This window comes from Euleptes europaea, chromosome 1, assembly GCF_029931775.1.
Source record: "Euleptes europaea isolate rEulEur1 chromosome 1, rEulEur1.hap1, whole genome shotgun sequence".
Lineage (NCBI taxonomy): Eukaryota > Metazoa > Chordata > Lepidosauria > Squamata > Sphaerodactylidae > Euleptes > Euleptes europaea.
In genome coordinates this window covers 122,433,767-122,493,688 of record NC_079312.1, presented here as the reverse complement: position 1 = coordinate 122,493,688, position 59,922 = coordinate 122,433,767, and the positions used below count along the sequence as shown (strand labels likewise).

The window sequence follows — 59,922 nt, the reverse complement described above, 5'->3', positions numbered from 1 at the left end:
TTGTTTCTAATTTCTTCTTCAGCACACATCTAACAGATTTTTCTTTATGTCTTCCATCTCTGTAGAGCTCAGCATCTTCTCATGACTTTGGCATACATTCCATAGTCAACAGCATTGGTCAAATATGAATAATATAAGCAGGATCCTATAGTGTCCTGAGAATGTGGGGGCTCTTAATGTAGACTGATTCTGTGTTTAATAAAAGAATGTAATGGACCAGATAGAGGACAGGATGGGTAGTACTGTGGAAGACAAAAAATTCAGTGACAGCCTTCATATGTCCATCGTCCAGTCTCACGCAGCTACTATTCTTTTAAGGGGTTTTTAAAAATGCTGTTTCAGTATTTAACAATATGTAAATTATTCTGATGTGTGTAAAATGCTGTCAAGTCACAGTTGAGAAGCAGGAGGGGGTTTGACATTGCTTTCCTCTGCAGAGTCTTCCTTGGAGAGCTCCCTTCCAAATACTGTCCCTGCTTAGTTTCCAAGATCTAACAAGATGGGGCTATACCATGCCACCTTCCCTCCTGAAATAATCCTGATAGGGCATGAATAAAGGATTAGAGCAATATTTCTAATTTGAAATTTCCAGCATAATCTTGAGGGGGGGTAGTCGTGTAGCTGAACAGGAAAATAAAGGCATTAAAAAAAATAAAAACAGGAAAAAGCCCACATTGAAAACAGTGAGGCCACATTTGGTGGCATAGCAACATCGCAGTGCAAGGGAGTGTTCCCGGGGCAATAGGGGTTAGAAAACTGCTTAAAGGCAGCCGCGCCCCCAAGGAACATGCCCCCATGCCAGTATGGGATTTCCCTTCTTGGAATAATCTGCTGATGTGGTTAAAGGGGCACTTATGCCGGCAAGGGGTCACGCCGGCTCCTAAGGTTACGCCCCCCCACCCCGGGATTGCACGCTTCATGTTTAAAATTTGTTGTTTCAGATTCAAATCTGTTGTTCCAGATTTCAATTATTAATTCCATTGCTGTTAAAATTCTGATTTAAAAAATATGTTTTAAATATATTTTAACATGAAGGGATTTATTTAAACATATTTTTCAAATATACATTTCCAAGGGTATCTAGTATTTGCCTACACCATCGGAATTAGTATATTTGTATCTTACCTCAGCTTGCACAAGCGGGATCGTATGCTGCCTTAAGACTGGCCGACACTGCAAAATATTTTTAAATGGTGAAACTAATTTTTATTGCAATTAAAATCTTCAAGGATAAAATCAGAGAAAGGCAATGAATGAAAGCATGCAAGAGCAGCTTGGGGTATCCTTATAATAAATGAGTTCCAGAGGTAGCAGGATTTCCCTGGGTGGTGTAGGCCTTTACTGCAAGTATCTCTCTTTTTCTCCAGTTGACTTACCTCGTAGCTCTATCCAAGGAGAAGGCAGATGAAAGGCAGGGCAAAATTCAGAAACTCTTTTATAAGGTCTGTCACTGTCAGCCACTCCTCCGCCACAGGTCAAATATTTCTGGCAAAGTATTGTTTGGCAAAGTTGACTGCCATCATCATTCTTACTCATATTATCCATGGATATATTTAGAATAGAAAAAATCAAGTCACTGCATTCCTACGAGTGTCCGTATGATTTCTAAATATATTTTATAGAGCTGATTGACTTTTTTACATTGTTCAATAAAAATCAATCAAGTATTCACAACTATTTATATGTCCACAATAAAACAAGGCTATTTTAAGGTTTGCTTGCATTAAGCCATTTTTTCTTAGGCACGTTAAACCACTGTAAAGAAAAGAAGAAATTACATTTTCCCAACCTCCAGAAACAAAACTGGATTTAAAAAACCACTAAAATATTTGTTACAACATTTTGCTATGCCAAAGGCCTGTTTTCAGTATACATATATATTTTAGAAAAACCTATGTGATGGGACTGTGTAAAACTGTCTACTGTTTTGGAATGGGGGCCTGGTAAAGAGCCATGTACGCAACAGGGGATTTAGCTGGCATCCATTCTATGGCATCCATCAATTTTGGACAACCACGGTACTTATGAAAAGCCTTTAGACCATGATAGGAATGTGGTGCTCTGCAACAGAACCCAAGTGAAGAGTCTGAGAAGGAATGGATCTGTCCTTTGCAACAGCAAGCCAAATACGTTTGAAGACAGTGATGGGCAAATGAATGACCTTCTAGTTAGGAATAAGGGTGTATGGTTCTCATTTGCTACAGTAGGCATTCCGTTTATTTTGACACGTCCTTTGCAGATCAAATTCCTCCACGTGCTCCTCCCACCCCCCTCCCCAGGCACAAGCCTGTGTAAACTCCAGTATGCCCCTCTTGTCCAGCTGAGGTCCTATTCAGTCCCTTTCCTTTCCATCATTATAAAGTCACTGCCTGTGTTATTGTAGAAAGTCCAGGAGGCTATAATATCTCCACCATTTGAGCTGGACTGAGAGAAGGATTTTTGCCAGTTCCCCCATACTTCTGATCTCCAGCACCTCCTTAAGCTGTTTGAGCAACATTTTGGGGCATCTGGAGCTTCAGTGGGAGGGAAGAAGTGACAAAGCTGTGTTCTACTGATGGTAATCCCTTCAATCAGCAGACATTTCCAGGGGATTCAAGGGTCTCTTCTGGTGCTCCAGTAACAGCTTAACGGTGGGCAGCCCATTCCTGAAGGTGGGGAGGATGTGCAGCAGCCAGGAGCAGTGCAGCTGCTGTACCTCCACAGAGGCTTCCCGGCCGCTACGGAGAAAATAAAGCCAAATGGGCAAAATGCCCCCATAAAAACAGCGAGGCTACGCCACCAAATATGTGACATAGCGACACTACAACTCAAGGGGGCATTCCCAGGGTGAAAGGGGTTAGGTTGCTGCCTAATGCAGCTCTGCCCCCTGGAATGCGCCACCACATGCTGGCACGGACTCCCACTTCCAGGATTTCGCTCCCGGCGTGGCTTCACCGGTGGCAGAGCCATGCACAGCAGGGTGGCTTATCAGTGCCAGTGTGAATGCTCCCCAGGCCAGCGTAAGTGCCCTTATCCTGGAATGAATGGGCACTTATGTGGGCACGGGATCATGCCAGCTCCTATGCGGATTCAGCCCCCCCTCCAGGATTGCACTCTTAAGTGTTGGGTGGTTATAGTAGCAGTTGTGGGGGGGCTGAACAAAAGGATTTCATCCCACTCTGCCATTATCTCAACTCAATGTGACAGTACACATCAGACCCACGATCGATCATTTGAAGAAAAAAAACCAAATTTTCTGAGATGTGCATCATTTAACAAATAATATTAGAAAGACAATTATAAAATTGGCTGTAATGCTACAGAAGTAGTACTACTGAAAAGATATTCAAGATTATAATTGGACATAGACTGAACACAGAATATCTGTTTGATGTTGTCGCAAAGGAAGTGACCATTATCATGTGCAAGTGATAACAATCCTGCACATGTAGGCATTGGGCGATGCTTGGTGCAAACAGTGTATTCAGTTTCATATGCAAAGACTCTGAAGAGGGTTCAGATGACATTAGGAAAGGCAAATGCGTATTTAGAAACAAGATCTACATGGAAGGAGTAATGGTCTTCAGTATGTAAGTCCTCAAGAAGAAAAGAAGCAACAGTTTTCAATTATTTAAAACCGCTACAACGAAATCAGTTGACGATGGAAACCAATCGTTTTCTGTGCCCATCAGAAACAGGGCAACAGGTTAATTCATACTTCATTCAGGGGGGTGGGGGAGTTCCATAGGAAATATTAAGTATTTCCCAAGCATCAAGCTATTAAGCAATAGAATAAATCCCCAATATTTGGTGCAGGTCACTTTCAACTATCAGTTTTTAAAAAGAGTATAGGCAAATCCCTGCACAGCTAGCTGGTTAACTTCTTAAAGGTAAATGCGCAGCAAACTTCCAAGGTTTGGTGTTATCCAGTCATACTTTTCTCAGTGTCTATGGAAGCTTCCCTGCTAATTTGTGTTTATGATACTTAAACTTGGAAACTATAAGGTTTTTTCCCCCCACCGTTCTCAAATATCTTTTGCAGCCTGCTTTTTACAGTGGGGTATTAATTGTTGTGGAGGAGTTCTCCCCCCAACCCTGGATTTTTACACTGTTTGAGGTTCTGAAAGTACAAATCCAAACAGCAATCAGTGAAATCAGAAGCACCAAATAAATATGTGTTACAATCTTTACAAAATAGGATTTAATGTTTTATTGTTCAAGTTGAAAGATCTGTTCAAGTGAAATTGCCTTGCAGTGCAATCTTATGCAAAGTTATTGCAGTCTAAGCCCATCATATTGGTTTTCAGTAAGTTTGCATAGGATTGCCCTACAAAACACTTTCAAAGTTAAGGTCAATTATAGAATTTCCTTTCAAAATCTATCTTAAGTAAGATTCTAACAAGTGTTGGTTTTGTCATGGGCACTCTCATCAGTGCACTGCTAACAAAACAAAAACACGAACACTTTCACGCATGCTGAATGATGCACTTTCAATGCACTTTCACTGCACTTTAACAATAGTTTACAAGTGGATTTTGCTGTTTCACACAGTAAAATCTATCTGCAAAGTGCATTGAAAGTGGATTGAAAGTGCACTATTCTGCATGTGTGAAAGCACCCAACCTTCAGTGCCATCGGACGTTGATTCGCACCCTTCTAAATCTTTTGAAACTGATGTCTTAGAAGGGCATAACTTGGCTTAGGATGGCATTGCTTGTCTCATAATTGAAATGATACCGATACCCTTTCCTGCATAAGTTATATTATTCATATAGGAGAAATGTGTATGAATCATTCAGATTTCAGAACAGTGACTGACTGACTGAGAAGTCTATACTAACATTTCTGAAGCTTTTATGTCAGATATATGGGTCCAGACCAGAACCATGCTTTGTATTTGTTTTAGATTTTAGTACCAGATTGTTACTAAATCCCTTAAAGAATGCTGAACATAGTTGATCCCTCCAGGCCACTAATAGGAAGTATGTACTTAATAACATATTTTGATGATTATTTGTTCAGACGTATCAGTTTATTCAGTTGTTCAGATGCAGAGTTTATACTCCCTTGACTTGAGGTCTGACAGTACTAAACCACAATGTAAAGAAGAGACTACCCAAATGCCTCTGCTGATTTCATAGCTGCTTATATTTGCACTTGACATTTTATAATTACCAATGACATAGAGAGCTAGTGATTCCTATTTAACATACTCATATTTCTGCCCTCAGATCTTTTATGTCCTTGGCAACTGCACGGCTCGTTGGAGAACAACCAGAGGCCAAGCCATTTCCTGGGACACCATGGCTACAATCCAGCAATAGAATTAAGTGTGCTTAAGCCCAATTAATTTAAAACTGCGTAACATTTTTCATTTTCTCAACCTCACTTGAAAAGTATCCCACAACTTGGGGTCATCGGTTCTTTTTGGTAGACCTTTCACTGGGTCCCAACCTTAAAAATCACAGTGGAACTCAGAGGGAGAGAAAGCTGATTAATACATCTCATGGAATTGCATTCTGTCTACATATAATACAAGTTCTTGCCTAACATTATGCCTGTTTACACTTCATGAAAATGTGCTTTGCTAAGGCTCACACATAGTAACCATGCCTGACTGTAAGGGCCAATTCACAAGAGTCCATGTGGTAGGGCTGCCAACTTCCAGGTGGTGGCTGGAGATCTCTTACTATCACAACTGATCTCCAGGTGACAGAGATCAGTTCCCCTGGAGAAAATGGCTGCTTTGGCAATTGGACTCTATGGCATTGAAGGCCCTCCCCTCTCCAAATCCCACTCTCCTCAGGTTCCACCCCCAAAATCTCCAGGTATTTCCCAACCTGGAGCTGGCAACCCTCCCATTTAACCACCACAACTATTTTGGATTAGATGTGAACCTAGACTTCTCTGCTAGGAACTCAATTCCCAGATGTGCTCAGTCCCAATTTGGATCAGGACACTGGGTTAGGAATTGAGTTCCTAGCAGAGAAGTCTGGGCTCATGTCTGGTCCAATTAGGTGTGTGGCCACATGGACTCATGTGAACTGGTCCTTACAATCAGGCATGGTTAGTAGAGCACATTTTCATGGTTACAAGGAACTTAGAAGCTGAACATAGAGTGGAATGGGCCATGTTTTATTTAGGCACGAAGTTAAAAAGAAAAGTCACGCCAATTAAGTATGCAAAGTTCTCTACCATCTTTATTTTCTAAGACTGGGGAAAATTAACAGTAAATACAAGGAGTGACAAAGAGCTTCACATTTTGCGCATCTCTTCAAATCACTCTGCATTTTCTAGTTGAGATTACTCTTCGCTTATAACAACTTTCTTATGTACTTCTCGGCTCTTCACCCGTAGTTTATTAACCTGGGACTCTGCAATATCAGCCCGTTCTTCAGCCTCTTCCAGCTCATGTTGAATCTTGCGGAACTTGGAAATATTCACATTGGATTGTTCCTCCTGGGAACAAACAGAGAAATGTGTCAGACCTAGTACTTACTCCTTTGTGCTTTTCACTTAGCACAATTGAATTCTCAGCAATGTAAACACAAAGCTAATAATCACTTTGGATTTTTTCAAAGTGCTGAAAATTATTCTAAAAACTCAAACTGTAAAAACAAAGAATGAACTCCCCAAAACTGAGGCAAATTGGACAGTCTCTATTAGAGCAGAGTTCCATGTGGCCCCTAGTAAACACAGGAGGGTGACAGCAGTATGTATATGGGCAATGCTGCAAATTTACAAGATCCATATGTAATTTGAACCATGTTTTTGTTCAAGATAACTTCATTATTTAGTTAGTGTTTGGTCTGTTAGTGCAATGCACCTGTTAGTGCATGTACTATGTAGCAGTGTTTTATGTATTACTTACAGACTCCTCAGATTGTCGCTTGTATGCTTTCACTTTGAGCTGAAGTTTATCCACCAGGTCCTGGAGCCTCAGAACATTCTTCCGGTCCTCCTCAGACTTTATTTAAAAAAAAAAAAAAACAGAGAGAGATAATGTGCAAAATACTAATTCCCATTGTTTCATCCTCACATCTTAATTTTTCTAAAAAGCCTTTGAAAGGCTACTTTCTTACCTGATAGGTCAGTTCCTTGACACGTCTCTCATACTTTCGCACACCTTTGATAGCCTCAGCACTGCGTTTTTGTTCATTCTCAAATTCAGATTCTAGTTCACGCACCTGAAATACAAAAATGAAGATTTTTGCAGTTTGCCTAGTATTATCTCATACATGAGACATCTATTAGACTGTGGGAATCTATATGGAAAAGTGGCCATAAAGATGAGCTGCAGGTAAGGTTGCCAGCTCCAGGTTGGGAAATACCTGGAGATTTTTGGGGTGAAGCCCGAGAAGGTCAGGGTTTGGGGAGGGGAGGGACTCCAATGCTGTAGACTCCAATTGGCAAAATGGCCATTTTCTCCAGGTGAACTGATCTCTATCAGCTGGAGATCAGTAGTAATAGCAGGAGATCTCCAGCTAGTACCTGGAGGTTGGCAACCCTAGCTGCAGGGGGTAGACAGGTGAATGCCAATCATAATTTCTTTTACCAACTGCCATGGTCTCTACTTCTACCCTCGCTTACTCACTCGGAATGCCCCCTCTTTAAACACCAATGAGATAAAAGGATTACCCCCATATTGGCGAGAATTCTTGCATCATAACAAGACACAAAATAGTCCCTTTTTTGCTGATGGATAGAGACCCAAATATAACATTGGCCATGGCCAAATACCTCTCCATCATATTTTCCTCTAAGAAATAACTGCTGAGGACCCATGGGCCATAGGAGCAAAGAAGGAAGGAAAGAAGGAAAGGAAGGAAGGAAGGGAGGAAGGAACTCTTACCTCGATCTACTGCCTAATCCCGATCTTCTTTCCTTCCTCCCTTCAGTTCTAATCACATATGGTCCAACCAAGTGGATATGCTAGTAAGATGCCCACCAAACTGCCTGGAAATACAACTGAGCTACTGTAGTATTCTAGTCAGAGTGTCAGGATTCATGGCTTCAAACTCCCAGCCAGCCATGAAGCCCACTGGTGGACCTTGGGCCTGTTTTTCAGCCTCAGCCTAGCCTTCCTCACAGAGTTGTGAGGATTAAATGAAGAAGAAGAGTTGGTTTTTATATGCTGACTTTCTCTACCACTTAAGGGAGAATCAAACCAGCTTACAATCACCTTCCCCTCCACACAACAGACACCCTGTGAGGTACTGTGGGGCTGAGAGAGTGTGACTGGCCCAAGGTCAACCAGCTGACTTCATGTGTAGGAGTGGGGAAACCAACCTGGCTTACCAGATTAGCATCCGCCCTCATGTGGAGGGGTGGTGAAACAAACCCAGTTCTCCAGATCAGAGTCCACCGCTTCAAACTACAGCTCTTAACGACTACACCGTGCTGGCTCTCACATGGGTAACTGTCTATGCCACCTTGAGCTCTTTTGAGAAAGACTGAGATAAAGACTCTTGCATCGCACAAAGGGCTTAGAAAAAGACGACTGACAGACAAGATCATTAAGGTGTAGAAATTATTGTGCCAGAATCAAAACGAATGGAAACTGCTCATATATGAGCTATACACACTCTAGCCTCCAGTTTCTGGATCTGTTTCTTTCCTCCTTTTAGTGCCAGCTGTTCTGCCTCATCAAGGCGGTGTTGCAGGTCCTTCACAGTCTGATCAAGGTTCTTCTTCATCCTCTCCAGGTGGGCACTGGTGTCTTGCTCCTTCTTCAGCTCCTCTGCCATCATGGCTGCCTATTAATATCAAAATTGGTCCAATTCAAGAAATCAGCCACACCAATGAAAGCCAGGTTATACTTTTCAAAGAAAAACTCCCTACAACTCACATCAGTGATGGCCTTCTTGGCCTTCTCTTCTGCGTTGCGTGCTTCCTGAATTGTCTCTTCCATTTCACTCTGGATTTGGGCAATGTCTGTTTCCAGCTTCTTCTTGGTGTTGATCAAGCTGGTGTTCTGTTCAAAAATAATAAAACCAATAGATATAAGCCCTAAAGTGCCATGTCTTCAGAATAAGCTTAATTCTTCTTTGGAGGTGGGGGTGGGAACTATTCCTGGGGATTTGACAGGCAATAAGGTCAACAGCTGTAGACTGTCGTAATTCCTCCAACACTTGAGCTGGATCCTCCAAAGAAAAACTGATCGCATTATGACATTTAACACTGACTTTCCATACCTCAGAACATTTTGCTGGTGCAAGCTTCATTGGTATGACTGGAATTTTTATTGACCATATGTACAGGAGACACTTGGCCATGTCACAAAGCCTCTTACACAAATTAATAAAAAATGCATACAAACACATTTCCCAAAGAACTGGACATATGTGTGTCAATAATTATTAGGCGGGAGGGCAACATGTAATGACCATTTCAGTTTTACAAAAATGCCTACTGTCCAGTCACCTGTGTTGTCTACTTTAGGGTTTTTATGACTGTATTAGAGGCTAGAAGCTGACCTGTGTGTGGAGAAGCTGCACGCGTTCACTGGCATCCAGGAGCTCCTGCTCAGCCACTTTCCTGCCCCTTTCTGTCTGTTCCAGGGCTGCCCGGAGCTCTTCAATCTCAGCCAGCATCAGGTTAGCCCTGCGCTCCACCATGGCCACTTGCTCCTTCAAGTCTTCCTGGCTTCTTAGAGCATCATCCAAATGCAGTTGTGTGTCCTGCAAAATAACATTGAGATAATGGGGTCCAACAGGTATTCTTTGAACAGTAATAGCAGCTATTATTTCTGGTGTAATGGAATATAAAAGTACCTTGAGCAGTCCTTGGGTGTTCCTGAGGTTCTTGAGTGTCTCAGCGGCTTGGCGGTTGGCATGGCTCAGCTGGATTTCCATTTCATTCAGATCTCCCTCCATCTTCTTCTTGAGCCTCATGGCATCGTTCCTGCTCCTGATCTCAGCATCCAGTGTGCTTTGCATGGACTCTACCACTCTCAGGTGATTCCGCTTCAGCTGATCAATTTCCTCATCCTTCTCTGCAATTCTCCTATCCACCTCAGACTTCACCTGGGTGAGCTCAAGTTGAATGCGGAGGATTTTGCCTTCTTCATGTTCCAGTGATGCCTTAACAACAACAACCAAAAGATGTGTATTATTTTTTTAATAGGTCAACAGTAAAGTACGTGCACTGCACATATATTGACATTGGAATACCAGTGAGAACACTTCTTGTCTTCAGGATTGTTCCATAAAATACCTGAGTATAATGGCTTACGTACCTCAGCTTCCTCTAAAGCAGTTTGGAGATCTGTTTTCTCTAGCTCAATCTGTTTCTTCACTTTCTCCAATTCATGAATAGCCTTCCCATTCTCAGCAACTTGTTCCGTCAGGTCAGAAATCTCCTCTGTTGGTATACGTGAAAAATGCCAGGTAGAAAAGAGATGAGAATATTCCTCCATTGAGATATATGCAGGGCACATAATGAGCAGCTCACCAATCATTAAAATCAATGAAAGTTTTTCCACTGATTTTAACGAGAGTTGTGAGTTGCACCCAAAAATAGCCTAAGAGAAAAATAATTGCATACAAAAGAAACAGAAGCCTCCTCCTACAAATAAACATGTTCAGCTTTGAAAGCCTTTGTAAAAGAAATATGGACTTTCTTACGCTGAAGGTTTTTGTTCTCGCGTTTCAGAGTTTCCAGCTGATCCAGGGACTCCTCATAAGCATTCTTCATCTTGAAGAGCTCTGTGCTAAGAGAGCGAGACTCCTTCTGTGAAGCTTCCAGCTCAGACTGAGTTTCCTCATATTTCTGCTTCCATTCTGCCAGAACCTGCAAAATATCAACACAGAAACACAAGTAGTAAAGGATGCTTTATCAGCAGTTTGTACAATTACTATGACTGGGCCAGAAAAACCTTACCACCAGGAAATAATCCATGAGTTCATTGGACTGGAGGCTTTCGTACAATATGCTCAAATGGTTTTTATGGCAGCCAAAACTACACATGAACACATGGAGCTGCCTTATACTGAATCAGACCCTTGGACCATCAAAGTCAGCATTGTCTACTCTGACCAGCAGCAGCTCTCCAGGGTCTCAGGCAGAGGTCTTTCACATCACCTACTTGCCTAGTCCCTTTAACTGGAGATGCCAAGGATTGAACCTGGGACCTTCTGCATGCCAAGCAGATGCTCTACTGCTGAGCCATGGCCCCTCCCCCAGACACACCTTAGAAGAAGAAGAGTTGGTTTTTTTCACAAGTACCTTTTTCTGCCTTGGGTACAAGTATTAGGAAGCACAAGAATAATTCTTACAGAGAACATTTTTAAATTTTATACCATTCACGTGGAGTTCACAGATAAATTTAATGTAACAGTTTATGGAGAAAGTTCATCACCCCACATTTTACCTTGTCAAAGTTCTTCTGCTTCTTATCTAGCATTGCGCAGGCGGCGTTGGACCTTTCCACGTCAATCATCAGGTCCTCCACTTCGTTCTGAAGTCTCTGCTTTGTCTTCTCAAGGGAGGCACACTTGGAATTCACAGCCTCGACGTGCTCTTCAGCATCCTGCAGGCGCTGGGCAAGCTTTTTCCTAACATAATAGAAAACAGTACTCATTAAGGGTAAAATATCAGATTCAGCTGTAAGCAGATGTGAGTGGGACATTGTAACGTTCTCTTTAGGATATATATGACTATTTAGGGCAAACTGGGTATATGGCCTTGTCCAAGCACATTTTTATTTGAAATATTTAGGGCCCAGGTCTGCGAAAAATTAGCCAGCCAATCAAAGGAGATTCAAAGTAGATCAATGTCACTAAAAGTTGCAGTATACCAGCTAAAAGCGTGTATGTAAGAAGAGCCCAACCAGGCAAGGAAAAAAACCCAAGGTAATGTACCTGGTACCTAAACCTTAATAAACCTGTTCCAAGTCACAGTGCTATAAGGAAAGCATTTCACATTTGAGACGCCACTACAGAAAAAGCCTTTTACTGCTAATATTGCCTCTGCATAGGGTTGCCAACCTCCAAGTACTAGCTGGAACTCTCCCGCTATTACAGCTGATCTCCAGCGGATAGAGATCAGTTCGCCTGAAGAAAATGGTCGCTTTGGCAATTGGACTCTATGGCATTGAAGTCCCTCCCCTCCCCAAAACCCGCCCTCCTCAGGCTCCGCCCCCCACAATTTTCAGGTGTTTCCCAAGCTGAAGCTGGCAACCCTATCTTGGAAGGTGGTGACACACAGGCCTGATCCTCTGATAGAAGAATGTAACTAATAAAAAGGTTTGTGTAAAAGTAGGCAGTCTTTCTTGGACCCAGGTCCAAGAACATTTAGGTAATTTATGCATGGGAGTTTTGCCTGAGGTTCGCTGCTGGCTGGACCCACACTTTCCTGTTGGGAATCTCTGCGCCAGCAGCCTCCAAGCTCAAATCATGTCCTGCCCCTTTAAATGCTGCTTTGTAATTGCAATGTTGACTGTGAGAGAAGATTTCCCCCAAAAACCATATTGCTGTATAAAAAAGCATTTTAAGAACAATAAACAAAAAACGGAGCAATCTGAAAGAAAGGGGGGGTAGGGTTGCCAGGTCCCTCTTTGCCATCAATGGGAGATTTTTGGGGCGGAGCCTGAGGAGGGCAGGGTTTGGGGAGGGGAGGGGAGGGACTTCAATGCCATAGAGTTCAATTGACAAAGTGGCCGTTTTTCTCCAGGTGATCTGATCAGCTGGAGATCAGCTGAATTAGCAGGTGATCTCCTGCTACTACCTGGCAGTTGGCAACCCTGGGGGAGGGGTGCAAATCCAAACCTTCATTTTAAAAAGCCTTTCTTTTGCTCAGAAAGAGCTCTGAGGAAGCAGGAAGTATTTTAATCTCCACCTCTTTACATGCTGCTTTGTGATTGGCTGTGAGAAAAGCCAATCTTTTTGTGGCCCGGTTTTGCCATCTGCACGGAGATTTCAGCCGGTCTGAGCTCAGGTTAGAGGGAAAAGGAGGATTAACAGAGGAATGGGAAGACCCGGACATTGTGAGGGCTGGCAGCGAAGTCATTTCTAATGGATGGAGAACTCGTGCAGAGCTCCAAGGAACAACTGAGTCAGACCAGGGCCAAACGTGAGTCCAAATGCCCATGCATAAATTACCTTCGTGTTTTAAAAGTAAGATCTAGTGCTCTTTGTGTCCGGATGCAAACTGGAAGTAAGCTGAGTTCCTTTAAACCTCTTCTTCATCATTTAAGCCAGCCCGCCCTGGTGCTGCAGCATTTAAAACCAACTGAAACTTTTTAACATTCTTCAGAGGCAGACCCACATAAAATGCAAAACAGCAATCTAATGTGAATTTGATCAGATCAGATAACTGGCCAGATATCCCTTTCTGCAATCCAATTCCAGTTCCAGTGCAAATAAGCGTTTAGGTGTAACTTGCTTATAACTTTCAAAGTTTCTTCAAAGTGACCATTAAATAATAAACTACGGATAGAGTAACAGCCTTATCTTTACCAGACAGCAGATAGATAATAGTGAGAACAGGAAAGTGTGAAATCAATGGAGTAAAAAGAGAAAATCCTACAGAAGAATATAAATCACAACTGAATAAAAAAATGGGTGTTTCTGTCTTTGCCTTTCCAAATGGGCAGACTCTCTGTTCAATGGGGCTATCTAGGAATCTGCCAAATGATTCGTTGAGGGGTAAGGCATTGTGTCTGGCCAAGAAGAAAAGTATTCGAAAGGCTGGAATGGTTAATAATTCTAGATAATCTGGTAGCACTGGAAAAGATGGGTCACTCTGTCCTCAGAAAGAGGGTGCACGTTTACATAGCTGAAGATGGTTCCTATGTTCCAAATCTGTAAGTATCAGTTTCATTACAAAAGGGAGGTCTGAGGGAAAACCTGGAGAGGACATCTGTAACTTGAAGAGTCTTTCGTCTACTGTCTTTGCTTTCTGTAATCATGGATCTTTTAGTACTCCCAGTCTATGAACCAACTCGTTTAGGGGAAGTGCAATCCCACCCAAACAGGCTGACTTCTCGGACCCTGACATTGATGACCAACAGCACTCAGTCCTGTCTGGCCTGAGTTTCCGTATAATTGCCCTCATCAAACACATTTGTGCTTTCAGATTGAAGTGAGTCTAGAGCAGGGGTCCCTAACATGGTGCCCATGGGAGCCATGGCACCCACAGATGCCTTTCCTGCTGCTTGCCAAGTGCTTTTAGGAAGTGGGCAGGGCTAGCTGGGGCTTTTGCCCAGCAGGGCTTCTGATTAAAAGAAATCCTGTTATACATAGCTTCTGCCCAGAATGTTGAAGAGCTACTATTAGAGTAATATATAACCTCATTCCTTGACATTTTGTGGCTGGCTCTGCCTCCTGCAGTGGCCATTTTGTGATATTGTCCACCACCCTATGTCAGAATTCCAAAAATACCCATAGGCTCAAAAAGGTTGGGGACCTGGATTTGCATGGCCATCCAGTTCAAGCCCAGTTCTATGGCCATGATTCAAGCCCAAAGTAATCTGCATAAATATACAAAGCTCTCTCCCAATCAAACTAAGCCCAAATCAAACATTAAAAAGACAGCCTATCTCTGAATATGTTCTTCCATCAAGAGGCTGCAGTAAATGGATGATTTTTTCCCCTAATCATACTTACACAGCTTTACATTTGTTACTCCCCCAATAAAACACATTATTGGCCTGAGTGCTTCTACATACTTGGCCTCCTCTAGTTCTTCTGTCCGCTGAATAGCATCAGTTTCATATTTAGTTCTCCACTGGGCAACTTCACTATTGGCCTTGGACAAGGCACGTTGGAGCTCAGCCTTGGCTTCCTGCTCTTCTTCATATTGTTCTCGAAGGAGGTCACAATCATGCCGGGCAGACTGCAAGCCATGGGCCAGTGCATTCTTAGCCTACAGAATTAATATAGTATTGTTTCAGTATGCAAATATTCATCCAAACAGGGGAAAAACCTGTCCATCCATAAAATTATTAGATGGCATTAGCACAGAGGGTATGAGATAGATAAAAATAAGTATGGCTAGTCTTGTATTAGTAAGATGGTGACAAAGAATATTTTCAGGGCACAGAATGCTGACAACATGAAAGACAATAAAAGGAACTCATGACTGAAAATCCACACCTTTATCTCTTCCTCAAGTTGCCTTTTTAGTTCTTCAATTTGTTGAGTAAAAGCTTGCTTTCCTCTTGAGAGCTGGGAAATCAAAGCATCTTTTTCATCTACCTGCCGCGAGAGTTCACCTGAAGCCGAGAAGATATAACAGGATTTATTGTAAGTGACCTTGCTTTGCATTGAAAATTGTCATTTAAAATGAGAAAGTCTTTGAATTTAACAAATCTCTGTTTACCTAAGTAATCAGTTCAGCCAATATTTGATAACTATATCAGTGTTCATAGTTACGGATGGCTGTCTTTTACAGGACAAATAATGTCCTTCTCCCAGGAATCCAGCATCTTTGTATTAAATCTTTTGCCTAGTCTCCTACCTGCTTCTGTCTGTAGACGAGCTCTTTGAGCATTCAAGTCATTGATAGTGCGCTGGTGTTCTTCTTCTTTTGTTTTAAGTTCACTGAGCTGATCTTCTAGGGTGCGGCACATCTTTTCAAGGTTGGCCTAAACGTGAAAAAGAATCATGTTAGCTGATTCTACTTTATTTCATATTGAGAGGATATATTTTGCAACATCTTAAAATGTCTGGTAAGGCTATTTGAAATGTCAGTATAGATATTTAAATGATGAATAAAAAAGCAATGTTCAGTAAACACGAAGCCCTGGAGAATGGAGGTCCTGAATATATATTACATTATCAACAATATCCTAAGCAAGTTATACCCTTCTAGGTCATATGTATTTTATTCAAGGAACAAGGAAAATAAGTCAAGGAAAATTATGCAAGGAACAAGGAAAATAAGAGCTTCAATATACACTATAGATTGACATGAATATTTTGAAATTACTAATTTATTCCTTCATTTTTTTCAAATATGCTAAAATAATACAAAAATGATGATCTGACTCCACTCCCTCACAAAGCTATAACTATGTCAAGACAATAATTTAACATTAAATCTGCATCTTTACAATGATCATTCTGTGTTGTGAATTTATTGCTACTGTGAATGTAGAGGCATTCACAGCAGCAATGGCACATTTGCATGGGGATTTTCTACACGCTTTTCGCAGTCATCCTCTCATGGACTCCATTTCTATCCTACTCCTATTTCCCTGGAGGGCATTTTGTCCAGCGTTTAAAAAAACACACACCAGTGCATGCTATACCACTGTTATCCAGCAGTAAAATAGCACCAATTTATTATTATTATTATCATCATCATCATCCATTGTGGCTAGGTTAGAAAAAGCACATAGTGCCATCCTGAGGGTGTAATAACCTTCTTAGATCTTTCTAGAAAGATCAGAGAAAAAGAAGTTTGGAAAAAAGCAAAGCAAAGCTAAGCTGGGGGGGAAACCGGAAAGTGGACAACCAGAAACACATGGCTCCACTTTTGAAGACAAGCTGGATGAAAACAGCCATGAGCCTAAGGTGGCAAACTGCTGAAGCATACCTTAGACTTAGAGACAGATTCCATGTTGCTGGCAAGGTCATCAATCTCCATCTTCAGCTCACTCTTTTCCTTCTCCAGCTTCTGTTTCACGCGCTGCAGGCTATCAATTTGTTCCCCAAGTTCAGCTGAGCTGTCTGCATGCTTCTTGCGGAGGGCAGCAGTTGTAGCTTCGTGGTGCAGAGTGGCTTCTTCAAGGTCCCGGCGCATTTTCTGGAATTCTGCCTCACGTTTCTTGTTCATCTCAATCTGAGCTGAAGTTGCTCCACCAGCTTCCTCCAGGCGCTCACTAATCTCTTCAAGTTCCCTAGAGAGATCAGACCGCTGCTTCTCTGCTTTAGCACGAGATGCACGTTCAGCCTCGATCTCTTCCTCCAGTTCCTCAATACGGGCCTGGGGAAAAAGGAAGCAACCATTAAGAGTCAAACCTGCTTCCCTGATGAATTAATTCACTCAGTCCCAAGGAGACCATGATGTAACTTGCCTGTAGCTCCTTGATCTTCTTCTGAAGCTGAGAGCCTAAGGCCTGCTCATCTTCAATTTTGCTTTGCAGTTGGCTGATTTCAAAGTCTTTCCTTTTCAAGACAAAACATAATGCGTGAGAGTCCATATCCAACGTATGGTACAGAGAGTCCTAATTAAATGTGTGATACAATGACCATCTCAAAAATCTTCCAAATAAATGATACTTACTTTTTCAGCTTTTCATCCAGCTGCTGTTTATCATTCTCCAAATCCATTAAGGATTCTTGTGACAATTTCAGATCACCTTCAAGCTTCCTCTTGGCTCTTTCAAGGTCCATGCGAACCTTCTTTTCTTGCTCCAGTGACCCTTCAAGCTGAAGAGAAAGAAGTCATAAAGACCCTGCCAACAGAAATTCACCTTCAACTCATAGCTGTTATTCCCCATATTATTGTGCTCACATCGTCCACTTGCTGCTCCAGCTTGGTCTTTGCTTTGGTCAGAGTATTCACTTTGTCCTCTTCTGCTTGCAGGTCATCCAAGGTCTGCTGATGGGCTTCTTGGAGGGCTTTCTTTTCCTTGGTCAGTTTGGCAATGGTTTCATCCAAAACTGCCATCTCTTCAGTAAGGTTTTTCACCTTTTAAAATGGAAATAGATCCAGAATTTAGTCATATTATGCAGTGACAGTAGTTCATTCTATTTGTTATGGATTTGACTGTATTCTGGGCACTACCTTGTTCTCAGTGGCATGCTTTTCCTTTTCAACCTTGGCCAGTGTTAACTCAAGATCATCAATGTCTTTCTTCAGCTCTGAGCATTCATCTTCCAGCTTCCTCTTCTTGGCTGTCAACTCAGCATTCATTTCCTCTTCATCTTCTGCTCGTTCAGTCAGCTCCTTAATTTTGGCCTCCAACTGGATTTTGGTTTTGATCAGCTGGTCACATCTTTCCTCAGCATCTGCCAAGCCATCTGATTCCTACCAATGAAAAACATGTGTTTCCCAGAACAGTGTCATTGCCCTGATACAGAGCTTCATGTATGCTCTGGCACATGCAGATTTCTTGTGCACAATCACCTGATTCAGTGGTTTGAACCAGTCTACTAGTATAACACATGGATTTGCTCCCACCATTGACATTAATGGGGCCAGGGTAGTTTCTTTGTTGAGACTAAACGGAAGCATAGGGCGATGTGATGTAATGGTCACCAGTTATGTTACCCCATCCAGTCAAAGCATTCTGATTCAAACTGATCAGTATATCTGGTTAATGTCTTCATGCTTTTACAGGCAAAAAACCATTTAACACCGGCTATGTTAAATGCTCTCTCACACACTCATTTATTAAATGTAGCCATATTTATGGAAAATCCTAGTTAACCCCTGTTACTTCTGGAAATTTCCCTGCAGTGCTTGAATTTCTAAGCTATACCACTGAGACTTACATCAATAGAACAAAAAATGTATATTGTCACTAGTAATGCTTACAGCTTGGACTTGGAGCTGCAAGTCATTTTTCTCTTGCATCAGAGACACCATTTTTTCTTCCAGTTCCTTCCGTTTGGCCTCTGACTTGGCAAGATCTTCCTTAGTTTTCTGAAACTCTTCCTTCATGTTGGCCATCTCCTTCTCTGACTCGGCACTCTTCAGTAGAGGCTTGATTTTGAAGAACAATTTCATCCATGGCCAGGTCTTGACATTCATGAATGACCGGACATTGTACTGAATCGAAAAGATGGCCTCTCTGTCAACAAAGGTAAAATATATATTAAGCAGCATGTAATAAACAAACCAAGCACTCTGGTAGTGCTTCCTAAGTAATTGTGGAGCTCATACCTCCTCTCCAACATTTTCTTGTACTCTACCCGTGACAAGAAACCACGGCACATAGCTTGTGTCCGAGTAATCAGATGTGCCAACTTGTCATCTCTCATCTCTTCTAGAAGACCCAAGAGACCAGCTTTGAAGAACACCTGAAGCAAAGAAATATTACAAAATCTCTCATTGTGTGCATCAAAAATAGCCCATAACTTGGTATGTCCAAATTTGTATTGGACGTGATTAATGTTGATAGAATATGGCTCACAGTGCCCCAAAAACCCCAAATGTTGCATTTTTGGATATAGAAAAAAAATACCTTGGTGTGGCCAAATTTATACTGGGTGTGGTCTACATCAATGGATCCTAGAAGTTTCTCAGAAGCCTTCTTGCTATCAATAAACTGGCCTTCTGGGATGGCACTGGCATTTAGAACCTTGTATCTGTGTGAAGAAACAGGAGATGTGGATGTCTCACAGTTAAATTTAGCTATTTTAAAAACAGTGCTAGTGGTTTGTCCTGGAAACCATGTCAAGGAATTATTTTGGCAAAAAATTGAATTCCAAAGACTGTTATAAAATACCTGTTGTCCCTGAGAATGTTTAGGGCAGATTTGAGAGGGGAATCATTCAAAAGGGATATCTAAACAAATCTAATCTTGTAGCACACACAGAATTAAACTGAAAAAGATCAAATACTTTAAAAAGTTACATGAAGAAAGCATGTGGAATTAAGCTGCATAAGAGATCGAATCTCACCTCTGTTTGAAATCAGCATAAATTATTCTGCTGGGGAATCCTTTTCTGCAAATGCGGATGCCTTCTAACACACCATTACATCTTAGCTGGTGCAGTACAAGCTCATGTTCCATGGCACCTTAACAAAAATCAGAGCAGAAATTAGCACCAAACCACAGAGGCGCAAATGCTGTCATACCTACATCTAGGGTTGCCAACCTCCAGGTGGTGTAGTAAAGAATAGTAAGGGGCTCTCAATGGTTATACAAAATCACAAGTATTCAATTTCACGTATAACAATTTACTGTGTCAACATTACCACACTAAAACAACGAAGTGCAATGTGAATCTATATATGTGTCACTAACATGTAACATACAAGAACATACAAAACAATATTACAATGGTTTGAAACCCAAAATTTGTTTAAGTCATCAGACTTTCATTTTTCTATATACTCTTAAACATTTGGATATGTAAAATCTTTTTCTCTTACTCTCTTATTATTATAGCTATACAAAGTCACTCTTTTTTATCAGTATAGCAAAACAGTTTTCTTGTGCCACCAAACAAGGATGCTGTGTAGCCAGGAATCTTAAAGTTGACAATGTAACTCTGCAAAATATATTGCTACAGTGCAAAAATAGTAATGAAACAGGGGACAATGTAGCTTAACAGGATATATGCTACAGTACAAGATAGCAATGGAACTTGGAAACGCTGTCCGGATTAACAACCACGCTTTCACTGCTCAAAGCAGCTTCATCAGCCAAGATTTCCAGTTCACGGTCATTCCTTAAAAGCATCAAAATTTAGTGTCTCTGACACTCAGAGACAGAGAAAGAAACAGCCAGCCGGGCGTTTTGGAGATTCAATACTGATGAGCAAAATTTATGCTAAATTTTGATGCTTTTAAGGAATGACAGATATCCCACTATTACAACTGATCTCCAGGCAACAGAGATCCCTTGGAGAAAATGGCCACTTTGGCAATTGGATTCTATGGCATTGAAGTCCCTTCCCTCTCCAAAACCTGTCCTCCTCAGGCTCCACCCCCAAATCTCCAGGTATTTCCCAACCTGGAGCTGCCAACCCTACCTACATCTCTATACATCACAATACCTACCAGGTGTTTTTGTTTCATTGGGAATAAGGCAGCGTACAAAATGGGGGTGAGTGCATCTCAGATTAGTCATCAGTTTGTTTAAGTTCTCCTGTAGGACAGAAGCAAATATTTTGGGCAACCATTCAAACAAGTGTAGTTTACAAGAAATCCCTAATGCACACAGGTAAAGCTCCTTTTTTGATGTTTTGGCTGAGGTATCTGACATTGTCAGGGAAACAACCTGCTATTTGCATTTAAGAACAACTTGTCTCCATTGCAGTACGAACTACTGTGCTGATTTACAATGTTTTGGTTGCTAACTGTTCTAAACCACACATTCCTTATTTGAATTTAATCTTATGTCAATACATAACTGCAGGACATGGACAACTGGTTTAGGTAAAGTAGTTTTTGAAGCATATCAATAAATATGTATGTGGGTTTTTTCCTTACAGATGAATGTGTCCATGTTTTCATTTTAGAGAGGCTTTTTTTAATGGATATGCAATGTACTTTCTTCAGATTTGAATGGAATAAAGTGAACATAATAGTTTAATTCTGTGACAAAAACGAATTAAAGAAAGATACTGCATTAACTTAGTCAGGTTCAGTGTCTACTTCAGAACATCCAAGGAGGCTTTTATATAAATGCACAAAAATATGGAAAATGGCATTTCATGATACATTTTTCAAACTAAATTTTTTTTTATGGGATTATACTATACCCTGAAAAGAGCAGAGACCGTCTGGAAAGAAGAACCCTTCTTCTTGGCACCTTTCTTGCTACCACCCTCTGAAATGCACATTAAAAATATGTCAGTGGTTCCTAGATGTCTTAAATATTTGTAATATTTAAAGCCCTTTAAAGGCTTTCATGACCTGTGGCCCACACTTCTTTTTCCCTGTTTGTGTGCTGTAGCTTTGCTCCTCCCAGCAAGGTCTACTGTCTATTCCCCCCTTGCCTAAGGCACATTCGGCAATAGTCTGGATTGAGACTTTTCAGTAGATGCTCCATGCCTTTAGAACAGCCTCCTAGATGATGTCAATGGCGCCTGCTCCTAAGGACTTTCCCACACTGGCTTTCCTACACTGGTTCTCTAGGGAGACTGCAAATAGAGGTATTCTGAAGAGGTTTTAGTACAGCCTGAGCCAGGGCAAAGAGGGCATACCCTGCTGAAGGGGGCATAATATATTTTCAGATTTTTTAAATATCTGTTACAATGTTTTATCAATTTTTATACTGTGGATAACACCGTGGATCCTGAGATGATCAGGAAAACGACAAGCATATGAATACTTTAAATAAATAAATACATATAGAATGTTTCCCAAACCCCTTTGGAGCTGCTAAAATTTGACTGAGGGGATGCATTCAGTTTGATGGGTCAAGTAGTGTGGATTTGTTTTAAATTAACTAATAAGTGTTGATACTGTATCTAAAGCAAAGGAAATCTAATTGGTTCTTGAATAGAATTTTCATTTTACAAATTCCTTAGTTGGATGTTCTGCCCATATTCAGCCATTTTAATTTTTAACAAGGTCTTTAGTTAATTGTTCCATCATGTGATATGAAGTTGTGATAATGTTTCTCTAATATAGTGAAAACTTGTATTTCAGTTCCATTCCATTTAAATACTAAAAAAATTCCCATCACAATAAAGATCTCTTTACATACAAATATTGACCATGGAGTCATTACCAGCATCTGCAGGGCGATCAGCAAATAGTACAGCTAAAGTCTTCATGGATGATTTCTGGTACAGCCCCACAACAGTTTCGTTCAGGGGGTCCTTGTTCTTGTCCAGCCAGCCGGTGATGTTGTAATCTACAGTGCCAGCATAGTGCACCAGGGAGAAGTGGGCCTCTGCTTTGCCTTTGGCAGGTTTTGGCTTCTGGAAATTGTTCGATTTACCAAGGTGCTGGTCATAGAGTTTGTTCTTGAAAGATGTGTCAGTCGCCTTGGGGAACATGCACTCTTCCTCTAGGATGGAGAAAATGCCCATTGGCTACAAGAAACACAAGAAAAGAAAGAGTTTGCTACCCATATCTTGTACAGATACATAGGAGCAACTGATTTTTAAATGTCACTGTCAATAACAGAGAGTATTTGGCAACACCGATTAGGGAATTATTCAGTACGCAGCCACCAATACACTTAATTCTTTTACTTTTTAAGAGGAAAAACCTTCATATGTACAATAGTACATATATACACTCAATATACAAGAAAAACCGTCATATACACTTATAATATTTTATACAATATGTTAGAAAGTTGATATACACTTTTTACAGGATAATATAGACACACAGAATGCTTCAAGAAAGTTGATATATACTTTTTACAGGATAATATAGACACACAAAATGCTTCCCTGTGTTGTTGTGGAACAATTATCCCATACTTAATCCTAACTTGTATAAACCAAACTTGTCAAACGTTTTAAGCAATAATTCCACTGAGGCAGCATGGATCCTAACGCGCAGCAATGAAGATGTACTTGCTTCCGAGTCAGCTGGTTGATCTTATCCAATCAGATCATCGCTCTTTCAAAACCTGTGCTTCACAGCTCTGTGTTGTCAAACGATATGATTTTCTTTGCTAAATAGGCTTTTTTTGCAAAATTGGCTCAGGCAAATGCTTTAATACCCAAAATCTGGGTTAATGTCCCAGTTTGACAAGATTCCGGCTATATCTTGTTTCGTGGGCTTCCTCAGAAAATTAATTCCATATATCTAGAATAATACAATATATACTGTAATCACACACATATTATACTGAATACTAAAACCACACACAAGTGCAATGATATCATGAACTCACCCAGCAGCAATCTTGCAGCTCCTGGAATGTGACTCTTAGTCCATTGATTTACTAAGCCAGAGTACGTATGCTATGTATGGAGATCCTAGTGACAGGTGTTACCAATACCTCCTACCTCAAAACCATTTACATCATGGTAAAAATCCCTCAAAACTTACATACTATAACCTACACTATGCTTAACTTATATACTATAACCTATACTATGTTTAATCTAATGTTATGTGTATCCAAGCAGGGAGTGTTTTTAAAGGGTAGCCCTTAAATATAACTAGACAAATCTAAAGAAGAATTCAATCCATATGGATAAATAGATCGAAATAGATGGATAAATTTAGCCTCCTGTTGGCATAACATTCGTTCTACATCAATATTACTATCCTTACATAGTTGCCAAATTGCATATCCGTATCCCTATGGCCTTTCTCAAGAAAATGTGGGACCATTGGTGCCTCCAGGACCCGATTGCGGATTCTGGAGCAATGCTCCCCAATCCTATATTTTAGTGACCTTGATGTTTTACCCACGAAAATTAAATTGCAGGCACATTTAATTATGTAAATCACTCTCTAAGAGTCACAATTGGTAAATGATTTGAGAGTGAAACGAAAGCCTGTTTGCGTGCATGCAAATTCTTTGACGGGAAGGGATAGAGCACAATTTACACAACGTCCACAGCGGTGATGCCCTGTAACTACTGGTTGCGGGTTATTAATTACTCTGAAATCTGACCTTATTAACTGTTCCCTAATAGCTCCAGTTTTCCTTAAACCTATTTTAGGCATTTTATCACAACCTGGTATTGTGTTCAATATATGCCAATTGTTGTAAATAATTTTCTTTATTGCTGGTGTCAAATGTGTGTACTCCAAAAAAAAGGTAAGTGAATTGTCCACTTTTTTTACTCTACTGGACAATATTTGATCACATTCTATATGTTGGACCCTCCTGAGTGCATTATTTATTATTCGTTGTGGATAGCCCCTCCTTATCAATGATGTAGATAAGTCTGTAGCAGCTTTCTGAATATCCCTCTCATTAGTTTAATTTCTTTTGAGTCTAATAAATTTACTATAAGGAAGACTGTTCTTTAACTGTACAGGTTGAAAGGAATTGTAATTCAATAATGCATTAGTGTCTGTTTTCTTTTTATACGGGCGTACACTTAATCGAGAATTATCTCCAATATATACCTCGGTGTCCAAAAAAGGGACAGAAGAAATCGAGGCATTTCCTGTAAATTTTATATTATTATGGCATTAAGCCAACCCACAAATTGTTCAAATAATTCCTTGTCACGAATAAAAATAAAAATATCATCAATGAAACGAATAAAGGTGTGTATATGTTGTCTGAATAAGCCATGATCAAATATGTATTTATTCTAAATAATAATAATAATATTAGCTATAGAAGGAGCACAAGAAGAGCCCATTGATACCCCTTTAATCTGTAAAAAAAAATTGTGAGTCAAACCTAAAATAATTTTTCTCCAAAATTATATCCAAATGATCCAAAAGAAAACTAGTGGGGTTTGTGGGGAACTCCGTGTTGGTAATAGATCTGCAATGACATACCTAATCTCATCTAAAGGAATACTGGTATATAAAGCGTTCACATCTATAGATGCTAATATGTAACCCTTAGGAATTTCTATCCCCTCTACCTACTGTATGAAATGTTTAGTGTCCATTATATATGAATCTGTTTGAATTGAAAAAGGGTGCAAATGACTTTCTAAATAAACCGCTAGAGGCTCTAGTAAAGATCCCGATCCAGAAACAATAGGCCTTCCTGGTGGAGGAAATACATTTTTGTGGATCTTAGGTAAACAATAAAAGACTGGTACACGGGGATATTTATTGATGAGGTAATCTGCTAAACGTTTTGAAATATAATCCTGTGCTTATGCCTCATGCACTACCGTACGTATGACTCTTGTTGCATCCATGGTAGGATCTTCTGCTAATTTTTTATTAGAGTTCTCATCATTTAATCATTTAATAACAGAGAGTAAGCATACACAATGATAATTAGCTGAATCATCTTGTTCCCTTTTTTAAAAAAAAAAACCCATAAACTATAATTGCTAATTTACAACTATCAGGTATTTCCCGGACTGATTTATCTCAGTAAATAAAGGTGCCAAAAAGGAACCCTGCCAAATTGGAAAAAGTTTAAGCACTTCAGGTGGAATATAGTCACAATCTGGAGATTTCCCTGGTTTTAAAGATTTTATTAGACTGACTACTTCCCTTTTTGTAACATCTGGCCAGCTTGGAAATGTTGAAATCCTTAAATTAAGCGGGGGGGGGGGGGGCTGCCTTGAAGATACTCCAAAAGTTGTAATCAAGTTACACCTAAATGCTTATTTGCATACAGGCATTCATTTTGCACTGGAGCTGGAACTGGAATTAAGCAGGGTTTCTCATTTAACCTTAGCTATGGCAACAACTTTTTCTTAATGCTGTTCCCACTTAGAAGAGAGAATCTGAGATACAGGATCCACTTGGGAACTAAGGGTCTTATGAACATGTGAAAAATCTGCGAAAAATCTATCAAGTAGGTTGGTGAATTGTATGAGAGATGTGGCAACTTTTCTGCTTAGAGTGTCGAGAATAAATTAATCTTCATTTTCACTTTTTTAAAAGTGTGAAATGGTAGATGAATAGCTAATAGCTATTAAATCTAGAGAAAGGAAAACAAATGTCACTGTGCTAACTCTGTCAAACAATTACTTAATTTGCATTGTGACTTTTACAAGGGTCAATAACCCTAAAGATATTTCAAAATAATCTATTTGAAAATAAAAGGAAAGCTTTCATTGCATAGTAAAAAGCACAATGATTCCTTGTTTATATAGCCAATACATGTAGAAAGGCTACTGACTGAACAAACAAGTGTTTTTTGTAATTAGAGAACATTTTCTACAAGTTCAGAAAATATGGAAGGTCAATGGACTCAGGACTCTGATTAGCATTGCCCTGTAAATGTTTTATACTTTTCCATACATGTGAAAAATCAACATCTCTGTCAACAGGCAAATGGTTTTCCTTTTGTGGAAGGCAGAAAGATAAGAGAATGCAGGTAAGCCCATTATACTAGGGTTGCCAAGTCCCTCTTCGCCACCAGCGGGAGATTTTTGGGGTGGAGCCTGAAGAGGGTGGGGTTTGGGAAGGGGAGGGACTTCAATGCCATAGAGTCCAATTGCCAAAGTGGCCATTTTCTCCAGGTGAACTGATCTCTATCAGCTGGAGATCAGTTGTAGTAGCAGGAGATCTCCGGCTAGAACCTGGAGGCAACCCTACGTTATACGCTTTGTGAAAAACAGAAATTTAGGAAACACTGCACATGAAATGTGATCCCCATTGGCCAAAAAGTGATTTCTGTCAGTCAGGAACCAGCAAAGTGTGCACAAGCCAACATTGGAAAACTATGGAACATAGCTTCCAAATTATCACCAAGGTAGTGGATCATGAAAAGCTATGGCTGGTTTTAAAGGAAATGGGTGTGCCACTACATCTGATCGTTTTGATGCGCAACCTGTACTGTGGACAAGAGGCCACAGTTAGAACAGAATATGGAGAAACAGAATGGTTTCCAATTGACAAAGGAGTTAGACAAGGATGTATTTTATCTCCCTATCTCTTCAATCTGTATGCAGAACATATCATTAGGAAAAATGGATTAGATTTAGATGAAGGTGGAGTGAAAATTGGAGGGAGGAACATTAACCATTTGAGATATGCCGATGATACTACGTTACTGGCAGAAAATAGCGAAGACTTGAAACAAGTACTGCTGAAAGTTCAAAGAGAAAGTACCAAAACAGGAATACAGCTGAACATCAAGAAGACAAAAGTAATGACTACAGGAGAATTACACAACTTTAAGGTTGACAATGAGGAAATAGAAATTGTTGAAGACTTTCTATTCCTTGGCTTCATCATCAACCAAAAGGGAGACTGCAGCCAAGAAATCAGAAGGACATTGAGACTGGGAAGGGCAGCCATGAAGGAGCTAGAAAAGATTCTGAAGTGTACGGATGTGTTGCTGGCCACCAAGATGAAGTTAATTAATGCCATCACATTCCCTATTACAATTTATGGGTGTGAAAGCTGTGGAAGAAAAAAGAGGAGAATAAAACCCAACCTGAAAACGGAAGCTGGTTACTCAAGGTTGGGTAGAAAGATTCCTGGGGTTGATATCTGTAACCACATACCAAACGTGTTTCGGCCTATTGGGCCTTCATCAGTGGTTAATTAAAACCATGTTAAGCCTGCACACATTTACAGAAATAAATAAATAAATATGTATGTATGTATGTATGTATGTATGTATTTATTTCTGTAAATGTGTGCAGGCTTAACATGGGTTTTAATTAACCACTGATGAAGGCCCAATAGGTCGAAACGTGTTTGGTATACCGGTAAAATATGTGCTATTTTAATGTTTTTAAATATTTTTAACCTTTACATAGCACTTCAAATAAATTATATTTTCAGAATTTATATACATATATTTTTCTTTCTTTCTACCCAACCTTGGTACCCAGCTGGGTGTGAAAGCTGGACATTGAAGAAAGCTGATAGGAAGAAAGTAGATCCCTTTGAAATGTGGTGTTGGAGGAGAGTGTTATGGATACCGTGGACGGCCAAAAAAACAAATCATTGGGTTATAGATCAAATCAGTCCTGAACTGACCTTAGAAGCTACAATGACTAAACTGAGGCTATCATATTTTGGTCACATTATGAGAAGACAAGAGTCACTGTAAAAGACAATCATGCAGCAAGAAAAGAGGAAGACCCAACAAGAGATGGATTGACTCTATAAAGGAAGCCACGGCCCTCAATTTGCAAGATCTGAGCAAGGCTGTCAAAGATAGGACATTTTGGAGGACATTGATTCATATGGTCACCATGAGTCGGAAGCAACTTGACGGCACTTAACGCACACACAGAGTGGTATAATTGTCTTCAATAGCCCTCTCCAACCTCCCACTCATTGCCCAACATGTAAGAGGCATCTTGTTGCCACTCTACCTGCACATAATACTATGCCATAGGAAAAATGTTATAAATACCTTATTATTAGCCAAACAATAATAAGTGTAAAATAATGTTATGGTGCCCATTACGTTTGCACATGCACAATTCTGCAAAGCACCATCACCATTGATTACTGAAGATTGAAGTGGAATCATATTTTCTCAGCAAGTTCCAGGAAATTGTGAGTCCGCAGTAACAGATACTTGTATCCTATTTAGCATCAGATTTGCACAAAAAGAAGGCTGGACAGAAAAGCCTCCAAGTATAAGATTGCAAAGAGTAAAACTGGTGTAAAATATCAGGAATATCTTGCTACATTGCTCTGTGCATTCAAGTTACCTGCTGCCACACCACCCATCCACCATTCCTTAGGGTTGCCAGCTCCGGGTTGGGAAATACCTGGAGATTCTTGGGGCGGAGCCTGAGGAAGATGAGGGTTGGGGGAGGGAGGGACTTCAATGCCATAGAGTCCAATTGCCAAAGCGGCCATTTTCTCCAGGTGAACTGATCTCTATCGGCTGGAGATCAGTTGTAATAGCAAGAGCTCTCCAGCTAGTACCTGGAGGTTACAATCAATAGGAAACACCTGTGCCAAAGTTAGAGACAATTTAAGAAAACTGGCAGCACGGGAGCTCAGATATGCCCATGTTATAAGACATTGTTGTTTTTTGGTTGATTTTGTGATTTCTTATTATTTTTGTGGGTGGTTCACTGTTGTATAGATATCACATCCTTTATGAGTTGTCTTGGCATGAAGTTAATGCCAATAAATCACATTTAGGATAATTATTGTGTTGTAAATATCAGAGCTCCTGTGCTGCCAAGTACCTGGAGGTTGGCAAACCTACCTTTCCTCCGTCAGCAGCTCTCTACTGTGCAGAAAATTATACTTACTGAAGGGCTGCATGACTCTAGTTATACATATGAAGCCTAGATTTCAAAGGATGTTGCACGTTTGTACTACTGAAGATACCTTCTCAATGAGTTCTATGCAGGCAGCCAGGTCCATTCCAAAGTCAATGAACTCCCATTCAATTCCCTCTTTCTTGTACTCCTCTTGTTCTAGTACAAACATGTGATGGTTGAAAAACTGTTGCAGTTTCTCGTTGGTGAAGTTGATACATAGCTGCTCCAAGCTATTGTACTACAAAAAAAAGAGAAGAGACTTATTTTTATTATGTTAACACTCAGTGTGACTCACCAAGGACAAGTCCTAGACTTGTCTCATCAACTCTCTCTTCTTGTGGAATATCTACAGATACTTGTCCATAGCATGCACCAATTAAATGTTTATGCAGACTTTTTTCAGCCTTATGAGATGTTTGCATGTTTATGGTTAAATCTAAATCTATGTAGCTCTGTATGTTTCAGTTCCTTCATCTGTTCCTGTCTGCGAATATTGTCTCGCATAACAAGATGTTTACTCAGTAAAATCAATCCCAACTTTCTATTACATTTTGAAGGATGTACAAATGTTCTATTATGCTATAATCTTTTTTTTTTTAAGATATGAATTGGTCTGGCAGTTACAGATGTAGGCTTAGAGTAGGGAAGTCATACCTAGCTTTTCATAATGTGATATAACATTGATTTCGTCAAAATGTTTCCCTTATAGTATTATATTTTTTTTAATTTTCTGGCTATTTCCTTACATCAAAGATCTCAAAGCCAGCAATGTCCAGCACGCCAATGAAGTATTGTCTGGGTTGCTTTGTATCCAGTTGCTGATTAATACGAACAACCATCCATAAGAACATCCTCTCATAGACAGCTTTTCCCAGAGCGCCCACATTATTGTACACCTAGAAAGACCAAATAAAGACAGGAGCCATCATATACAGAAGAGGGAAGTGTCTGTTTTACTCTTTTCATTAAACCACTGTTTGATGCCTTTTTCCTCAGGCAGTAAACTACTGACAGTCAAATTAAGCCAAGGGTTTTGTCTAATGGGACATCACCTGCTGGACAGTTTGGCCTTTGGTGACATATTCATTGCCAACTTTGACTCGAGGATAGCACAGAGCTTTAAGCAGGTCTGCTGAGTTGAGGTTCATGAGGTAGGCAGCCTTGTCAGCAACTGAATAATGAGGAATGATATATCAACACAAGAACATTAATTAGTCAATGATAATTTTGATGTCAATATCACATAGCAGTCATATAATGTGACATCATGGACATAATAAAAATCAAAGATATGGTATACTCCATAATTTTAAACTTTAAGAGGCAGTGTGGTGTTGTGGTTGGTTTTGGACTTCTACCAGGGAAATCAGACTGGTCAGTCATAATGTCGACTGAGTGATTATGTCTCAGGGTAATCTACTTCACAGGATTCTGTGAGGATAAAAGGGGGGAACACTATGCATGCAACACTGAGCCCAGTATTAAGATGGAAAGGGACAATGTGAAATAAAGAAAATAGCTGGCCCTATTCTTTTAATTATTATCTAGAAAAATGACATCTCATATTCTTTGATATCCCATCCAATAACTCTGTCCAACCATCAATCGTTAACTGCACAATAAAAAAAAAAATTCTCACACAGGAGTCCAATATGAGGTATAAAACAGCCTTTCCACGAGCAGAGAATACTTCCCACATGTGTAAGGGCACCTTTGCATCCAACCACCTCTGGAAGAAAAACCTTTCTCCTATTGCCAAATACCCATGGTTATTTTGCAAATAGATCACATAGACTGTAACAAGTAAGCAAGATTTAGATTTGTGCCCAAGGGAGAGGTCTTTACAACTATTAAAATAGGGTTGCCAGATCCCTCTTCGCCACCGGCAGGAGGTTTTTGGGGTGAAGCCTGATGAGGGCGGGGTTTGGGGAGGAACTTCAATGACATAGAGTATAATTGCCGAAGCGAATATTTTTTCCAGGTGAACTGATCTCTATCAGCTGGAGATCAGTTGTAATAGCAGGAGATCCCCAGCTAGTACCTGGAGGTTGGCAACCTATATTACAATCATGTAATTATTACAGTATTAGGGGAGCCTAAATTCTGTGACTTCCCAACTGAGTGTTTTCACTTTGGCTTACTACAGCGTTCCACAGAGGTCATTTATGCATGGTCGCTTTAACCTCCTTTATTCCCTGTTTCAGCCAGGATCAAATTTTTCTGTATGCAAGTTACCTCATTCCTTGTCAGCTCAACCCTGTTTCAACGCAAAATGAACCCGGCTTTTTTCATTCCTCTTCTGGCCCGAATTAAACTGTTCATCCTGGCTCATTCCAGAATCACCGAGCAAGAGTACAACTTTCTCGGGTTGAGCTTCGCCCCACCCTTTTCCAAACCCCTTTTCAAGGCAGCGTACAGATAGCTAAACAGGGGAAGCACAGAAGATTGGCTTCTCTCACAGCCAATCCTGAAGCAGTGTGTAAAGAGGCAGGGATTCGTGTGCTTCCTGCTACCTCGGAGCTCTTTCTGAGCAAAAGAAAGGCTTTTTAAAAATGAGGCTTCTCCCCCGCCCCCTTCTTTCAGGTAGCTCCGTTTTTTGTTTTTTGTTCTTAAAATGCTTTTTTATGCGGCAGTTGGGTCTGTGGGGGGAGGAAGTCTTCTCTCACGAGGTAAGCCAATTACAGAGCAGCATTTAAAAGGGTGGGACTTGATTTGAATTTGGGAGACAGCTTTTTTGTATTCATGCCTCCGTTAGCACACAGTTTCATCCCTGATCATTCCAGCCAATGCAAACAGTTTCCCCGAACCCAGGTTACTTTGATCCTGTCTGAAATGGGGAATAAAGGAGGCTACAGCGACCATGCGTAAATGACCAGAATATCTGAGAACCCTCCACAAGTCTTCTAAATACCTTCGGTGCCGTCTGGCTCAGCCTGCTCCTCACGCTGCTTCTGCTTGAACTTCATGTTCCCATAGTGCATTACAGCTCCTGTAAGCTTGTAGATGGCTGTCTTTTCTTCAGGGTTGAAACCCAGAATGTCAATGGCTTCCTGTCAAGTGAATCAACTATCAGATTTCTGCCTAGAGAGGTTAATATTCTTGTTGGTCTCTAAGATGCTACTGAACTTGAATCTTAACAGTTCTGGAAGTTACTTACATCTGTTGCCATCAGCTCTTCCTGGTCATCGATGCTGGCTACAGTAATCTCACCCTGACTGACAAAATGAAAGTCATAAGGGTTGGTAGTAATCAGAAGCATCTCTGCATAAAAAGAAAAATAGACACAGATTTATTTTCATTCATCATGCAATCAAGCATTAGAGCTAAAAGTTCATTAGCAGCCATCACCAAAAATTATGCCTCTTACCAATCAGTTCTGGCTTCTTATTGGACATGATTTGATAAAATATGTGGTAGCTTCTTTCAGCTTTTAGCTGGAAAGTAACTCTGGACTTCTCCAGCAGATCTAGTAAGGCAATGAAGTACAATTAGCCAAAACAGAAAAGAAAAAGGGGGAAGTACAGAGGGTTGGATTTCCGGCTAATTTCCTTACATGTTTCAATATCAGCAGAAGCCAGTTTGCCTGTAGTACCAAAGTGGATTCTGATGAATTTGCCCTAAAGGGGAAAAATAGTACTTAATTACAAAATGTTAGAGACAGATTTTGCATGAGTTTTCTAAACTGCAGAGTGCTTTCCCAGAATTTGAAATATAATTATAATGCTGTACCTTAATCTGTTGTCAATATGTACTAAATAAAAGTAAAGCATTCAACAGATAAAACAGGACTATCTATTACATTGGTACTTACTCTGTCGATCATGGAGTGCCACATTCCCAATTCCCATTGACCAAAAGAGCCACATGACTGGAGTGTGCTTTGGGCACAGCCCCAAACATGCACAAACAACATAACATAATGGCCAAAAACGCATGGTCCCTTAACCCGCTGTATTCCCCGTTTCAGCCAGGATCAAATTTACCCTGGCTGGGGGGAAACTGTACGCATTACCTTGAAAAGCAGGGACGAAACTGTGTGCAAAATCCATCCATGTAAACAGAAAATGCGGGAGATGTCCACAGTTCCTGTTTAGCTTGCAACACCTCCGCCCCCGGTGATTGGTTGTTTCCTGGGGCAGGGAAGGCCCTCATTGGTCAATCTGAAACGACTAATCACTGGGGGCATGGGGTGTGTGCCAAACTAAAAAGGAACTTCATGTCTCCCGCATTTTCTTTTTACATGGATCGATTGGCATAGTTTCGTCCCTGCTTTTCAAGGTAATGCATACAGTTCCCTCCCCAGCCCCGGTAAATTTGATCCTGGCTGAAACGGGGAATAAAGTGGCTTAAGGGACCATGCGTTTTGGCCAATAAAACGCCTTTAATTACCAGAGTACCTCTAGGAATTTAAGGTTATCTTTCTGCACTACTGATAGTTTTGTTTCATGGGCTAGCATTCAACGGTGGTATGCTGCATATGTTGTCCCAGCCCCAAACACAGAACCCCTATATTTACACTACCTTGAATTATAGAGGATATTTTTAGGAAAGGAGAAGAGTATAACCTTATGCTTGTATAAACTGGTATTTGTCTCTTTCTGCTATCTAGAATTAATATTTTCCATTTTTAAGCCCAGGGCTTTACTATTCTTAAATCAGTTTATCATTGTATTATGTTAGAAATGTCATATAACTGCAAACGTATTTTCAGTGGTTGGTTTTTAGCTTCCCCAATGTAGGCAAGGCAGGGTAAATCGTCCAACAAATACAGCAAAAGCAGTCTACTCACTGATACACTCAAAATTCATTTTTGAAAATAAGACTTACGAAGCGGGAGGAGTTGTCATTCCGCACAGTTTTGGCATTCCCAAAGGCTTCTAGCAAGGGGTTAGCACTGATGATTTGATCTTCAAGGGTCCCCTGCAAAAGTATTATTGCCAAGTTATCTAGTTTAAAGTCATAGTAGTTAACAAAATGGAAAGTATCAGCTTCTCTGAGATCCATTTCTCACCTTTAGCTTGCCTGTCTGTTGTGGTTCTTCCTTCTTCTTATCAGAAACTGCTGCAATTGTTGCAAAGTACTGAATGACACGTTTTGTGTTCACAGTCTTTCCAGCACCAGATTCTCCACTATCAAGACAAGCAGATGGAAAACAGTACACTGTAAAGTAGTGAACTGCACACTAAACTTGCTATCAGCTAGAGCAGAAATATACTTACGTGATAAGGATTGACTGATTCTCACGATCTAGAAAAAAAAATCACATATTTGGTTTTTAAAATATATTTGGATTGTTTGCTAATCTTAGATTATAATGATTTAGGCCCCTTTCAGATTACCATTCTAAACCGTTATCTGTTGTTGGCCCGATTCTGAGTGAAGTGATACAGGGATGTTTCATATAGCTCGTTTCAATCTGTCTATGAGCCATCTCTAAGTTTAGCGTTATAGTGCTATAGCATTACAGCACCATAGCAATCCAACACATCCAAATGCTGGTGGTATAGCACTTTGAATTGCTATGGTGCTGTAACGCTACAGCACTATAACACTAATCTTAGAACGTTCCCCTGCCCCCACAAAAAAAGGAAAAAGAAGGGGGGGAAGAGTGGTCTTTTCGGAAGGGCTCCAGACATTTTAAACAGCACACTGCAGCAATTCAGAAGCGCAAGGAAGAACTGAAAACAGGAGAAAGCTGCTTTCTTTAAAAAATGGCTGAGCCCCATGATGACAACAGAACAAAACCATCTTTCTCTAAAAAGGTGTGGGGGGGTGGAATCCAAATCAAATTCAAATTCAAAAACCTTTATTAGAATAAAGGGGGTGGAATCCGTTAGCAGCCAGGAGCCAAAATGGTTGTGCCTAAAATGATACAAAAAATCCATTTGCAACCGGCTGCTCAAACAGATTATAAAGGCAGTTTGAAAGAGGCCTTAATCTGAACTTTTTAAAAACCTCATGTATTGATTTCGATGTTAGAGCATTTCAATGCAAAAAGAGGAAAGAAAAAAAGGACAATGGTTTATTCAAAATAATGTTTAACACTTTTTCTTCTAGCATGTTTGCCATAAAATTGAATCCTGGGTACTGCTCCCATTTCTGTGCACTTTATAACTCTTCCTTCAAAGCAAGATCTTGCCATGTAGAGTACTTAATTTTAAGTTGACGCTAATATTGCAATATGCTATCAAAACAACATAGAAGAATACTGTTCTGAAATGTTGCTGCATTGCAATTAGAATTTAGATGCTCCTTTCTTTCTTTTGTTGTTTAGCATACCCCAATAACTGTTAGCCTTCCTTCCTGGTTTTGGTGTTATGTGTGCATATAGGGTTGCCAGGTCCCTCTTTCCCACTGGTGGGAGGTTTTTGGGGTGGAGCCTGAGGAGGGCAGGGTTTGGGGAAGGGCAGGACTTCAATGCCATAGAGTCCAATTGCCAAAGCGGCCATTTTCTCCAGGTGAACTGATCTCTATCAGCTGGAGATCAGTTGTAATAGCAGGAGATCTCCAGCTAGTACCTGGAGGTTAATACACAAAGAATACAAAAAGTAAGGTGTACAAGAACAAGTCAGGTATACGATGGTGGACAATCCAGAATGGCAAAGTCCAAATATAGCACGGAATAAATATCAGACGCAATGGGCTTCCGGTAAAATCCCCATTTCAGAGCTTTCCTCAAGTTTCAAGAAGTACCTCGTGCCAATATCACCAAAATTGGGAAGAGACGTCTATTCTGCCATTCTGTATAAGAGGCTTGATTAGGGTCTCATGTGTGTTTATGTTTTATAAACATATGTGTTTATGTTTTATTGAATTATATTATATGTATTTCATTTTAATCCTGTTGAAATGTTTTTGATATTTGCTGTCTTGGGCACCTTCTTTGCATGAAAAGGCATGACAGAAGCATTTTAAATAAAATCAATCAATCAATAAATATGTTTTTCTTTATATGATCACCAGAGATATAATCTTTTGCTGCAACTGCTCATGCTACAACTGCTCGCACATTAGACTTTCTGGAAAGGATAGTAACTCATTCTAGGAAACTGGCAATATATCATTGTTTTGTTTTAGGTTAGGGATGCCAGCCTCCAGGTGGGGCCTAGAGATCCCCCAGAATTATTTATTTATTTATTATTTCCACTTATTACCCCATTCTCCCCAGCCAAAACTCGGTTTCGGGTGGCTTACAAAATATAAATGTCCCATTAAATCAGTAAAAGCATTAAAACATTTTAAAATAGCCCTATAAAATCATATAAATAATATGCCTCTAGAGTGTAACACAAAACACAAACTTCAGCTAGGCAAGCAGGGAGATTAGGGAGGCCAGCATTTATATATAGGGAACCGTAGCTGGCCTCAACCATAGGCCTGGAGGAATAGCTCTATTTTATAGGCCATGCAGAACTCTTTAAGCTCTCGCAGGGCCCTGGTCTCACTAGATAAGCTATTCCACCAGGCAGGGTGGAATTACAGCTCACCTTCAGACTACAGAGATCATTCCCCTTAGGGTTGCCAACTGCCAGGTAGTAGCAGGAGATCTCCTGCTAATTCAACTGATCTCCAGCCGATAGAGATCAGATCACCTGGAGAAAAATGGCAGCTTTGGCAATTGAACTCTATGGCATTGAAGTCCCTCCCCTCCCCAAACCCCACCCTCTTCAGGCTCCGCCCCAAAATATCCCGCCGGTTGAGAAGAGGGACCTGGCAACCCTAGTTCCTCTGGAGAAAATGGATGCTCTGAAAGGTGGATTCTATGGCATTGTACCCCACTGAAATCCCTGTCCTCCCCAGACTCCACCCTCAGATCTCCAGGAGTTTTCCAACCTGGAGATGGCCATTCTCCCCCCCTCACACACACACACACACCAGTAGCCAGGGAGGACCTGGCCACCCTACTTTAGGTTGACCTACTCACCAGTTAACATGAACTGATAGGCGTTGTCAGAGATGGAGAAGATGTGGGGAGGCGCCTCTTGACGCTTTTTGCCCCTATAGGCGTTTACCACCTCAGGGTTGTACACTGGCAGCCACTTGTAGGGATTGACGGTGACGCAGAAGAGACCTGAGTAAGTCTGGGGGAGGAGGGAAGCAGATAGTAAATTGGCTTCCCTGTAAAATAAGGTTCGAAACGACGCATATTATAGGAAGCTTCGGACTGTACTCACGTAGATCATCCAGGCTGCATAACGCTCTTTGAGGTTATACAGGACAGCAGGTTCATTGAGATGGGTCATCATGGCCATGTCCTCAATTTTGTCATATTTGGGAGGGTTCATAGGAAAAACCTGGTCGTCCTTAACAGTCACAGACTGCAATGAAACAAAAGATCATTCAGCTAGAAGAAGAAGAAGAGTAGGTTTTTATACCTCAATTTTCTCTACCTTTAAGGAGACTCAAACCAGCTTGCAATTGGCTTTCCTTCCTCTCCCCACAACAGACACCTTGTGAGGTAGGTGGGGCTGAGAGAGTTCGGAGAGAACTGTGACTAGTCCAGCTGGATTCATAAGTAAGAGTGGGGAAACCAACCCGGTTCACCAGATTAGAGTCTGCCGCTCATGTGGAGGAGTGAGGAATCAAACCCAGTTCTCCACATTAGAGTCCATCGCTCTTAACCACTACCCCGTGCTGGCTCTAGAAGCATGAAGGGCAGAACAAAGTCAACCATCATGTTTTTCTATAAAAGTTGACGTGTCTCTACTCACCTCTGAACCACCTTCTTTCTTAACTGTGACCTTCCCTGCTTCCCTGCTTTGGACAACACCTTTTGCAAAAGAGATCTTTGGATCCACCACAAAGACTGATGTCTTGGCATCAAATGGCTTATTTTGAGCCTCAATTCTCTCCTTTTCTGACTTGCGGAGGAAAGGAGCCGCTGGCCCGAAGGCTGCCATCTCAGCGTCGGAAGACATGGCTGTGGCTTAGCAAAGAACACTAGTGAAGAGAAAAATAGCTCACGTGAGGATCACACCATTATAGTGCCCCTGTATATAAGTATCTTACATTCATAAGACTGACATATGGTGAAAAGTGTTGAAAAGGCATGTGGGTGTCAGGCATTTCATTAAACTGCTTGTAACTAAGTTTGTATTCATTTATTTATCTTCATTTAAAATCTGTATATATGGCCACCTTTCTCCTGAGAATTTGATGACCAAAGACAGGTAACAACAATATAAAACAATTTGATAAAACAAACATTAAAACAATCGATATAAAAACAACTTATGCCTCCACCAGCAGGGTATTCCCCCTTTGCCCAGGCTCAGGCTTCCCCAAAGCTCTCCATAACAGTTTTGTCAGTAGGGCTGCCAGCCTCCAGGTAATAGCTGGAGATCTCCTGCTATTACAACTGATCTCCAGCCGATAGAGATCAGATCACCTGGAGAAAATGGCCGCTTTGGCCATTGGACTCTCTGGCATTGAAGTCCGTCCCCTCCCCAAACCCCACCCTCCTCAGGCTCCGCCCCAAAAACCTCCCGCCGATGGTGAAGAGGGTCCTGGCAACCCTATCTGCCAGATACCCAGGAGGGTAGGAGTACCCCTGAGCCCTTCCAGAAGATTGTTCCAGAGGGATGGGGGCAGCCACTGAAAAGGCTCAGGCCCAGACTGTTGTCAGATAAGAGGGGTACTGATAGGAGACCTTGCTGGGAAGAATGAAGCTACTGCACAGGAACGTGGAGGGAGAGGCAGTCCTTCCAATGTGGTTTATCAGTTTTAATTGAGTTCAGACAGGGGTAGGGTTGCCAGGTCCCTCTTCGCCACTGGCAGGAGGTTTTTGGGGCGGAGCCTGAGGAGGGCGGGGTTTGGGGAGGGACTTTAATGCCATAGAGTTTAATTGCCAAAGCGGCCATTTTTCTCCAGGTGATCTGATCTCTATCGGCTGGAGATCAGTTGTAATAGCAGGAGATCTCCAGCTAGTACCTGGAGGTTGGCAACCCTAGACAGGGGCAATTTCAGTGGGTTGTGTTCTTAGGGGAATAAATCGACCATTCTGAAATTATAAAAGGGCCGCATTAAAGCCTTGTTTTGATCCTCATCATTCAGGCCTTATTTTAGAATCTGGGAACCGAGGAACATGGAGGGTCAAAAAAGACAACAACTTTAGTAGGAGAGGGGTACAAGATCTGATTCTTGCACAGAGCAAGTATGTGCAGTACATGCAGCAGGGAGAGTGGGAAGAAGCAAGAAAGGGTTCTGCTACTGCTGCATATCGTTCAGTTACACGGTTGCTTTCCTGCTAATTCCCAACCCATTGGAGATACATACTCTTCAAGAGACCAATCAGTGTGTGCTACATAAACCCGTAGCACTGCACTGAAAGGTATCTAAGCATCTAAGGTCCGTTAAAATGGCAATGGGCAAGGCAGCTTTGTCTCTGGCAGTGCAATCCTAAACAGAGTTACACCCTTGTAAACCTATTGACTTCAAAGGGCTTACAGTGCAATCTTAAACAGAGTTACTCCAGTCTAAGCCCATTGAAATGAATAGGTAGGGTTGCCAACCTCCAGGTACTAGCAGAAGATTTCCTCCGACAGAGATCAGTTCACCTGGAGAAAATGGCTGCTTTGGCAATTGGACTCTATGGCATTGAAGTCCCTCCCCTCACCAAACCCCACCCTCCTTAGGCTCCGCCCCAGAAACCTCCCGGCAGTAGCAAAGAGGGACCTGGTAACCCTATGAATAGGCTTACACTGGAGTAACTAGGATTGCTCTGTTAGAACTAATTAGTTTAGTATTGCACTGAATATTTCCTACATGTTAAGTGCTTGCTTTCAACATTTTTAATTAAAGTGATTTATAAAACATTCCGAATTTACAAAACAAAAACAGAGGTCCAGTTTAGGCCTTTCAACCAATTAAAGATATTTCAGTTGATCTGGTTAAAAACTGGTTTATTAGTACACTTAATTTAAATCTGCCCACACGTTCTAAACTTCAGTGAAAAGGTTTTTTTTTTACAAGAATTCTACAGAAAAGGGACAGTTTATCTTCAGTGTAAAATAATGTTGTAATCACTATCATTCATTGCTAGAAGTAAATGCCATCTTTAATAGTTTTTCATAAAACATGGGAATGAGGAAATGCACGCAGGGGACCCACAAGGACTGGGGGTGGGGTTTCCTACTATTTCCTCTTTCCCTTCTCCTGGCAGCTCCCATATCCTCACCTTCCCCTGCTTCTTCTCTCCTTCCCACCAACCAACCAACCTACCTACCTAGTATCTTTATCAGCTCTATTATTACCTGATTTATACCCTGCTTTTCTCCACAATGGGGACCCAAAGCAGCTTACAGCAGTCTCCTTTCCTCCATTTTATCCTCACAACAATCCTGTGAGGTAAGTTAGGCTGAGAACGCGTAACTGGCCTAAGATCACCCTGTGAGCTTCCACAGCAGAGATTCAAACCTGGATCTCGCAGATCCTAGTCTGAAACCCTAACCACTATTTTACACTGGCTTTTTGTGAGGTGGCTGCTGTTGAACTGTAGTAAGCAGTCCGTCCTGGGTGAGTCATGCAAGTTGTGTGATAGCAAGTTGCCTGGTGGTTTCTGCCAGGCCTTGCCCTGATGACTTCTCCAGGCCAAACAGCTCTGGAAAGGGCCCTACTTCCTCTCCCTGCCTTTTACTGACAGAAACCAAGGCTAGGCAAGCCCTCACAGTAGCCAATGGCATTCGTTTCGTAAAGCTACAAGAGCTGCTTCTAGCATTTGGGAGAGTTAACTCCCTCAATTTTCAAATTTTGTTTTTATTTCTTTAGAGTTCAGATTTTTCTGCAAACCTAGAGCTTTCCTCATGTGTGTAGAAAGATCTGTGTTCTCTTTTCGCGGCTCCAGTCTCGGGATTTCAGTATCCACAGATCTGGTCACGTTGAGAATTAGATATAGTCATGATTACAGTATTCCATATCGTTACAGAACTGTATCAAAATTATATAAATAAACAAGTTCTATGCACCCTGCAAGCCCCAGAGCCGTTGCTTTTTGTCCCCTCAACTGTCCAAATTCATGACCACATTTTAATATGTAATTAAATACGTATTAATTACAATGATTTGGTTGAAGTTTCTATTCCTGGTACAGAAACCTCCTGACTTGGCACATGTAGCCACTCAGGGTATAATGAATTCAACCAGGTCACTCAGTTTGCAAGATCTGAACAAGGCTGTCAAAGATAGGACATTTTGGAGGACTTTCATTCATAGGGTCGCCATGAGTCGGAAGCGACTTGATGGCACTTAACACACACACTAACATAGCATGCATTACAGAGTATGCAGCTTGGATCCAGGGTTCCTATACTGTGTCCTAGCAGTCATACATATGTTGCAGGCTCTCCTCAATTCCCACTCAAGCAGTTTCAGATTTGAATTGCAACTGCAGCACACATGAGCTCCAGTCTCTCCACGCTATTTTTCTGACGGTAAACAGTCTGAGTGGTACTATTTGCCATGGTGGGGTGAGTACATCTGAGTTTCTCCAGTGGACCAAATAGTGCATAGTTAAATTGTGGAACACCCTGCCCCAGGATGTGGTGATGGCTGCCAACCTGGAAGGCTTTAAGAGGGGAGTGGACATGTTCATGGAGCAGAGGGCTATCCATGGCTACTAGTCAAAATGAATACTAGTCATGATGCATACCTATCATCTCCAGTATCAGAGGAACATGCCTATTATATTAGGTGCTGTGGAACACAGGCAGGCTGCTGTTGCAGCCGTCTTGTTTGGGGGCTTCCTAGAGGCAGCTGGTTGGCCTAGCCTATCTCACAGCATTGTTATGAGAATAAAGGGGAGAGAGGGAACCACCTACCCTTCCTGAGGGAAGGGCAGGATAAAAATGCACTAAAACTAAATAATATAATCGAACATAACTTTCCGTTCCCAAAGAGATTCTATCACAGCAGTGTTCCATCAAAAAAAATGGCAGGGATGCCTGCCTCCCGGTGGGACCTGGAGATGACCCAGAATTACATCTCCAGACTACAAATATCAGTTCCTCTGGAGAAAATGGATGCTTTGCAGGGTGGGCTCTGTTGCATTGTGCCCACTGAGGTCCCTGCCCTCCCCAGGCTCCATCGCCATATCTCCAGGATCTGACAACCCTGCCCCCATCCCCCGCTGGTAGCTAGGGGGGACGTGGCAACTCTACTGCTGGCAGTAAGATTTTCGGTGGAAGATTCAGAGAATGTCCTAGAAAGCAATTAAAAGCTAGAATTCCTGGCACGTGCTTGAAGGGGAGGAGTGCTTGTTAATCAGGCTTCACATGACAGTGACAGTGAACACCATGCAGCACAACTGGGACACAATATCAATTTCATGCCGAATATCAGTAGTACAGTGTCCCTCCAGTGTCCCAAGAGGGGCATTTCTCTGTATAACCCCCTCCTTTACCAAGAATGAGAAAATCACAGGCTTACCTCCTGGTGTACAGAATGGATGGCGGGGAGGCTCAACACTGACCGATACTGCAAAAGAAAAGAAAAAAGTGAATCGCTCCTCACTGATCCATTTTAAAAAGCCTTCCCGTGAGGACTACTGACTAGAAACGGATGGGCACGTTGGAAATCCTTGCTCACACAGTGTCAATCCTTTTGCATTAATGGCTGGTGTAGAAGGAACGAAATGGCATGTGTGGAATTCAGGGGGTGCTGCCCCTTATCCCCCTCCATATCCCCCCATATTCCCCCCAGCACTCACTTATTAAATATCTTAAGAAGGACAAGGCAGATTTGTCCCAGACACCCTTTTATACTGTTGGATGAGCCTAAGTGCCAGCCCCTGTCCTACGCCCCAGCCATTCTTCACTCAAGGCATCTTGGCTAACCTTTCTCCATAAAGCATTGTTTGGCAAACTTGACTAAAGACATAATTGTCATTTGACATGACTGGATATAATTAGAAATATTTGATGTCCTACCGACTATGTGAGAAAAGCCCTATAAATAATTTCACAAGGGTCTTAAAGGAGAGAATCTGGGCTATTCAAGAAAGCCAAAGCATGGCATTGGGCCTCTTGAGTGCTATTGCTGGTTGTCATTGCTGGATGACCTCCTACGTACTTCTTTCATATCTTATTGTTTGTTTGTTTGTTTTTGGCTTCCAAGGAAATTGAGTTGATACTGCTTCCTCTTATGAATAAGAGAATTACAAAAATAATTACTCATTCTATAAAATGATACACGGTTTTCGTCAATTCAAGATAGAAGTGATGTATGGCCGGATCGGGCTTTCATTTGGCACAAGAGGTTGGATTCTTCACCAATTTCCCCCTCCTGTCGCAGACCCATGCACAGTGCACACATTGCTGTTGCAGATAGTCCCTAGACTCCTGGGGGCAGCATTTCAGGGGGGATAGTGAGCTGCAACAGAAGGGTGAGGTGGGAAAGTTTCATTCCATAAGTGGAGCTTCCTCCACCGCACTTTGGATACAACCCATCACAAGCTACCTGTTCTATACCTTTCCTATAGGTACTCTTTTCTCCAGGTGCTGTAGAGGCAATTGTTTGCTGCAGGGCTTGTTTCCTTTTGCACTAGGTACTTTGGCCTCATTGTGGGGGGGACTTCAGAATTGTGCAAACAGAAGTGCCTAGAGAGGAAATGAGCTCTGCAGCGTAGGATGGCCTCCACAGAGCCTGGAGGCCAAACCAGTCGATTCATGGTATGGATGCTGCGCATTTCTCATTGAATGTGTTTGAGGATAGAGCTTTCTGTCTCCAGTGGTGGCAATAAGACATGCACCAATCACCAAGTCTGTTCTGTTCAGTACCTAAAGATCTGAATGCCTCCTGAATAGGTTTGCATCAGGAGATTTTTCAAAACTGTCTGTGCATGTAAACGCTGCTGACCCAAACAGATCTTCGTGCAACTTTTCCTGTATAGTAAAATCATAAGTATGTATCATTTTGAGTATATAAGTATATTTTATTGTAGCACTTATTTTGTATATCAGGCTGATGAAGCCATGATTTGGCACCTAATCCAGAGGGCACGTTTCCTGTTGTGCTATCAGTCTGAAAGAAGAATCGTTTGGACAATACACAGATGTTTCTGGATTTGTAAAGCTGGAACTTTGGATGGACTTCTACTTGCTGATTACATTGATGATATTGGCCATATATGTTGGTACATCTTATTGGCTTGTAGTATGCTGTTTCATATTGTGTATTTATATTGTGTATTGCATTGTATATTAATAGATGAATAATTCTGAGCCTTCATGCTGTTTTTTTGTAATTGACCCAAACAGATCGGCATCCATCAACGTTGCTAACAACTACTTTGATGAACATTGAATGGTAGAATTTTTTAAAACCACAGAATATTTTTGTGCTAATTTATGTCATTTGTGACTGATTTAACTGTCTATTTAAACAATTGCCAACTGGGTGGAGTAGCGGCACAGCAAGGATGAAGGGAGTAGAACAGGCTTACTAGTTGCCCTCCTGTGGGCAGGCACCCCTCCTCCACCATCTTGCACTTGCAGAATGGAGCTGCGGGAGAAGCAATGGGTGGGGAAAACAGCATGGATCCGACATTGTAGGAATACTAAGTCTTTATGGTCTTTATCACAGAGATTGTTGGAATTTTTAAAGTGTCGTGCACACCATGATGTCACAACGTCTGTGACACTCTCCATCCCCAGGTTCCACCTCTCAAATGCTCCCAGGGGTTGAATTCAATTGGGCTATAGGAGAACATGCATGCATGGCAAGCTGATTGTACTGTGAAGAAGGAATGCAGGGAAACAACCAGCCAAACAGTCACAAACAGGTTGACACACACACATGAACACATGAAGCTGCCTTATGCTGAATCAGACCCTTGGTCCATCAAAGTCGGTATTGTCTGCTCAGACCGGCAGTGGCTCTCCAGGGTGCCAGGTAGAGGTCTTTCACATCACCTACCTGCCTAGTCCCTTTAACTGGAGATGCCGGGGACTGAACTTGGGACCCTTCTGCATGCCAAGCAGATGCTCTGCCACTGAGCCACAGCCCTTCCCCTTAACAGATAGCCCACTGAAAAACTGGTTTCTTGTTTGAAAGTGGCTAACAGGGCATGAGTCAAATCGTTGTGTGTTTGAGCATCCCTAACCCATGGTAGCGTCACCAGATCACTACTAATATCAGAATGATCAAGTTGAATCTGTTTTTAAACAGCCATAATGAACTCTAAGTAGTACATGAACATAAAGAAATAATATACTGACCATATGTTGTCGATATATTGACAGGAAAAGCCAATATATTAACGTGAGAGAGGACAAAACCCATATAGGTTTATAAATGAGAAGCTCAAGGGTTACCTTCAAATGATATAGATGCACTGATGGGTAGAAAGCAGACTCTAAATGAAATGGATAAGAGTCAAGTGAGTGCAAATAAAGTAGAGCAACTTCAAACACATGATTCAGTCATTTCGTTTTACATAGGAAGTTTAGAATGAGAAATTACTGGGTTAAAATCTGTGAATATATGACAACATATGAATAATTTTCCAGAACTGGCATGGGAGAAATATGAGGGTGATATACAAATCCAAAATGGGATTAACTCCTTCTAGAGCATGGAGTTTAAATGGATTCCTGGCTATATAGATTGTACTTAAATACAGCTGTTGTGTTCAGCAGAAATCCCCATGGGATTCTCTGTAAGATTGACTGCATAGTTTAGCCTCCTTTAATACCCTGGCAAAGCTCCCTTAATCCGTACAGCCAGTAGCTTGAGACTGTGGCCTGTCTCCCAGTGATGCCATAGAGTCTTCTGTGAGGCCTGAGGTATACCTGAGTGGTTAGGGTTGCCAGGTCCCTCTTCGCCACCGGCAGGAGGTTTTTGGGGTGGAGCCTGAGGAGGGCGGGGTTTGGGAAGGGGAGGGACTTCAATGCCATAGAATCCAATCGCCAAGGTGGACATTTTCTCCAGGTGAACTGATCTCTGACGGCTGGAGATCTGTTGTAATAGCAGGAGATCTCCAGCTACTACTGGAGGGTGGCAACCCTACTGAGTGTGCTGTGGCAATCCGAAATCGAAATTTTCATGGGAGAGGTCTCCACATCAAGCTTCCAGACCATTGGAACCAGATCAAGGGTTCCCCAAAGTGTGTTGAAGTCAAAGTACATAAGAATGTTCTAATGGGCTGGTCACTTTTACAAAGTGTTCAGACATTTCATACTAACGAACATACTTCCTTCAAATTGGGATAAAACTAAATAGTGTTACTGGCCATCTTTTGCTATTTTTTTCTAGTAGGCTATGTGGGTTTTTTCCTGACCTGGATGGCCCAGGCTAGCCTGATCTCATCAGATCTCAGAAGCTAAGCAGGGTCAGCCCTGGTTAGTATTTGGATGGGAGACCACCAAGGAAGTCCAGGGTTGCTGTGCAAGGAAGGCACTGGCAAACCACCTCTGTTAGTCTCTTGCCATGAAAACTCCAAAAAAGGGGTCGCCATAAGTCGGCTGCGACTTGACGGCACTTCACACACACACATGTGGGGTTTAGAAAATGAGAGAGAGAGAGAGAGAGAGAGAGAGAGAGAGAGAGAGAGAGAGAGAGAGAGAGAGAGATCATTTTATGAATTGGAGTGATGCATCCATAATAACATTAGGAATTCAGAAGATCAGCTGGGAGACTAGGAATTCAGGAGCTAAATTATATCCTGAAGAGATTAACTGATCTCTTCTGGCTGTAATTTCCATAATCAAACACACTACACAGCCCTGCAAACTTCTAACAGGAGGGATTACTTCTCTTGGATTTACATTTGTTTCCACACATTCTTGGCAATCATGAAGTAAACAAAATAGATATTCAGAATGAAATTTAGATGATGGAATTTATCACGTCCTAGTGGCTTTATTAAAGGGGATGCATTATAATTATATTAGCAATAAGATTGTTGACTACTGCCATTTCTCTTATCTGTTCAAGGACCTTGCAAAGGAAAGCATGCTAAAGAAGGGGGGGGACAGAGCTTAACATTTTGCTGGAAATTGACTTAACAGTCTATAGCAGGGAACAAGTGCCCAGTGGTCCATCTACTCCAGCATCTTATTTCACACAGCTGTCAACCTATTTATTTATTTTTTAATCTTATATCCTGCCCTCCCCAGCAAAGCTGGCCTCAGGGTGACTTAAAAAGGAAAAGGTACCCTGCGCAAGCACCGGGTCATTTCTGACCCATGGGGTGACATCACATCCCGACGTTTCCTAGGCAGACTTTGTTTACGGGGTGGTTTGCCAGTGCCTTCCCCAGTCATGTTCCCTTTACCCCCAGCAAGCTGGGTACTTATTTCACTGACCTCGGAAGGATGGAAGGCTGAGTCAACCTTGAGCCAGCTACCTGAAACTAACTTCTGTTGGGATCAAACTCAGGTAGTGAGCAAAGCTTGGACTGCAGTACTGCAGTTTACCACTCTGCGTGACGGGGCTCTTTACAATGGTGGCTTACATGGCATTAATTTCAGCACCAACAAATATATTAAAATTACAATGAAATCATGTTAAAACAGCTAATGAATAAAGACATGCCCCAAACATAGTCAGTAAAAACATCCACAGAATGCATAGGATGGTGCTCCCAATAGCATGTGGCCCACATTGACTTGTAGGATCAACAAACAGAGGATAGAGACGAACACCTCCTCCTATGCTGCCTCCTAGCACCAACAGAAGTTTGCTACCTCTGGATTTGGATGCTTCCTTTAGTCATCATGACTGGACGTACTGATCCATGGCCTTTTAAAGCGATCTGTGCTAGTGACTATCACTGCGTCCACACTGGCAGTGAATTTCACAATTTAATTACTCATTCAATGACAAAGTACATCCTTTTGTCTGTCAATCTCTAAGGAATATTTAAAGACAACAAATAACATTTTTTAAAATAAAAATAAAAAATGGTATTGCTGGGGTGGGGGTGCCTCATTTGTTTCCATATCTATAATGCACAACTTCCAATAGGTAATTCCAAGTCTCTCATTCAGCCACATTCTATGTCATAAGAATGTGTATACTATCCAATGGAAGTTGGTTTCAGGTAGCCGGCTCATGGTTGACGCAGCCTTCCATCCTTCCGAGGTTGGTAAAATGAGTACCCAGCTTGCTGGGGGTAAAGGGAAGATGACTGGGGAAGGCACTGGCAAACCACCCCGTAAACAAAAGTCTGCCTAGAAAATGTTGGGATGTGACGTCGCCCCATGGGTCAGGAATGACCCGGTGCTTGCACAGGGGACCTTTACCTTTATACTATCCATAGAAGACACACACAAGTACATATTTCCATGAGACTTAAATTCATTCCTTGGGACTGCATTCACCACATGGGTAGCAACAATTTATTTATCACACACACAAATTATTTGGAAAGGCCCCAGCAGAACACCTAATTTTGAATAAAAACTTGTAACAGAGTTAAAAGTCAAAAGGAGTCATGTAATCTATCATCTACCAGGTCAGTTGTGCAAAGGTTAAGAAGCTTGAAGGACATTCCTTTCTGTTTCTTGCAATGATCCTCCCAGCTACTGTAATGCGAGATGAAATTTTGTCTCAACTGTGACCGCAAGCATATGTGGAAAGGGCAACACTATGCAGTCAAATTCACTGTGTTCTCTCACATCACTATGTCAAACAGAGCGATCCTATGCACTGATATTAATAGGCTTAGACTGGAGTAAGTCTGCATAAGATTGTACTGAAACTCATGCAGATCTTCTCCATTGACAATTTAGAATTAGTCTCCTATATTTATGGGTTCCTGTTGTTCTTCAGATCTTGCAGTTAACTTGGTGAATTTATTATCACATTTTGTTATACAGTTGAAATTCTTCCTTGGGGAAAAATATTTTAAAGGGATTCAACAATGAAGATTCTACACGGGCCAAATAATTAGTGTTATTCTACCAATGTCCCAAGGGGCACTCTGTTAGATGATTGAATGTTCCTTTGTAAAAATTTACAGTATGAGGGAAGCTCACCATTCCTCCATTATCAAATAAGTGACAATGAATCATCTTCATACTATTAAAATTAAACAGCCACATAAAATTTTATGAACACTAATCTTCATCCACCTTTCCATTCATAACTGTCAGCAAAACAAACTGGCTTTATGTCGGGCCTCAGTAATCCTTTTTTTATATATATAAATTTTATTGGTTTTTATAATAGAAATTTTCCATAACAACCAAGAAGATATAAACATTACACAGAAAAAGAAAAAACAAGGGAAATTTCTCAGACTTCCCCACCACCTCTATCCGCTTCTTAATAAAGTATTGTTATCCCAACGTGATATGTTCTGATCTTAATTGTTCTTAAACCCATTTAAAATTCATTTAACTTTCATATAACATACTCTATTAATATAAATGGTTATAGCTCTTAATATTAAAAGTGTCATCTAGATCAGATTGAAAAATATGCTTGCATTTTTCCCAGTTTTAATTCATGTTCACAATATTTCATCCAAGCCTCCCATTCCCCCATAAATTGAGCATTGTCTTTTTGGTTTAAAGTAGCTGTAAGTTTTGCCATTTCCACCAGTTCAAACATTTTAATAATCCAGTCTTTTTTCCCAGGAATATCTGCCCCTTTCCATTTTGCTGCATAAAGCAGTCTTGCAGCTGTTGTAGCATAAATCAAGAAATTTCTTTGCATTGACAAGTCATCAGGTATCATACTTAATAGCATCATTTCTGGTATTTTGGGTATATTTTTTTGTAGTATCAGTCTTAGTTCATTGTAAATCATATCCCAAAAATCTTTAGCTTTGTCACAGGTCCACCACATATGGTAAAAGGAACCAACTTCCTTATTACATTTCCAACATTTAGGGGACGTCATTTTGTAAATCCTTGCAATTTTCTTGGGTGTTAAATGCCATCTATACATCAATTTGTAGATGTTTTCTCGAACTGACTGGGCATTTATTCCTTTCAGGTCTTTTGACCATAGTCTTTCCCATTTATTTAAAGCAATATCATGTCCCACATTTTGAGCCCAATCAATCATTGTTGGATTAATTGTCTCCTGCTCACAGTATATTGTTAAAAGAAGATTATACATTTTAGATATCAGTTTAGTATCATTGTCTAGTAACAACTTATGAAAAGGCGATTTTTCTTTAGAAAATCCATTTTTCAGTCTTGTGTAAAAACTGATTTAATCTGACAATATTGAAGCCATTGTAAATCTTCTTTAAGTAACTAAAAGTCTTTTAGTGAGCATTTTTTCCCTTCCCAGTTGATTAAATCCTGGTAGATAATAAATTTATCCGGTCTAAGTGGGCGTAATGTCAACATTTCTTGGGGTGATATCCACGTCGGTGTTGCTGGTTCAAAAATATGTTTATATCTCATCCAAGTACGAAGTAGAGCGGACCTGATTATATGATTACAAAATGATGCATGTATCTTAATTTTATCGTACCATAGATAGCCATGCCATCCACTTATGTTGTTGAAACCTTCAAGATCTAAGAGACGCTCATTAGATAAGTTCATCCAGTCTTTTAGCCATATTAAGGCTGCTGCTTCAGCGTAGAGCTGAAAATTAGGTAATGCTAAGCCTCCTCTAGTTTCAAGATCCACCAAATATTTATAAGCAATCCTCGGTTTTTTCCCTTGCCAGATGAAATTTAATATATCTTTTCTCCAGGTATCAAAGTATTTGACATGTGATATTATAGGTAAATTTTGGAATAAGAAGAGTATCCTTGGTAAAATGTTCATTTGGACTGTTGATATACGTCCCAATAGTGATAGATTTTTATTTGACCAAATGATCATATCAGTTTTTATTTTACTCCATAATTTAAAATAATTGTTGTTTATCAATTCTTTATTCTTCGCAGAGATCCAGATTCCCAAATATTTGACTTTGTTAACTTTCTCCCAACCTGTATATGAAGTAAATTCCTGCTGTTGTGTTTCTGGTAAATTCTTGAATATTGTCTTTGTCTTTTCTTGATTAACTTTAAATCCTGATACTTTTCCAAAGTCGTCCAGGGTCTCCAATAATATCTTCATTGATTGTGTTGGGTTTTCTAAAATTAACAAGAGGTCAACTGCGAATGCTCTCAATTTGAATTCATTGTTTTTGATTTTCAATCCGCGAATGCCCTCCATATTCCTTAACTTACAACATAGTGATTCCAGCACCAACAAAAATAGTAACGGAGATAGAGGACAACCTTGTCTAGTTCCTTTCTTAATTGAACAATTATCAGACATTGATTCATTAACCAAAATTTTTGCCTGTTGGGATGTATATATGGCCGATATACCTCTCAAGAAACGGTCTCCAAAATTTAGTTTTTCCAGTATCTTTTTCATAAAGTCCCAAGAGACCATATCAAAAGCTTTCTCCGCATCCAAGAAAACAAAGGCCGCCGTGTGTTGGATATTCTGGTCATAATATTCCATTGAATCTAATAAAATTCTTATATTATCTTTAATTTGTCTTCCTGGAACAAAGCCTGCTTGGTCCTCATGTACAAGATACTTAATATAATGTTTCATCCTATTCGATAGGACCGAGGCATAGATCTTATAGTCCACATTTAACAATGAAATAGGTCTATAATTTGATGTTTTTTCTGGATCTCTTCCTTCCTTAGGTATCAATGATATAAATGCGTGTGACCAAGTCTCTGGGGATACTCCCTTATCCAAAATTGTATTACAAAGTAGTACAAAAAAATCTGCTAAATTATCACTGAATGTTCTATAAAATAAAGCAGTAATTCCATCTGGTCCAGGTGTCTTATCCGGTTTCTGTTTCATTATTGCTTCTTGTATTTCTTCCCTTGTAATTGGGGCATCTATCCATTCTCGTTGGGGTTGTTGAAAGAATATTCATCTGTATTGAATTTAAAAAATTGTCTATTTTCTGTTTTGAAATATTTTCTTTCTGATATAGTTTAATGTAGAATGAAACAAATTCCTTTTGTATATCCAAAGTCGAATAAACTGGTCCTTTAGCAGATTGGATTTTTGTTATGATCTTCTTTTGAAATGAATCTTTCAGTTGTGTTGCTAAAATTTTTCCAGGTTTATTAGCATGTTCAAAATATTTTTGTTTGGCAAATTTTAAATTTTTGTTCATTTCCTCCATTATTACCAAATTCAATTGATGTTTAGATACAGAAATCTTCATTTGTATTTCGTTTTTCTCTGCTTCCTGTAGTGCCATAACAAGTTTTTGTTCCAAATTTTGTAAGTCCCAAAGTATATTATTGGTAAATTGTAGTTGAGTTTTCCTCCAAGCCGTATGCTTCTGTATCATAAATCCTCTTAGAACAGCTTTAAATGCATCCCAAACTATATTCAGCGAAGTTTCCCCATTAAGATTAATTTCAAAGAAATCTTTAATTAATTCCTGCAGTTCTTTTTGAATCTTGTTATCCTTTAAAAGTTTATCATTTAATCTCCATCTAAATGCTTGTTTATTGTTCCATTCAAATGTAACCGGGTTGTGATCAGAAAAAGTTCTTGGTACAATTTGGATTTTACGTAGTTGCGTAAAAATAGATTTACTAGCCCATATCATATCTATTCTGGAGTGTGAGTTATGTCTCGCTGAATAAAAGGTATATTCTTTAGCCGTTATATTCATAGTTCTCCAGATGTCTTGTATTTCCAAGTCTGAAGCCATGGTGAAGAAGATTTTAGGCAAACATCCTTCATTTTCGTCTTTTGCATTTGATTTTTTGTCTAAAGTTGGGCGGATAACACCATTAAAGTCTCCCATCAAAAGGATCTGGTCATTTGCATACTGAGAAATCAGTTCATGTAATTGTCCATAGAATTTGGCTTTTCCTTCATTAGGTGTGTATATTCCTACTACAATCGTCTTTTGCCCCAATATTTTGGTCTTGATGATTACAATTCTCCCTTCATTGTCTTTGTACAATAATTCAGGGCTTAGATTAGGATTGGCATAAATCACTACTCCCTTTGTTTTTGTTTTAGCTGATGCAACAAATGCTTGTCCAAGCATTTGTCTATCTAGGTATTTTTTATGTTTTGTTGCAATGTGGGTCTCTTGTAAACAAATTAAGGAGTATTTATATTTCTGTAAATATTTAAAAATTCTAGACCTTTTAGTTTTTTCATTTAAACCATTCACGTTCCAAGAAATTACTTTTGCCATGGTGTAGTAATTATTGAAGCAAAATATTCAGTCTATAACGCAGTGCCTCCTTCTGCTCCCTGTGGTTCTTCTTCCTCCTCTTCTTCCTCTTCCTTTTGTTCCAAAGTTAGTCCTTTGAGTTCTGTTTTATATTTCCTCAAAAATTTTCCCACATCTGATGGAGATAAGATTGTCATTTTCATTTCTTTGTAGGTGAAAGCCAAGCCTTGTGGCATTATCCTGCGATATTTGATACCATTAGCTTTCAAAACAGATGGGCCTCAGTAATCCAATGAATTCCTGGCAATAACTTTACTCCAGACGGTACAGCGAGTTAAAAGTTTATTACAGGAAGTCAGTGGTTTCAGCAGGTAAAAGGCTAGAATACAGGCATGGGGGAATAGTGATACATATATAGGGCAGATACAATAGGGAAGATTAGGTTTGAGAAACAAAGAAACAATACAGAATTTAACTACTGGCAAGTACTTAAGCAAACGCATACAGAAAATAAACGCGTGCATTAACTGGCTGATCTTCCTGGGCTCCATCATTGTTTTGCAGGACCTGGTATCAGATCGGCGATTTCCCGGGCGGGTCTCCATTGAGGTGTAGATCTTGGGAGGGAGATCGGGTGTAAACAGGGGGAGGGACGGAGTGCAAAAACTCCATTTTGTCCGTGGCAAAAACCATCTTGTTTCATTCCGGGGTTGGCAGAGAGCCTATCCGACACTTTACTTGACTCATGTGGTGTTTTTACAACACACTCAGATAATGGCAAAAGATAAGAATTACTTGTGTAAAGGCTGGGTTGGTGAGGTATATGTTACCGATACATCTAATCACTCTAAAGGTGTTGCTATATTGATACACGAACGTGTTTCTTTTCAGGTCCAGAATGTGATTACAGGTTTAAATGGTTGCTTTTTTATTTTAGTAGTGAAGAGGTCTAAGATTAGTTTATAAAACTTACTATATAGGATAGAAGGAACTTATTAAAAAAAAAAGGTTGACTATAAGAATAATGTTTAGGATATTTGAAATGAAGAGACAGACTCCCCGAAGGAGTGCAAACTGTGTGAATGTGTGTATATGTAATGTGTGTGTTTTCTTTCTGAAAATGTTAATAAAATATCTTGGGGGGAAAAGTAGTGAAGAGCTTTGATTCTATTATTGCTATGATTAATGTTATGGTCCAAATGTAGATGCTCCAGTCACAATTGATCAATGTTTCACCCACTTGGTACATTTTACATATGACTAGGGTTACCAACCTCCAGGTACTAGCTAGAGATCTCCTGCTATTACAACTGGGGAGGGGCCATGGATCAGTGGCAGAGCGTCTGCTTGGCATGCAGAAGGTCCCAGGTTCAATCCCCGGCATCTCGAGTTAAATGGACTAGGCAAGTAGGTGGTGTGAGAGACCTCTCTGCCTGAGCCGCTGCCGGTCTGAGTAGACAATACTGACTTTGATGGACCAAGGGTCTGATTCAGTATAAGGCAGCTTCATGTGTTCATATGTTCAACTGATCTCCAGCCGACAGAGATCAGTTCACCAGGAGAAAATGGCCACTTTGGCAATTGGGCTCTATGACATTGAAGTCCCTCCCCTCCCCAAACCACGCCCTCCTCAGGTTCTGCCCCCAAAACCTCCCGTTAGTGGCGAAGAGGGACCTGGCAACCCTACATATGACTGTGTTAGAGGGGAGAGATTTTAATGACATATTCAATACAGCTTGGGATCAAAGCACACTCCCATGAAAAGAATGTTCGTTGGTAAAATCAACACTTTAAAGCCTACATGGCTGAGCTAGGTTTGATTGATGATGAAGAAGATGAACATAAGAACATAGGCCTAAAACGCATGGCCTCTTACCACCGTTTCTGCCCAGGCTCCTCCCTGTTGATTCCCAATTTCACCCAGGAACAAAACGAACGGCACTTGATTTGCTGCTGGCTGAGCGATGTGTCGACCCAAAACGAACCTGGATTTGCTCTCGAGGAGCCAAAACGTTATCCCTGGCTCGTTCAACTTACCCGGAAGTGGGGCGTGGACACCAGAGGCTGTGGTTGGTCAGTGAGAGTGAATCGACCAATCACCAGGGGGAGAGGGCGTTGCTGGACGACCAGGAAGTTCGTTGCTCCCGCGTTTTCTGTTTACACGGACGGAGCAGCACACAGTTTCGCCATGGGTCATGCGTACAGATACTCCCCCGGCCCAGGTTCATTTAATCCTGGCTGGAACGGGGAGGAGCCTGGGCAGAAACCGCAGTAAGTGGCCATGCATTTTAGGCCATAAGAAAGGCCATGCTGGATCAGACCAAGGTCCATCAAGTCCAGCAATCTGTTCACACAGTGGCCAACCAGATGCCCCTAGGAAGCCCACAAACAAGACAACTGCAGCAGCATTATCTGCAAAGGAAAGAGTTGGTTTTTATATGCCAACTTTCTCTACCTTTTAAGGAGAATCAAACCATCTTATAATCTCCTTTGCTTCCTCTCCCCACAACAGACACCTTGTGAGATAGGTATGTCAGAGAGAACTGTGATCCCTGGTGTATATTGCACCCAACGGATACAGATAGTACTTTTATTTCTTCTGTGCATCATAATTGTTTTTGGTTAGACTACTTTCTTGTTTCAGCTTCTTTGATGCCCCAAATTGTTGCTTCTGAGTAGATGTTACTGTTCTTTCTGACCACACCCCCAAATCATTAGTCCTTCGGTCTCCAGATTGGGTTGTACCACCTGGTTTATGGAGTCTTAATGTTTCTCTTCTTAATGATGCGACTTTTAAAACCAGATGATGTCTGAGTTACCAGAATGTATTAATATAAATCAAGGAACAGCTAGTATTTCTGCTATTGAACAGGATGCTTGTAAAGTTTAGTAGAGGAAGGGGCCTAACGCACTCAGTATATACTACATTTTAAAAAACGTATTATCCAGGTTAGATCGCACCTCAGACCTCCCATTTCAGCTTGGAAATGCTTTGGAAGCGCCAGACATCTGTTTTTTTCCAAAACGCCTATACCACAATGTATTTTGTTATGTCGTTTCAAAACCGGCAACCAAGGGGTGCGTTCAGTTACATACGCTATTCAGTTCTTTGTATAGAAAAGGCAAAGAGTTTACAGAAAACACTTTGGAAATGTTTGATTGGGACCCTGCACAAATAAAAATGGTTGGGCTAATGTTCCAACGTTCCCGTGTTCCTTTGTAAGACCACAAGCACTTATGGGGGGGGGGGATTAAGTAAGAATAATGATTGGTGGATGCAAACGGGAGGGGACGGGAAGGTGGGATGGGAGGAAAAAGGCTTTTCATTGGGTGTTGCAAAAAGAGGGGAGGAGAACTGAATAGCGTATGTAACTGAACGCACCCCTCGGTTGCCAGTTTTGAAACGACATAACGAAATACATTGTGCCAGTGAGGAGGAGCTTGCCACCTTCCTAGAACTATATTCCTTTGATCAAAGATAAGAAGGATATAATACATATTTTCTCTAGTGAAATAAATTTACAGTCCTATAAGTATTATTCTGAATTGTATAGCAAAGGCAAAGAGTTTACAGAAAACACTTTGGAAACATTTTTCTGTCATCTTAATCCTCCATGTTTAAATATTATTCAGTAACAGATTCTTGCTGACCCTTTAGGCATGGACGAAATAAAGGCAGTGATAATGAATCTGAATAATGGCAGATCTCCAGGATCAGATGGGTTGCCCATTGAATGGTATAAAACTTTTGCAGATTTCTTAATTCCAAAACTTTATCAATTGTATAACGAGATTTTTGAATCTGACTCATTGCCATCATTGTTATATGATGCTATACTTATTCCTAAACCCAGCAAAGACCATAGAATGTGCAGATTTTAGGCCTATTTCTTTGACAAATGTGAATGCTAAGATATTAACTACTATTCTTGCTAACAGACTCCAAAAAGGTTGTTACAACTTTGGTACATGTAGACTAGGTAGGATTTATAAGAGGTAGGCAGGCTCTGACAATCTGAGGCTGGTCGTTGATCTGAGTGCTGTCAATAGTAGATCTTATCAAGTTGACATTCACTTGATTCTGAAAAAGTTTTTGACATAATATACTGGAAATTTATCTTTGCTGTGTGTGTGCCGTAAAGTGATTTATGGTGACCCCATAGGGTTTTCAAGGCAAGAGACGTTCAGGGTAGTTCGCCATTGCCTGCCTCTGCGTGGGCTGAGAGGGTTCTGAGAGAACTGTGACTGGCTCAAGGTCACCCAGCAGGCTTCACGTAGAGGAGTGGGGAATTGAACCCGGATCTCCAGATTAGAGTCAGCCGCTCTTAACCACTAAGCCACACTGGCTTTCTTTGCTACGTTGACTAAATTCGGTTTTCCTCACAAATTTTTTAGTGGATTAGAATTCTTTATTCATTTCCCAGATCCAGGGTGCTGACTAATGGCATATTTGCAGCACCATTTCCGCTTGAGAGGGGTTCTGGACAAGGTTGCCCTCTTTCTCCTCTTATTTTTTATTTATGTTTGGAACCTGTGACTTGTGCCATTAAACAAAATAAAAATATTCATGGCTTTATACATAACTCCTTCGAATTTAAAATTATTCTTTATGCAGGTGATCTTTTATTCTTTATTTCAGAACCTCAGTCTTCCATTCATGCATTAATTAATACGATTAATACCTTTGGAGACTTGTCTGGATATTCAGTTAGTTGGGCAAAATCTGAGTTGATGCCACTGAGAGACAATATGTCACAGAGTGGATTTGCCTATTGACGTTTTTTGGTGGTGCCCAGATGTCAATACTTATTTTGGAATACTGATCCCCAGAGATATTACACACATGATTATGCTAAATTTTAACAAGCTATTTGTGGATATATCTTTGGATTTGGACAGATGGGCAACTTTAAACTTGTCTCTATGGGGCAAAGTAAATATACTCAAAATGAATGTTATACCTAGGAATATTTAGATTTTACATGCAATTCCTTTCTATATACCTTGCAGTTAAATTCATAAAATTAATACTTTGTTTCGGAAATTTACATGGGATTGCTCAACGTCTCTTTAATGAGGATGCAACTTCCATTTAATGAAGGCGGATTTGGTTTCCCCAATCTAGTTTATATCATCAGACATACTTGTTAACTTGTACTAATTATTGGGATCACTTCTTGCAGTTGGACTATCCATGTGAGGTTCATTTGGAGGCTTCTTGTCTCATGCCCCTCTCTAGGTGGAATGTGTTAGGGTCTACTTATGCTATAGTGGATCCCATTCCTCTTGCAGTTTCAGCAATTACAGAACTACGGTGTATAATGGCATGACAATATCAATTTGATATATGTTTACATGCTCAATTAACATTATGGGCCAACCCAGATCTAAAAAATGGGAAGAAATCTTTTTTATGGAAGGCTTGGATCAAGAGGGGAATTTTTACGCTGGACCAATTGATTGGTTATGATTATGAGTTTTTTGCTGTTTTCTGAGCTGAGGTCTAGATATGACTTGCGACATTGTACAGAATGGCAGTACTTACTGTTGCAACTGTATGGCCCTGCAGCATTAAGTTCTCATGCATGCACACTTCACTTGCATGATTACAGGTGTTGTGGCGTTAGAAGCAGGGAACTGAACTGAACCTGAACTTGTACCAAAAAACCAACTGGTCAGAGTGGTATTTTCAGTGAACCAGAACTGAACCCAAACTTAACTCAGTTTCTTTGAACATGAACTGGATTTTATAACTTTTTAAAAAGTATTTGTTAAGTCATCTTGAACATAGAAAACATGCCATAAAGTATTTTAATAAGTAAAGATCCTAGGCAAGATTTAGATTGGTGCAATGAAATGCCAGAAGATCCTGAAGGGGGACGGGGCAGATCCATGGCTGCTGGGACAGGCACAGCCACGCCTCCTCCTCAGAGGCTTCCCTGGGAAGTGTGAGTGGTAAAAGGCTTGTTGTGATGCGGCACTTCCGGGTGTAAAACGCATTGCAAGGGGCCGTTTACAATTCAAATTCCCAGCCCCTTGCAATGATTTACACCTGGAAGTGCTGCATCGCAACGGGCCTTTTACTCCCAGTTTGAGTGGCAAATGGCCCCTTGTGATGTGGCACTTCTAGTTTACAACCGGAAGTGACGTGGTGCCACGGGCGGGCAGGCATGCACGCGTTGCCTGCCAACCCTCAGCTGGTCATCAGGCAGCCAGGTGGATTGGTGGGTGTTTGCCCGCCACCACCTGGCACTTGGCAACACTAGGTGAAGCCCCGCCGCCGCAGAAGGGGGCATTCCCGGGGACGAAAGGGCTGTGGAAGCTGCCTAAAGGCAGCTCCACCCCCAGGAACCCCCCCACACACCAGCACGGGGGT

At 40.9% G+C, this 59,922-nt stretch overlaps 1 protein-coding gene across 1 annotated transcript; it reads right to left on the bottom strand.

Annotated features, from left to right (window-relative positions):
* Positions 1-6,152: 6,152 nt before the first annotated feature.
* LOC130479132 (myosin-4) lies at positions 6,153-38,358 on the bottom strand. Its single transcript, XM_056851471.1, has 38 exons — positions 38,129-38,358; positions 37,592-37,735; positions 37,342-37,498; positions 34,637-34,664; positions 34,429-34,546; positions 34,245-34,337; positions 32,971-33,034; positions 32,785-32,883; positions 32,575-32,678; positions 32,329-32,467; positions 30,470-30,588; positions 30,164-30,313; positions 29,485-29,655; positions 22,337-22,643; positions 21,363-21,430; positions 20,659-20,746; positions 19,554-19,671; positions 19,115-19,238; positions 18,814-18,950; positions 18,466-18,721; positions 17,713-17,955; positions 17,440-17,616; positions 17,209-17,354; positions 17,000-17,090; positions 16,519-16,908; positions 15,439-15,565; positions 15,075-15,193; positions 14,648-14,844; positions 11,351-11,534; positions 10,605-10,770; positions 10,217-10,341; positions 9,753-10,061; positions 9,456-9,659; positions 8,828-8,953; positions 8,565-8,735; positions 7,062-7,166; positions 6,851-6,946; positions 6,153-6,438 (listed from the first exon to the last, which is right to left on the bottom strand). Exons 1-38 carry the CDS (start codon positions 38,333-38,335, stop codon positions 6,283-6,285), a joined length of 5,823 nt encoding a protein of 1,940 aa, XP_056707449.1. The 5' UTR covers positions 38,336-38,358; the 3' UTR covers positions 6,153-6,282.
* Between the last annotated feature and the right edge of the window lie 21,564 nt (positions 38,359-59,922).

Bases quoted from the DNA above. Each gene is read 5' to 3' on its own strand.
- LOC130479132 (XM_056851471.1), bottom strand. From the start codon at position 38,335: ATGTCTTCCGACGCTGAGATGGCAGCCTTCGGGCCAGCGGCTCCTTTC. The intron at 33,035-34,244 runs GTAAGTCTTATT...TTTCCCCTTTAG, and splicing joins ATGACAACTCCTCCCGCTTC to GGCAAATTCATCAGAATCCA. The intron at 9,660-9,752 runs GTACTTTTATAT...GTTATTTTGCAG, and splicing joins ACACCCAAGGACTGCTCAAG to GACACACAACTGCATTTGGA.